Genomic DNA, 64,470 nt, shown 5'->3' with positions numbered 1-64,470 from the left:
GCTTGCACCAGCAATGCACCGGCAATGCGTGAGCGTTCCAGCTGCTCTGCACCCTTGTTAACATTTGGCATTGACAGTCATGTGAATTTTGGTCATTCTTATGGGCAGGAAATAGGATCTTGCTGTGGTTTTTAAAATCAATCTTATTGAGATATAATTTACATAAATAAACTGCACTCATTTTAAAGGTACAGTTTGATGAGTTTTGATAAATGCATATAATGGTGTAACCATCTCCTCAATTTATACCACATTTCTATCACTAGGCAAAAACTCCCTCATGCCCTGGCCACCAAATCCCCATCCCTTCACCCACTGATATAATTTCTACACTACAGATTAGCTTTGCCTGGTCTAGAATTTCGCATAACTGGAATCATACAACACATATACTGTTTTGTGTCTGACTTCCTTTATTCAGCACAATGTTTCTAAGATTTATCATTGCTCTGTGTGTCGGCAGTTTAATTTTTTTACCAAGTAGAATTCCACTGTATGAGTAAACCAAACTTTGTTTTTCCATTCGCTGTTGATGGGCGTTTGCAGTGTTTCCAGTCTGGGGTTATTATGAATAGGCCTGCGCTAACCATTTGCATACAACCCGTTTTGTGGACACACTTTGAACATGTTTTCATCTCTCCCGGGTCAATTCTCTGGGAACAGAATTACTGGATGACATGGCAAGGGTGTGTCTCCCTGTTTAAGAAAACTGCCAACTGATTTTCCAAAATGATTTTCCCATTTTATGTTCTCACAAGCAATGCTTTGAGTTCCAACTGTGCCTTGTCTTTGCCAACATGTAATGTTGTCAGTCTTTTTACTTTCAGTCATTCCAGAGGGAGTGTAGTGGCATCTCACCGTGGTTTTAATGTGCATTTCACTGTGCCTGTTTCATGTGTTTTTCTTTCCATATATCTTCTTTTGTGAAGTATTCTTTTATACCTTTTGCCCATTTAAAAATGGAGGTGTTGGGAAGGGGAAGGGGAAGCTGGGACGAAGTGAGAGAGTGGCATGGACTAATATATACTACCAAATTTAAAATAGATAGCTAGTGGGAAGCAGCCGCATAGCACAGAGAGATCAGCTCGGTGCTTTGTGACCACCTAGGGGGTGGGATAGGGAGGGTGGGAGACACAAGAGGGAGGGGATATGCGGATATATGTATACGTATAGCTGATTCACTTTGTTATAAAGCAGAAATAAACACACCATTGTAAAGCAATTATACTCCAATAAAGATGTTAAAAAAAAGATTAAAAATGGAGGTATTTTTTCTTCTTATTGAGTTGCAATAATTCTTTATATACTCCGGAAATGAGTCCTGTGCGGATATATGTATTACAAATATTTTCTCTCAGACTATGGCTTGTGTTTTCATTTTCCCACAGATGTCTTTTTTTTTTTAAACATCTTTATTGGAGTATAATTGCTTTACAATGGTGTGTTAGTTTCTGCTTTATAACAAAGTGAATCAGCTATACATATACATACGTCCCCATATCTCTTCCCTCTTGCGTCTCCCTCCCACCGTCCCTATCTCACCCCTCTAGGTGGTCACAAAGCACTGAGCTGATCTCCCTGTGCTATGCAGCTGCTTCCCACTAGCTAGTGTATATATGTCAATGCCACTCTCTCGCTTTGTCACAGCTTACCCTTCCCCCTCCCCATGTCCTCAAGTCCATTCTCTACATCTGTGTCTTTGTTCCTGTCCTGCCCCTAGGTTCTTCATGACATTTTTTTTTTTAGATTCCATATATATGTGTTAGCATACGGTATTTGTCTTTCTCTTTCTGACTTACTTCACTCTGTATGACAGACTCTAGGTCCATTCACCTCACTACAAATAACTCAGTTTCGTTTCTTTTTATGGCTGAGTAATATTCCATCCCCACAGATGTCTCCTGAAGAGCAGATGTTTTTAAAATTTTAATTAAGTTCAATTTATATATATATATTCATATGTATATTTTTAATGATCAGTGCTGTTTATGCCCTCACTAAGAAATCTTCACGTACCCCAAAGCCATGAAGATATTCTTCCACGTTTCCCTGTAGAAGCTTCATACTTTTAGCTTTTACGTCAAGGCCTATGAGCCATCTTGAATTAGTTTTTGCCTGTGGTGTAAGGTAGAAACCAAGGTTCGCTTTTTCTCTTTCACTTATTCAGTTCGGGCGGATCACCTGTTGAACTCCACGTTAACTTTTAATACGCTTCTTCAACAACATCTCTGAGATCCTCTTTACCCTTGCCTCATTCTACTACCCAGTCGCTTAGCAGCTCCCAGCGTATCCCCGACTCATTTCTGGAAATTCCTCGAAGAGTTGCTGAAATGTGCTGCAAGCTGTTCTGTGGGCTGCAGTCCTCACGTGTGTCTGCAGGGTCCCCCTGCCCTGCCAGGTGAAGACCATGGTCAAGACCCTCCTGGAAGAAGCCTGGGCACCAGCACTGATGATGAGGCCTCGGTGCGAGCACCAGGGTCTGAGCAGGGGAGGGCAGAACTAGGGAATGTCGCCTCCCCTCCAACGCAGCGCTGCTGGGTCCTCCAGATCTAGATTCCTGCCCAGAACATCAGCTCATCTTCTGGTCTTCAGCCCTCTCCCCGTAGGGTTTCAAATTCAGTTTGATGGACAAGAAGGAAACGGATGTCACGGCTCACCCTCCACTTTCTCTTCTTCCTTCTATGAAAAATCCATCTCTCCCCAGAGCAACCCAGTCTTTCCTCCCAGTGGCAATTCTCCACTGTTCCTAGGAGACCATCTTAGTCTCGCCTCCCAAAAAGTGCCCTTTCTCTTTATGGAAGGGTTCTCTAAATATCTCTATGTCGGCAGAAAGTCTTCATCTCATCTTTCCGTAACTAAAAGCCCCATTCAGGTGGTCTTTCTGGAAGAAACAGAATGCTCCTGCTGTGAACCTCAGGGGAAAGGGTGAAGCCTGCACTTGACACCTGCCAGTCACGGGTCCCGTTCAAGCCCAGCCCAGCGCTCCCTACGTGTCAGGCATGGGGCCTGCACTGTCCTATAATGGAAGCTGGGCAGGAGTGGAAACAGACATGCAATGGGCAGTTATAATATTATGAGGCAACTGTCATAAGGGACAGACAAGGTGTCAAATGAGCAAAGGGACCAAACCAGCCTGGAGGGTCAGGGACAATTAACAGGACTTCTCTAAACTGAAGAGTAAGTAGTAACCCAGACGCAGCAAAGGACTGGAAAGCTCTCCAGGGTGAGAAGTGTGGGAAGAAACGACGAATATCTTTGGTGTTTTCATCATTAAATATGACGGTGGCTGCCAGTTTGAGGAAAAACAAAACAAAAACCATCATGTTAAGGAGGTACCTTTCTCCATTTTACTAGAAGTTTTTTAAAGTCAGGGATTGAAGTAGAACTTTGGCTCTGTCGCTTCACTGTTCACTTTATAAGGTAAAGAGACCTGCTTTCTCCAACAATGTAATAATAACTAGTACTGGCCAATGAAATTCAGAAAGAAAACAAAATAATAGATAAATGTGTTGGAAAGAGGAAAAGCACCGTTCTGATACCAACTCTCCAACGCCAGCTGGGTGTCCTGCAATTTGATTCTGCTCTGACGCCCACCTACCAGAGTTAGCATCAGAGCCCACGGATCAGGGCAGAGTCCTCACAGTAATGACCCATTTCAGACTCCAGCCTCAAGGCTCAGGGACCAGCACTCCTACCAACCGGCTACAAAGATGGGGGTCCCACAACCCCCCCGCCTCAGGTCTGATAATTCCCTGGAAGAAATCACAGAACTCACTGAAAAACATTTCAGTTTTTTAACAAAGGATGCACGTAACACGAGGTCTGGAGGATCCCGGACGCAGCTTCCATGCCCTCTGCATGGCGACAGGGCTCCTCCCACCCCCACTGCCATATTCACCAACCAGGAAGCTCCACCAGCGTAGGTGTCCGGAGGTTTTACTGGGGTTCTACTACGCAGGCACGACTGATTAAATCACCGGCCATGTGCCTGAAGGCAATCTCCAACATCCCTCCCCTCCCCAGTGATGGCTGGCCTGAAGTTCCAACCTCTAATTGTGTGCTTGGTGTTTCTGGTGAGCAGTTCCCATCCTGAAGCTCTCCGGGGACCCACCAGGAGTCGCCTCATTGGCTCTCCAGTCACTCAGGAAATTCCAAGGATTTTTGAAGCTCAGTGCCAAGAACTGATGACAAAGTTCAGATGTATTCTTTTTGTACAAAGAGTATCAATTGAAAATCACTTAAAACTAATAAAAGAGTTTCCCCCAAAAAAGCCAAATATGAAATAAATTATAAAAGTCAAAGTACTTCTTTTATACCAGTAAGACCAGTAATAAAATAGAACAATCCGGCAGTCTTACTACAGTAGCAAGAAAATGTATTCAATTTACTAAAGTTAATAGAAACGTGGCATAGATTCCAGGGGACACAAGGGAAAGTCAGGAAAAGAAAGGCATATGAGGTTAGGCTAGGCAAGAGGACTCCCAAAGCAGGAAGGGGAACAGACGGCCGTGGGGCTGACTTTTAGGATGGTGACTAAAGATGGCAGGGATGTGCATCATGGTGGGATTAACTGAACTCAAAATGTCCAACATACCTTGGGTATCATTACGAGGGCCAAGATGACGCCTGAGGTTCGATAACACTAGGAGGCGTATTACACGGCAGCACGCGGGACCTGCACGAGGCTGAGACTTTCCCGGTGGCCACTGAATAGATGGCTGATCTGAGAGTTGAGCCACACACGGCATCTGTCATCCCCATTGCGATTCTGGGGCAGAGAACAGACATGGTTACACTGCTCAAAGAGAGCGCCAAGTCCGGCTGAAGACAAGAAAGCAGTGAGGGATTAGCGCAGGACACTTAAGCCGAGGGCTTACTGCTTTACATTGAACTCATTTCCTGCAACCTTATAACAGAGTTTACACTTATTTGTATTTATGCTGCTTTAAAAAGGAAGTTTAAATCTGGTTAGAGGCGGGCATGGTTTACTCATTTTATTTTTCTACCATCACCATCTAGTGGAGAAAACTTTGAACTTCAGGCAGGATGAGCTGGGGTTCAGGAAAACAGTAATAGAGGGCTTACTCTGTGCTCGGCACGGTACTAAACACCTTTACATTCATAAGATCACTTAATTCTCACAACAGATTGAGAGGGAGGCATTACTGTTCCCCTCTTAGATTTGGAAGCTGAGTCTGGGAGGGGAAGGAGCTCGCCCAAGGTCACAGCATGTCCAACTCAAGCCCAGATTCTAGGGCAAGTCCAGTGCACTTTCACCTCACAGTCTATCCAAATGGTGCGATTTTATTCATGTATGACCCCATGGGAGTAAAGTACATATACGTATATGGAGAGTTGTGTCTTTTCTTCATCTGTTTCCTTTTTCTTATTTTTTCTTTTATATATTATATATACGAGCAGAACACTTGTATAAAAATGTGATTATACTATATAGCTTTGTATCTTCTTTTACTCCATACTATGCAATGAATATTTTCCCATTACAGTAAAAACTTTTGAAAATATATATTAGGTTTACATTTATATGTAAATACACAGTGTAGTCTTGAGATATATTTTTCTTTTTGAAATACATTTTAAAAGACTGGAATAAGGTGCTGAAATATTAACAATGAGAATCTCTGAGATTTTCCATAATAAGCATATATCATTTCTAAAAAAAAATAAGTTTTAAGCTTTACATTTATTAAAAGACTCAGGAAGCTTCAGAGTTGTTGCCCAGTTTGTTGTCATTATTTTAAAATATTTTGCTTGTGTTAGAGGAGACCACATGTCCATCTATTTCTATACGTAGTGTACATTTCCATACTTAGTAACACTTTCCTTCACAACTCATTTTGAGGACAGCCCTAGAACCTGATGGGCAGCAGAATACGCTGCACCAAACCGTGCCAGTTTGGCATAAGGATTATATTGAGCTAAAGGCAATTAAGCTGATACAAGAAAAGCTCGCTGCTCTCTCCCTACTTCCTAAGAGCAGGACATAAGTTTGCAAAGGTGTGTCCCCCCCCCTCCCCCATCTACCAGAAAGGGCAGCAGTCAATCACAGGAGAAAACTCTAGACCCTCATCAGCCCAGAGGTGGCACTGGAGGAATCTGCATAACCAACTTTACTAACTAGTTCTTGTCTCCCATCAGTTTCCCATATATTTGCCTTCCCACAATTGGCCGCCCTAGAAACTCAAGGTCCTTTTCTTTTGTCTTGTGGCTTCTCTACAAATGTTTTGTTCTTTTGATAAATTGCTACGTAAGCCCGCCCATCACCAGTTACTCCGTGTGTAGGGGCGCTGCAAATGTTAACAGTCTGTTTTTCTTTTTAATCTGTCTTTTGTCGGTTACATTCACAGGGCCCGAGCTAATAACCCTAAGACAAGGAGAGAAGATTTCTTTCCCCGCCCGCAAACCTCTTCGCAAAGTACTTGCTTTTGTGAAGTTCGGGGGCTGGATGCTCTGGGCGATAAGTAAAAGGCTATATAAAAAGCTCATGATCCTACATTTCAAATTGTATGATGGCCAAACAATAAAAGACTCCACAACTCATTCTTACTTACCTTTTCTACTAATGCTACCTTTTTTTTTTTTTTTTTTTTTTTTTTTTTTTGCAGTACTCGGGCCTCTCACTGCTGTGGCCTCTCCCGTTGCGGAGCACAGGCTCCGGACGCGCAGGCTCAGCGGCCATGGCTCACGGGCCCAGCCGCTCCGCGGCATGTAGGGATCCTCCCGGACCGGGGCACGAACCCGCGCGCCCTGCATCGGCAGGCGGACTCTCAACCGCTGCGCCACTAGGGAAGCCCCTACTAATACTACTTTTGAGCCTAACATACGTAGTTGGAAAAACTATCAGAAAGTCAGATTTCAGTCCTCTCAACACTTGCCATCAGGTTGGGACACATGCTTCACACCCAGTATCAACTGAAAAAAAAACACTTCCTTTGCCCTTTCCTTTTATACTATCTTTTACCTAATTCTAGTTCTTTGTGAGGCATTCCTTTTTGTAAAATCATCTCATATGAAGAGGCTCATTTAGCCCTTAGGGGTCTGCGTTTGGGTAAGTTCCAAGGAGATGTTCTTGTGCAGATTAAATAAACATCCCAGTTTTGTCAACTTTTAGGAAAGTCCTTTCTTTTCTAAAATTGTCTCACTTCTGTTTTCATTCCCCTTCTATTTTCTTCTTCTAAATACCAAAAATGCAGGTCTGTGTCACATTTCTGAAGAAGTTTAGAGAAAAGCAGGAACGCGTGTCAGAGACGGTCATCCCGTCGCCCCAGGCCAGACCCCTAGCGGGACTCAACCCGACGTCGCTCGGCCCGGGGGCGGCGCGCGCGGCGGAGCCTGACGCCGCCTCGAGATGCCCGATCATTTCTAACATTTAACTAGAAAACGGCCGTGAGACACCACGTGTGCGAGCGCGCGTTCCGGGTAAAAGGCCAACAATCTGGGTCGGACGGTTCCCTTTCCTTGTCTCTGGCGGCAGCCGCCGCCGCCCAGGCGAACACTCCCACCCGGAGGGCCATCGTGTTCCCTTTGCTCCGTAACTCCCCTGCTCCCCGCCGTCGCGTCCAGCGTCTCTCCTATTTCTCCGCCCCCTGCCCTTCGCCCCCTGACCTCCGCCACGTGCGGAAAGCCACTCCCCTCGCGCAGCCGCGGCGCGTTTCCACGGCTCCGCCGGCGCCCCGTCCACGGAGGATAGGCCTGCGCACGCGCAACCCGCTGGCCTCTCGCGAGGCCGGCCGGAAGGGAACGCACTGCAGCCGGGAGAACGTCCACGGACTACACTTCCCGACAGGCCACGCGAGCCGTTGCCCCCGGCGGCCAGGCGAACCTCCGTGGACTACATTTCCCGACAGGCCGCTCGAACCGTTGCGAGCGGCCGCGGACTCCGCTTCCCGGCGCGCCGCGCGAGGCGCCGGGGCTGCCGGCCGAGGGCGGGCCGACGCGGGCAGCCCGGACGTGAGGCATGAGCGGCGCCCTCCGCCGGCCCGCTCGCGTCCTGCCGCCTCCCCGAGCGAGGGTCGCGCGGCGCTGGGCCTAGCGCGGCGGCCGCCATGGAGGTGAGCGGGCCCGAGGACGACCCTTTCCTGGCGCAGCTGCACCGGGTGCAGTGCCCCGTGTGCCAGCAGACCATGCCCGCCGCGCACATCAACTCGCACCTGGATCGCTGCCTGCTGCTGCACCCGGCGGGCCACGCGGAGCCCGCGCCGCCCCGCGCCAAGCGGCGCCGGCCGTCCGAGAGCTCCGCGCTCAAGCAGCCGGCCACGCCGACGGCGGCCGAGAGCAGCGAGGGCGAGGCCGAGGAGCCGGACGACGGCGGCGAGACCGAGAGCCGAGAGAGCTACGACGCGCCGCCCACGCCCAGCGGCGCGCGGCTCATCCCCGACTTCCCGGTGGCGCGGCCCGGCAGCCCCGGCGGGAAGGGCGCGGGGCAGCGGCCGGCGGCGGCGGCGGGCAGCGCGTCCCCGCGGAGCTGGGACGAGGCGGAGGCGCCGGAGGAGGAGGAGGCGGCGGGCGACGCAGATGGCGAGGACGACGCGGGCCGCTGGGACGCGGACGCCGCCGCCACCTTCGAGGCCCCGGGGGGCCGCCCGCACGCCCGGGTCCCCGCGGCCGAGGAAGTGCGGCAGCTGCTGCAGGGGAAGCCGCTGGCCGACACGATGCGGCCCGACGCGCTGCAGGACTTCGTGGGGCAGGGCCGCGCCGTGGGGCCCGAGACGCTGCTGCGCTCACTGCTCGAGGCCAACGAGGTGCCCTCGCTCATCCTGTGGGGGCCGCCGGGCTGCGGCAAGGTGAGCGCGTCCGCCCGCCCCGCAGCGCCCCCGGGCCGCAGGCGCGTTCTCCGGGCGTTAACAGAGTGAAGGTGTCTGAATGCGGGGGGTGCGCGGGAATCGGGGGACTCCCGTGGCGGGCCGCCCAGAGCCGTGGTCCATCCTGTTCCGGGGGCGGGTGGAGTCAGGTGTGCAGCCAGCAGCCGGGAATTGTAGAATTTCTGTTGTGCTGCTTCCGGCTCCTTGTAGCCGTTGGTTTTTTCAGCAGACGGGTGTTCGTTAAAACTTGAGACTGTGCTCGCTTAACAGGACTGACAGGAGAACTCCTTGCCCCTGCGAGCCGCCTTCATCCGCCGTTTCCATAACTGTCCTTAGGATGGCTTATCCTTTAAAGAAGCAACATCGGTGCATCTTGGTGGCCAGTGTTTTCTTAGGGGCGGGCACAAGCCCAGAGGAGGGCACTTAGGATGTTGGGGTCCAGAGAACACGTCACTGGAAAAGCGCTGGGGAGACTGGGAAGGAGCCCTAAGGAGACAGGAGCTAGACGGAAAAAAGAGAGCGAGGAGGTGCTGAAATACATATTTTCCTGTCTTCAGGGAAAGGGAGGAGAGGAGCACGAGGGAGCGAAAAGCAAAGCCCAGGACGAGGCACGAAGGGGCTCAGAGCTGTGAGCGGGCCCAGAGCCCTCAGCGCACAAGGGCTTTTACGGATTTCCTCCAGTTGTTCTTTCCAGCTTCGTCTCCCACAGCTTAACCGCATCTCCGTTTATTCCAGTTCCTAGAGTGCGTCCTGCTCGTGGTGTGCCTTCTTGTTTGCACTGGAGCTTCTGAAGCCGGGAACAATCGGAGTTGACCCAGGAAGCATGGCAGCACGCGGTGGCATTCTTAGTGATTCCCTAGAGCTCTTAAGACGGTCAGAACAGCTAATCAGGTGGCGGGCGTAGAGGCAGATGGCAAGAAAAACGCCCCTGCGGAGGGGCGCTCAGAGCGCATGCCTGGCAAGAGAGCCAGTGGGCCGAGCCGTTCAGAGTAGTGGTTGGTCGCCGGTCACAGTGAGGCAGATGTGGCCTGGGGCCGGGCTTGCAGAGGAGCAGCCGCAGCGCATGATGGTGCCCTGCGACTTTCAGAAAACAGAACGCCCCCTTCCCACTCGTTCAGGAGCACATTTGCCTCTCGTGACACGGTCTTCCGTTTTTCTTTACCTCCGTCCTTAACTGCTATACTTCACTGCTGACAGTAATAATAAAGTTAATAACAGCGTGTGTGTGTTTATCAAGCACCCACTAAATGCCAGGCGCCGGGCGTCGCTACCCGGGAAGCGCTGACAGGGTCGCGGTGCTGCTGTTCCGTCTCTGTCCTCAGTGGACAGTCCCACGGGGCGGGGGTCGCCCTGAGCGCTGGGGGTCATCATTGGGCTCTCAGTTCAAGGGCTGGCTCTCCTCTTCTGAGCTGCCCTGCGGAGCTTTCGGACGTGGCCCCGCCAGCCCCGTGGGTCTGCGCCTCAGCCGTCCGTGGTGCTGTGTCCTTGGCTGGGAGAGGTCACGGCTGTCGCCAGGCTCTGCCGCCTCAAGGTGGCCGCTCTTTCCGGGGGTTCCAGAGATCTTAGCGTCCCCAGGAAGGCATCAGATGGGGTTAGACACCAAGGAGAGGAGATCAGGATCGGCGAACTTTCAGCTGCTTTCCTGTTTTCTTTGTAACATTCTTTTCCACTTGGAAGCGCGCTGCGCTGCTTCCGAGCGTATCTGCTGCCGAGCGCGCCTCAGCGTTCAGGCCGCGGGTGAACGCTGCCGCCGCTGCTCTGGCAGCCTGGGTGCACGTCCCTCCATCTCACCAGCTTCCACGCTCTGCCCTCTGTCGCAGACCACGCTGGCCCACATCATAGCTAACAACAGCAAGAAACACAGCGTGAGGTTCGTGACGTTGTCGGCGACCAGCGCCAAGACAACCGACGTGCGCGACGTCATCAAACAAGCTCAGAACGAGAAGCGCTTTTTCAAGAGGAAAACCATCCTTTTTATTGACGAGATTCATCGGTTCAATAAGTCCCAGCAGGTATGTTCACTTCTTTTTACTTTCTTGTGGTCCTTGTGAATGCTGACTTGAGTGTAAAGCCCATGAGGTCACTGCATAAATGCTCGGGGCTGGGGGTGATGATAACTCTCCGTCCGCAGAAGCCTAGATCCTCAGCCCCTTCTCCTTTGCCTGTGTCCCCTCACTTTTTCTTAGCGATTTTTTTTTTGGTGACCAAAAAAATGCTTCCTCTATCTGATAAATGAAATTGTTGGTATACCTCTGAGCTATACATATCGGAAACACCACTTTGGGTCAGGCTTCCAATTTTCGTAAGTGTTTAAACGTCAGGACTCACGGTGAGTCTAAGTTCCTAACCTAATCCTGAGCGCAGAATTAGGAAAAGGAAGGAACAGCCGACTTACCCAGGATCCTGCAGGGTGTCAACTGGGGTCAATTTCTTTTGTTTTCCTCCACGATCAGGACACGTTCCTTCCTCACGTGGAGTGTGGAACCATCACGCTGATTGGGGCGACCACGGAGAACCCCTCCTTCCAGGTCAACGCTGCTCTTCTGAGCCGCTGCCGGGTTATCGTTCTCGAGAAGCTTCCGGTGGAGGCTGTGGTGACTGTCTTGATGCGGGCGATCAACTCCCTGGGGATCCACGTCCTGGACTCCAGCCGCCCTGCCGACCCTCTGGGCCACGGCAGCAACAGCGGCTCTGAGTAAGTGACTCCGGCTCCGGCAGGGCCCTGGGGTGACTCCTCCCGGAGAATCCCCGGCTGGGGCTGAGGGGCGGGGTGGAGAAATGGCCTCCTAGGGGAGACGGGAGTGGAGGAGGGAAGCGCTGGGTTACAGACGGGCAGACGGGTGCGGCTCTGTCTCTGCAAAGGGCTCCTGGCTTTTCACATGCGCGTTAGAGCCCATCGCGGGCTCATCTGTAGTTCTTCCAGCTTTAACTGCTTAGCCCCTTGCTTTAGTTCTTGGGTGTTTGCTTTTGTGCTGACAGATTTGGGTCTTTTCCTAGCACACTTCTTTTTTAAGGTTTGGAAGACCGACCATGAGAAGCCTCATTGATTATTTTCTTCACAGGATAGACTTAGCTTACGAATCTTTTGAGGTTTATGCTCAGATCCCAATTTCCTGTTCTTGCAGTTTTTCTTCTTTTTAAGACACTAAGAATTAGTATAAACATTACCATAAATCTTCTGAAGTCTTTTTAGGATGAGGTTTGAGCACTCTAGAAGTCAAACTCAGTTCCGTGAAAGTAAGGAAATTTTAGCTGAAAATGATGCCTTAAAGGCTGCCCCTTTTCTCCTGGCGGGCTCCTCTGTGCTGTGAGAGCCGCGGCGCGCGGGCTGTGTGCCGTGGGTGAGCTGTGCGGCGCGGCGCGCGGGCTGTGTGCCATGGGTGGCCGGCCGGGCGGCGGGCTCCTCTGTGCTGTGAGGGCCGCGGCGCGGCGCGCGGGGTGTGTGCCATGGGTGGCCGGCCGGGCGGCGGGCTCCTCTGTGCTGTGAGGGCCGCGGCGCGGCGCGCGGGGTGTGTGCCATGGGTGGCCGGCCGGGCGCCGGGGGCAGAGGTTGCCTTCTTTGCATTAGGGCGCATTCCTCAGCCGCCCCGGGGTCCCGCGTCAGCGGCCATAGCGCTGGGGGGCGCGGCCCATCTGCCTGGGGCTGGCGCCTGCACCCTCACCCCCGCTGCTCTGGGGCTGCTCCTCTGTGGCGATTAAAGCACAAGACCGAATTTCAGGCTCGGGGCGTGGGTTTCAGCTGCCCCTCCCCGTGTGTCCGGCCTCCGCCGCTCGCTCCTGTCTTGGATGCCGGAGGAGCCATGTAGTGCCTCGTGAGAGCCCTGGACGCGGCCGAGGACCCCATCAGCACCCAGGCTGCGTGGCTTTAGGGTAGAGCCGAGGCGGGACCGCCACCCACGGTGGGAGCTCCAGGAGGGGCCTCTGCGTGCGGGGCGTGCGCCGGGGTCTGCAGGGCTGCTGCCCGCTCTGTGCGTCCAGTCCAGCTTTCCTCCAAGCAGCACGTCCACTGCAGACTCGCGGAACCGAGTGATAAAGGGAAATTGAGAGGGAAACAATCCTGACCTTTGTGTGTGTGTGTTTTGTGCGTGTACTGGCTGTCGTTATGTGTCTGCAACTTTCTGTGCCACGTTTGTGTTTATCTAGGATCGTTTATTTATTTATTCACATCTGTACTTCACGGGATGACCGTCAGGTTATCCCCTCCCCCATCACGGCCGTGCCGTAGTTTAAGTGAAACGAGGACCAGAGCAGCAGGCAGGGTGCAGACGATCAGGCTTAATTCGTGGGTCTACTCGTTAGAAGTTGTGACAAGAAGTTAAGTTGGGAGACGTCATAGGTCATTGGCTCAGGAGGCTGAGACGCAAAAAGGCCGAGTCATGTGCCCCAGATTACACAGCTTGAATGAAGGAGCTGGATTTTGAAAGTATGCTTCTAACCCAGTTGGAAGAAGGAACCTGAAGTTCAAGGAGTTACTTAGTACCTCCTTGGTACTGAGTGAAAGTGCTACTGGTGAGTATTAACATTCTAACCTTTCTCTGTGCTTCTTCGTGTCCAGGCAGACTGTATTAACTTGTAAAGGATTAGGAACCAAAGGCTTCCATGTGTAATTTAGCAGTTGTGTCTTTTGACCAGATCTGCACATCACGCTTACCAGGGATACAGTCTGAAAAGGCATGTGCCCGGGGTCAGGCCCTGGAGGCTGTGGAGTCAGTAAATCTGTGCTGAGATCCACACACCTGGATTTTAGGAAAGTTCTCTGTAACATGACACACGTCGCTCTTGTCACCCTGACCGTGGAGTGTTCCTTTTCCTTAGAGAGTCACAGAGCATTGTCTTGTCATTCAGGGAGCGGGTAACTGAGCCACGTATGTGCTTCTGCATGAAATAACAGGCGTCTTTTCACTTACTTCACTCCTCCTGCAGCTTAGACATCCAGCTGTAGAATCCTCCAGGTCGCAGGAAAACAAGGTGCACAAAGATGCAGGCCTTGGAAGGAAAGGGGGAAGGATGGCGCTGGCCTTGCCGCTCGCGCCCAGGTTCCGGCTCAGACCCCATGCTGCTCTCCAGCTAGAGGACGAGGCTGTCACTTCCTTCCTCTCTGGGTCTCATTACTTTGGAATGTGATCTTTCCCAGTGCACTTAAACCATTTTTTCCCTTATTATGGAACCGTTTTTTGAATCACATTATAACGATATAGTTTATGGTCTACTGCTTATTTCTCTGTGGGATGCTGTGCAATTTCAGGCAATCTACCCAAGGTAGACTGCGCCTCCTTTAATTCTTTTATGACTTTGGAAAGTTACTTCCAAATGAAAAACATTGTAGAAGTGTACGCTTCCGTTTTACAATAGCCTTAAACTCTCGAGCCGGAGCACGGTCCCCGCGATCTGTGCAGTAGTGGCTGTTTGTTGAGGGGTTTTGCCAAGGGCGGTGCACGCGTCCCTGCCTCTGTTCTCGCGTGACCCTCCTCCGTTCCCTCTCCTGAGATCTCAAGGTGTTCTGGCGCATTTATTCCTCTTCAGAAGCTGGCTGGAGTCGGCGGGGGTTGGGACGGACTGGTGGCGGCAGGGACCTCTGGCCGTCCTGTGCGGCTTTCTTGGCAGCGGTTCCCATCAGAGACTCGGCGCGTGACTGTCCCAAGTGGCACCTTGGTTAGTGGAGCCCAGGTGCTGACAGATTCGTTTGTGTTTACAAAGACTCATTTTGGGTGGGGCTGAAATTGGGGTGTGGCTCACATGGAAGAGGGGCTGTGGCGCACTGGCGGCCGGGGGGGTGCCCTCCCGTCCCCTGACTCCAGACCTGATGGACAGGGTGACAGTGGAACAGTGTGGACTTTGGTTAAGAGTCTAAACAGCGAAGGAAGGATTTCCTTTTCCACCCACGTAAAACTCGTCCCCATTTTTAAAGGCTAGCTCACAGTCTGCTAGTCGGCTTCTCTCATAGTTAGCGAGGCCCGTGCGGAGGGGTGGAAACGCGGGAGCAGCGGGAGGGCCGGGGTGTGAGGCCACCCGTCTGCCTGTTCTCTGCCCCAAAGCCCTTCATGCCTCTTGGTGCATCTGGTGGACAGTCGCACAGGCGGGAGGTACGTGCACCAGAGCCCTGACCTGAAGGTGGCAGAGCAACAGTGACTTTACCCCTTTGTTGCTGGTGTTTACATTTTTTATAATCCCATTTGGTAAACAAGTAATATTCAGAGTTCTGAGTAGCTTGCTTGTATTTCAAAATAATAATTTTTTTAGTAAGATTGTAAGCGCTATATGGTATGGCCCCAATTTTGTTTTAAAAACGAGACTGGATATTTATAGGATAGAAATTCACAAGGTGTTCAGAAGGCTCTCTCTGCCACCCGGTGTGTCCGGAGCTGCAAGTCACACCACCCAGGTCCAGCGAGGTTGACAGAGATGTGGGTGGACGGCCCATAGAGCAGATCCAGCAAATGACCTGGTAGCTGTCATTGTCTAGGTGGTACGGATAAGGGGTTTTTATGGCTTTGGTGTTTTTGTACTTTCCATGTGTCACCATGTTTAAAAATACATGTTTCACTCTGAGATTGTGGGAAGATTGAAGTTAGTCCGTTCGTTGTGCAGATGTGGAGTGCACATTCATAAAGAATGAAACATGATTTCCGTCCTCGCGGCCCGGCGGTGGCGGGGGTGGAGAGATGGCGTGTCACCACCAAATGGCCCGGCTCCAGGTGACGCTCGCTCAGGCTGCGGCTCGATCCCTTTCCTCCTGCAGATGGCCCTGCGGGCTCTTTGTTGCTAGGAAGCCTTCCAAGGAGATGGAATGCGTTGCTTTTATTAGTTCTGAAATGAGATGTTCAGGCCGTTTGGGTCTCCCTGCCCCCCCCAAACACACACAGACGCATATACACACACGTACACATACGTGTATACAGGTACACACATATATACACGCACACATGTATACACACATGCACACATGTATACACACACACAGATGATGTGCCGTCACCGAGCCCCGACTGCTCTCCCTCTCAGGCATACCTGGGCTGCCACGCCCCCTCTGGTGTGGGCCTGTGCAACACATTCTCTTTAGTGTGGGTTGTCTAGTTTTTTCCAAATCATCAAAAATCTGCTTCAGGGCTTCCCTGGTGGCGCAGTGGTTGAGAGTCCGCCTGCCGATGCAGGGGACACGGGTTCGTGCCCCGGTCCGGGAAGATCCCACATGCCACGGAGCGGCTGGGCCTGTGAGCCGTGGCCGCTGAGCCTGCGCATCTGGAGCCTGTGCTCCGCAACGGGAGACGCCACAGCAGTGAGAGGTCTGCAAAAAAAAAAAAATAATAATCTGCTTCAGGAGCGGGCCGTCAGCTTTACAAAGAGCCAGTGAGGTGGCCTTGGTGTGTGTGGTGAGTGTCAGGTGAGGAAGGGAAGAGGGGGCCCTGCAGGCGGTTCGCACAGCTCTGGGGCCCCGGCAGCTGTGAGGGGTCCTGGGAGAGTCACTCACAGCGCAGCTAACCCCTGGGGTGGGAGGCGTTCCCCGGAAGGCTTGGCTTTGGTGAGGGGGCAGGGGCTTGGGGTCGTCAGGGAGTGAGGTGCAGATGGGGGTCGTTCAGGCTGTTCACCAGAGCGAGGGAGGGTGGGTGTGTGGTCAGGAACTCTGCATGGACCTCGTAGACAAGCTGGGCCCCTCTTGTGGCCACCTCCCACTCCCCGCCTTGGCCCAGCCCAGTGGCTGCCTAGGAGCTGTTTTCCAAGCAGCTGATGAAGGTTGCGGACGACACGGGTGAGCCGTCACTTTGAACGGTTACTTTTTGCTTTGCGCACGCGCAGCTGACACCTAGCCGGGAAGAGTAAGACCCCTCTAGGTAACTAGATGTGTCACACATCTTGTGTGACTAGACTGGGAATAGGAAAAGTAGTTCAGTTAGAGTCGAAAAGGAGTCGTGGTTAGACCTCCTTTACGAAGGTCCGCGTGTGCTTAGTACCCCCATGGCAGCGATACGCCCCAGGCCTAAATCCCAGAGCCCTGCTTCTGGGTCCTGCTGTGCCCAGAGGGGCTGGGGACCTGGTGGGTCGTTTGTAAAATAAGGAACACGTGTAGGCCTATGTAGTTGTCACTCAGTATCTGCGGGGGAACGGTTCCAGGGGCCCTGCCCCAGCAGATACCAAAGGCCGAGGGTGGCGGATGCTCAGGTCCCTTCCGCAAGATGGCGTAGTGTTTGCATAGGGCCTGAGCACATCCATAAACTTCAGATCATCTCCAGAGGACTTGTGATACCCAGCGCAATGTAAGTGACACGTAGATTGTTGTAAATAGTTGTTGGTATGCAGCAGATTCAAGCTGTGCCTTTTGGAACCATCTGGAATCTTTCCCCCTGACGTTTTCCATCCAAGGCTGTTGAATCCGTGGCTGCGGAACCCACAGATGCAGAGAGCAGAGCGTCCAGTGAAATCACCTCGCGACTCCAGGGCGAGGCAGTTCTCAGTCTTGATGCCAACCTATGTGACACCGTGGACCTGCTTTAACACAGTGGTTTGGGATCCAGGGCAGAGGCTTGAACCTCGGGTGCCTCGTTAGTGGCCTTGCAGGGACAAAAGGTCACAGAGTGCTGTGGGGTGAGCGTGTCCCCCACGTGTGACGCGCTCTCGGTGGTGTTGCAGGCCCTCCGTGTTCATAGAGGACAAGGCAGTGGACACGCTGGCCCGCCTGAGCGACGGGGACGCGCGGGCCGGACTGAACGGGCTGCAGCTGGCGGTGCTGGCCAGACTGAGCGCCAGGAAGGCGTTCGGGAAGAAGAGCGGGCAGAGCTACCCTCCCAGCCGCGTGCTGGTCACCGAGAGCGACGTGAAGGAAGGCCTCCAGCGCTCTCACATCCTGTACGACCGAGCAGGTGAGTGACCGCCCGAGCTGTGCGGCCCCCGGGCAGCTCCGTGTCGGTCATAGAGGCGCCTCCCGCCCAGAGCCCCGTGTCACAGACCTGCTTCCCGGTTCCTCGGGTGCAGAGCAGGGCGGCCCTGAGAGCGGGGATGAGACTGCGGGAAGTTGGGTGCGCCTCTAATTTCAGAAGCTCAGTTCAGTTAGAGTTAGCTAAATGAGAGTTAGAATCCTTAATTCTTAGAGTCTTCACGCAAAATTAAGTTTACACAGAACTTGGTGCTTTCATTTCATAATAGCTTTTTAAAAAATTAAAGTTGACGTGTGTATTTATCTGTTTTCATAGAACCGTATTTACAGGTACCAAATATGATCCCGGCTCTTATTAAATTCCTGACCTGGCAATATTAAATGTCGTAAGCACAGCCTGTTTGTGTCTTTTTATAAAAGACACGGGTGCTGAAGAGAGTCTCCTGCAGGCGAGGCTGTAGGGTAGACCTGGGTCTGTGTGATTCTCGGCAGTCACACGGCAGGAACTGGAGTAGCCTTCTACACCTTTGAAAGGAAGCTGATGGCTCGAGCTGTCACTGCGTGCCGTGTCTGCAGTGCTTCCAGATGCTTCTTGGTGATGGAAGCTCCTTCAGCTGTCCGGGGCGGGGCATGGGGGAAGCTTGGCAATGACTGGTTCCGGGCATGGCCTCCCGATAAGAGCACCGAGCGGGCCATGCGGCCTCTGGGAAGCGCCTCGGCCGACTGGGGGCACTCAGGACATGCTGGAGGCCTGTCATGGCCGCTCCCGTCTCCGTCCCGATGCAGCCCAGGCATCTCAGCCCCCAGCACTTTGTGCCCCGAAGTAGTATGAATGCTCAGAAAATCTGGACAGTAAGCCATTCCGGGTGTAGAGCATTGCTTCGCTTTGGCCAGGTGCAAGGATTGGAGATGTGAATGAAATGTAAAATTTCCAGAGGTAGAAATACGCCCACGTGCTGGACTCCCGTTGTTTCTGGGGGCTCTGGTCCTCCTCCTTTGTGGTTGTACTAAGGTGATACTTCATTCTGACGGGACCCCGTGGAACTGCTCTCGTGTGTCATCAGACTGTCAGCTAAAAACCAGAGAGCTGCCATCTAGTGTAACGGTAGCTAACGTGGAAGTTTGTCTTTTAGTTTTCAAAACAACCTTAGGCAGTTAGGTAACTATTAATGTTACCCCACTTTACAGATGGCAAAGCCTGAGTTCACAAAGCAAGTGCTAAAACTCATCCTCAAATCCAAGTCTGACAGATTGTGAGGACAGGACCTTCCCCCGTGTCAGTGCTGCCTGCACGCCAGCCCGCCCCACGGTCACCAGCCTCACCCCTGCAGCACATACCTACGCACGTGCACACACACACGCACGCGCGCTGTCAGACACATCCCAGCCGGGGGTTCCTGTTTCTCGGGGTCACGTTCCATCACGGGGAGCCACGCATAACGGGGACCCCCGTTCTCCACAGCTCTGTGCTGCCCGCCTGGGCCAGGCCTTGAGAACCTGCGCATTCTAGAAGCCTTCCCCTTCGTGCCGCCCCCGCTGTCACATCCCCACCCACAGTGGGTCGGCAGACACAAATACACTTCAGAACCTAGAGAATCATCCTCTCACAGGCTTTGTTCCATAAATACGGATGATAGCGGCCTCGCCCTGGAACCTGCTCGCTGGTACTCTTGGCCTTTTTTGTAACTCTGCTGAGACAAAGACCGCCACCCCCAGGATTTTAATTATTTCTTTTCATGTCATCTAGCATATATGGGATTTGGTAGCTAGCTCCGATATTTCTGTGTCAGAGTGAAGAGATTTCCAAATGAGAACAGGTTCTCTGCCTTGCGTTGAGGTTGAGGTTCTACACAGATAGTGTGGAATTCTAGGCTATAAAGTGGTGTATGGGAAAAGCAGAAATAGAAGCTAGCGTAGAACGTCCAACTCACACACGTGCCTACAGCGCTTGCTCTGTGCCTGGCGGCCGTTACGAATACAGCCCCGTGAGCTAGCTGGTGTTGCACCCATCCTGCAGGTGAGGGACCAAGACACAGACGGGGTCAGACTTGCCCACGGTCACGTGGCCGGTGCGCTTGGCATTTAAACCCAGGCCGCCTGGCTCCAGAGCCCGTGGCCTCGACCGTGTTACCTTCATCGTGGACCTAGTAGAAGTGTGAGACCCGAGGACCTCTGCAGCGGGGGAGAGTCGGGGCCGCCTCCTCGCTCACAGTCGGCGAGGCGGGCGGAGGAGAGCTGTCCTGCGTGCTCCGTGTCCGCGGTGGGCCGGGCCCGCACTGCCGGGCCTCGCGCCCACATCCAGGCTCAGCGTCCCACAGCGGCCACCGGGCAGCTTGAGCGCGGCTGTCCCACCTCGCTCTCCTCAGGCCTTCCTGGGCCCCGCGCTAGTTCAGGCTTCCTTGAAGTCAGCCGAGCGAGAGCAGCGCGTGGCTCGGATGGCGTGCGGGCGCGGACCCCACGTCCCGCCACGGCTGAGCGGTGCTCTCTGGTGTCCAGGAGAGGAGCATTGCAACTGCATCTCCGCGCTGCACAAGTCCATGCGGGGCTCGGACCCGAGCGCCTCCCTCTACTGGCTGGGGCGCATGCTGGAGGGGGGCGAGGACCCGCTGTACGTGGCCCGGCGGCTCGTGAGATTTGCCAGCGAGGACGTGGGTGAGTGACGGGGCGCCCGGCCAGCGGTGCTGCTGCCTTTCGGCCTGGGAATCCCTTGGCTCCGTGTGGGGCAGGTGGGGAGGGGGAGAGTCAGTGTGAGCACAGCCGCTTCTTTCCGGGGGCGGGGGCTGTGCTCGGGGCGTTCGTCTCCCAGAGTCACCGTTTCCTGCTTCCTCTGGGGTGCGGGCCACGCAGGAGGGCGCCCCCCCCTCACCTGCGCTTTGCTGCGCGCCACAGATAGTGCGTTTCTACGAAGCGAAGGTCTGTGGCACCCCGCGCTTTTTCCCACAGCAGCTGCTCCCGTGGCGTCTGTCGCACTTCGGTAATTCTCGCGGTATTTCACACTTCTTCATCTCCGTTACATTTTTGTTACGGCGATGTGTGACAAGTCATCTTTGATGCCACTACTGCAGAAAGATTGGCTCACTGAAGCCTCAGATGATGGTTAGCATTTTTTTAGCAATAAAGTATTTTTAGACATAATGCCGTTGGTGACGGTAGCGTGTAAACGTAACCGTCATACGCACTGGGAAACCAAAAATTTCATGCGACTTGCTTTATTGCGGTATTCCCTTTATTGCAGTGGTCTGGAACCAAACCCACAGTCTCTCTGAGGTGCCTGTGTTGAAATAAAAGAAACATTTTAAATTTGCTTTGCAGTCAGGTGTTCTGGTTCCATCAGACAGCTCCTGAGAAGGAGATGGAAGATTCTGGACACTATTTAGAGAAAACGACCAGAAAGCTCTACCTTGCTTTGGTTTAGTAAATGTTCTGCTTTTAATGCGTCCGTCCTTGTGGCTGTCTTCACGGCCTCTGCTCCTTATGTGGGTTGTACGTAGTCTCCTGTTTTTCCTACTAGCTGTAGAGTTTTTACCCATGAGGAGACAATTCTTGACGCTGCACAGTACCCACTCAGTAAATGTCTCCAGTACGCTAGTGAGATCAGATTTTGCTGAGTGGATTCTCTTGGTCAAAGTCTGCAGGCAGTGATGGGTCAGGATGGGGGTGTGCGTTACGACTTACACGTGCCTTTGTCTCTGTGTGTGTGGCAGGTCTGGCCGACCCGTCTGCATTAACACAAGCAGTCGCCGCCTACCAAGGCTGTCACTTTATAGGCATGCCCGAGTGCGAGGTAAGGGAACCCGCTCCGTTCTTTGCAGATCAGTCCCTTGCTCTCACGCTGTGTCCCTTCGTGGTCCCTCACCGTGGGTGCCTGGGACACTGAAGAAGCTGCTTGGCTTTCTCACTCGCATCTTAGAAGCTTAAGACTCTAGAGAGGGGACCTCGGGTGTCAGCAGGGTCATGTGTTCAAACTGGGGGAGTCCTGAGTGCCGAGGAGGTGCCCGGGGTTTCCTGGGGACAGAAGTGTCAGAGGGGCCAAACAGGAAATCTCCGCAGGTTCACCCACAAACAGGGCCGCTCCTGCTTAGCTCTATATATTCGGGTTTCAAGAAAAATTTCATGTAATAAAATGTTCCTTCAGTTTAAAAAAAAAAAGAAAAGAAAACCAGTGGTCTGGTTCAGCCTCTCGCCTCAAGCAGGAATGTCTTCTTTCTGTCCTAGGTGATCCAGACTGTGGGCAAAGCGGGGGCGTAAAAGCCTGGGGCGGGGATGGGGCGGGGGGGGTCTTCTCAGAACTAACCGGGGGCGGCGCCTCTGTGACAGTGGTGCCCTCTCGCCCAGGTGCTCCTGGCCCAGTGCGTCGTCTATTTGGCCCGAGCCCCGAAGTCGATCGAGGTGTACAGCGCCTACAACAACGTCAAGGCCTGCCTGCGGAGCCACCAGGGGCCCCTGCCCCCCGTCCCCCTGCACCTGCGCAACGCGCCCACCAGGCTCATGAAGGATCTGGGCTACGGCCAGGGCTACAAGTACACCCCCATGTACAGCGAGCCCGCAGACCAGGACTACCTGCCCGAAGAACTGAGGGGCGTGGATTTCTTTAAGCAGCGGCGGTGCTGACTCGGAGGCTGGGCCAGGGAGGGGAGGCCCTGGATCGCCGGTGGGTGGCCTGGCGGGCGTTACAACAGGCCGACCTTTCGTGCCAGAGGTGTAAGCGTTCCTGGAGGGGGGGAAGCTTCCTTCAGCCGAACGTGTGGCGTCGAAATTGTGTTCGTTTGCACCCTGTGCGACATTATGCTCATGAAACGGTCTGGCAGCTTTGTGCAATTAATTAACGTTAGGAGGGATTATCTATTTTGTCATAGTATTTAAGTCATAATGTCATTTCAGAATTCAGTTCTGTAGGGTTTTTTTCTTTTAAAAAATGTATATTCTGGGTAGTTTCAATTGGCAAAGAAATGTAATTGTGATTTAATACTGCATAGTGTTTTGGGTATTTTTTTTATATGCAGAGGTCTTATGAGCCAATAAAACTATTTCAAAGTACTTCAGTTTTTGCCTGTTTTTCCACCTGGGATCCAAGGTACCAACATCTGTCACCATCACAGTTTGGTAGGTAAACGCTGTGAAAGAAAAATTTTCATAGGTGACGTTGGAAAGTTTGGAAGTCCGTGTATCTTTCGAAAATTAACTTTTAACCATTTTGAAGGATTGTAAATGGCTTCTGAAAGAATCAGCAGCCTCCCGTCCCGGGCCTCCCCACTTCTCCAGACTCTTGAAGCCCCGTGTTTCTAAATGATATATCCGGTTTTGCCTCAGTGTTTGCTAAAGCTAAATATGCCCCTGCACGCGCACACGCGCACACACGCACACACACACACACACACACCACACACACACATACAGAGCTTCGTTTCCTTTGTATCTACTGCTGATGTAACCAAAAGGGGGGTCCAGCAGCTCACTGTGCAGAAGCCAATAAAGAGGCCAGGTTGGTGGAAAGGAAAGTTTGCTTTATTTTCGATGCCGGCAGCCAGGGTTGGGGGAGGGTGAACTCGTGTCCAAAGGCTGACTCCCCCCTGACAGTCAGGGGGCAAGGGCTTCTATAGGTGGAGGGAGGGGGCTACACGCAGAAACAGCACAGGCAGCTCTGACAGGCGTCTTGATATTGGCCACGCGGTGCTCTGACCGGCGTCATCTTGATTAAGTGCAGTTAGTCTTCAGTTCCAAGGTCGGTTGGTTCCCATTTCCTTGAGGCCAGTTCTCAGAATTGTGGCAGCTTGTGTCACGGCTACAGTCTGGTCATCATGCAGTTCACTTCTTCCACCTGGTGGGGTTTCAGTATCTGCAAGATGGCTCACAGGATGTGGCTCAGAATATCATCTGTGGCCCCTGAGGAGGAACTACAGGGCCTTGACTGTGCTTAACGACTCAACTATTGTCTTGTCCTGTTTGGCCGCTTTTCTTTGTTTCTGCGTTTTCTCACTTCTCTGATTAAGCTTATTCTTTGCCTAAAGTTTTTCCACAGACAAAAGGCAGGCTGAGGACGTGCCTGAAGGACCGTAGGGCCCTGCTCCGTTTCACTGATTCTTCTCCAACTCCTTTGACACCCATTTTCCCAAGGACACTACCATCTACTCGTCTGTCGGTGGTCTCCCCCTCGCTGTGACCCCTCCTGGGCACCTTTGCTCCATCCGTGTGTCACATCTGACCTCGGGATCCTGTGCTCTCCCTTCTGCTCCGATGGTGCAGATCCTGCAGTCGCTTTAAGGAGCGTGGATGCCTGGAAGGCAACATGATTTTAGACCTTGAGAGTCTGGAAGTGCTCTTACTCTACCTTCAGACTCGCCTGGTGGTTTGGGAACAAGCTCTCGGTGGGCAGCGTTTGCCAGTTGCCTCCCTCTTGCCCACGCTGCTGTCGAGAAGTTTGACCTCTGCAGGCCGAGCGAGTCTCTCTCTGTTCCCGGGGTCGGAAAGTTTGCGATGATTTTCCTGGGCGTTAGGTGGAGCCTTTCAGTCTGGAAGCTCAGGTCTTTGAGTCCTGGGAAAGTTTCTTTTCTTTTCATTCAGTGAACACTGAGTGCCTGCCTCACACTGGGCTCTCGTTGGGAACATAAGTGAACAACAACAGCAACAGACGACAATCCTGTGCTCGTGAAACAGCGTGGAAAAGAGCATTTCAGTATGGCAGCGGGATAAGTGCTAAGGAAGAAGTGCTGCCCCAGGATGGACGAAGACAGGAGCGGGTGTGGTCCAGATGTTCGGGTGGCCAAGCAGACCTCCGCGAGAACGAGAGGGGGAGTGTGCCCCGGAGGAGGGCCTGCCAGGCTGACGGAGGGGCGAGTCCACAGGCCCTGAGCGGGAAGGTGCCTGGCCGGCTCGGTGTCCGGTGAGGCCAGTCCAGCACGTGAGCAGAGATAGTGGCGTCGCCGGGAGATGGCGGTGTGGAGGCTTCTTGGTCGTGGGAGACTTGGCTTCTACTCAGGGTTTCTAGCAAAGGAGTGATGTGGTGGGACTTAGGTGTCGTGAGGGTCACCTGTGCTGTGGCCCGGAGAGAGGACGGAAGGGAGGAGGGGCGGCCAAGGGCCAGGCGGCGTCTGTGAAGCCTGGGCGGTGCTGGTGCGCAAGCAGTGGTGGCGGAGATGGTGCGGCTGGTCTGGTGATGAGGGCGCTTGAAGGACGAGCCAATAAAATCTGGTGACAGGTCGTGTGTGGCGTGTATGTGTGGAAGAGGAGCTGGCGGTGGCTTTCGTTTACTGAGGTCATGATAGGCACCAGCTTGGTTCTTAGCGCTTTGCAGGGACTGCTCATTTGAATCCTCGTAATAACCCGGTAAACTACCCTTATTCACATTTTCGGGGTAAGGAGGCTAACTTGCCCTGGGTCCCCCAGCTCATGGGGGGGCCTCGGACGCAGAGGCCCGCTCTCACCTGTGAATTCTTCTCACCTCCACCCTCTCTGGCCCGTCTTTTCTGGAATAGCCGCTGGAGCTTTGCTCTTTGGACGTTGTATATGTTTCTTTCCTCATTTTCCATCGTTTGTCTTTTTGCCCTTCTCCCTGAGTTCCTCAACTTTATTTTTCCTCTTTGCCATCATCGTGCTATAAATTTCCGAGAGCTCACTTTTCTGGTAATGTCTTTTTTTGTTGTAGCCTGTGTGTGTTTGGTGATTACTTATCTCCGTGAGGATATCAAGTTTGTTTTTAATTTTCTCCCTGTATGTTCTCTTTGCTTCCACGGTTTTTTCTGTTCGTTTTGGCCTCTTTCGCAGCACTTTTTCCTCAGATGTCCAGCAGCCCCGGATTAGGTGTGCTTGCGTTCAGCTCGAGAGCAGATTGAAAGCTCGGAGCATGGGTCAGGGACGGGGCACGGGGTGTGGCTTTGATCCTCAAGGAGCCATTTGTTGGAAACGCTGGAAGCCAGGGTCTTCAGGGCTATTCCTCTTGGGCTGGTTAGAGCCCCAGAGAACCTCTTCTGTTCTCTCGCCAGGTGGGGAAAAGTCTGCTCCCTGCGTTCTAGGTGCCACGTGGGCAGGCGTCTCCCAGCGAGCAGTGTGTGTGTGTGTGTGTCCCCTTGGTCTCTGCGTGTGACGTGGGACCCAGGCCCCCAGCTCTACTGGGGTCCAGTTCGGAGATCCTCCTGGAGTGGGAGAGGATGACCACTGCCGTTGGAGCCCTGCAGACGCCTGCCGCGTAAGCGAGGTGGGTTCTTGTCCCCGCCGGGACCTGCCAAGTGCGTTGCCAGGTGCCCATCCTGTCCGCGGGCTCGGCACTGTGCTGCTGTGTGTCCAGCGTACGACCCCTTTACTGCACGGTGGGCTGGGAGGACTTGAAGTGAGACATGGGGTCAGTCCATCGCCGTGACTAATATTCAGGATAGTTAAGGTTTGCAGCTCACAACCGTCGGGACTCAAGGCCTGGCCTCTGACCAGAGTGGGCAGGCCGTACGTAGACGGGGTGGGGTCAGGGGGGACTCAGCCTCCGCTGCACGTCCTGGCAGGAGTGGGGGGAGGGTGGGAGAAGGAGGTGAGTGCCTGACCCCGCCCCCTACCGCCTGACTCGCTGGTGCCCCCGTTGCAGAACCTGCCAGATGCTCCCTGGTAAAACAGGACGGAAAGGGTGGAGCGTGGGCCTGGAGGGACGGCGGGGCGGGCACACCTAGAATGGACAGATCTCTGAGCCCAGACGCGTAGCGACTACATCTTAGACGAACCAAAGTTCCGCCTGATTGTGTACCTTGAGAAAACTAATAATAGGACCGGGAAAATTGTCAGATGTAAACCATTTATGAAAATCAGTAGCTTCTGGACTATAATTGTAATCAGGAAATGTACCAAGAAAAATCTGCCCTTCTCAGTAACAGCATGGAGGTAAACGTACTAGTTTCCGAGGAATAGGACCAAGGTGGAGACAAAAGCCTCGAACAGAAGCAGGCGTAAGCTGTATTCCTAAACATGATTTTATTACAAACATCATTAGTATAAACAGTATTTAAATGCGGTTTTATATTCCCACCATGCTTGGGAATATAAACACGGGCGAGGTGGTCAGTGTGTATTTAAAAGGTGGTCAGTGTGTATTTGTTGACTGACAAAATGAGTGAATAAACTGTCACTGAGACATTTATGTCGGTGTCTGACAGGGGGTGGGGGGGAGGCTGCCCTCGCTCGACGTGTGTGTCCACCAGGAGGCGGGCTCCACCGCGACGGCCCGTCTCAGCACAGCGGCCGCCTGGTGCCCGTGACCACACTCAGCTGACTGGTTCAGCGTTTGTAGCTGACCTCCTGGGCCAATCACCAGGTTTTTAAAAAGCTTACTGTTTATCTGTACCGTCACACTTGGCAACGTGACCGTGGCCAAGAAGGTACGAGAGGAGATGCAGCCAAAACCAGAAGAAAGCACACGGAGAAAACATAATAAAAGTCAACTTCAATTTTTTTTCTCAACAGTAACCACTGCTAGCTTTTTAGTATGCGTCTCTGGGGTATCTCTTCCCACGTGTGTGGGAGAATTGGAAGCAGCATCACCCGTCTCCTAGCCTGCCTGCCTTTTCTCGCCTCGCCGTGTGGCTTGTCACGTCCTGGCATTGGCCTCAGCGGGTGACCCTCAGTGGCTGCACAGAACCCCGAGGGGCCACTTGTTCTGTGTGGCGCAGAGCACGGGCTGTGGCGTCGGGCTCCTAAGAACCAGGAAGATGTGGTCTGGGCCTCGGGCTGCTTTCTCCAGGCCTGGACTGCCCCGCCCTCGCCCCTGCCCTCAAGCCCACCCAGGGAGGGGTCTGATCACATACCACCAACCCCTCCCCGCCCCACCCCGCGCCCACCTAAACTCCCCACACTCTCAGTATAAAGACGGAGTCCATGCTTTAGTCCCCAAGACCGCATCCGCCACCTGGTCTCCCCCATCGGGTCCCGCCACCCGTGCAGCAGCGTTCCCACCTCGCTCCCTCCCTCCCTGCCCTCAGCCCCTGCCCCCAGGTGGTGAAGAGCCAGGGCTCAGATCTGTCTGCTTGGGTGCGAGTCCTGTCTGTGCCACTTCTCCCCTGGGTGACCTCGGTCAGGGTCGTCATCTTTGTTTTCACTCTCCTCATCTGTAGGATGGGGATCAAAATACTACCTAATCGCAGCGGGAATGACCTGCTGAGAACCATCTGCTCAAGAAGGGTAAGTTATGAGCGTTTCTCGTTCTCCTGATCTCACCTCAAACGTCACTTCCTTCGGGAGGCCTGTGACCCCTCAGGCCAGGTCAGGCCCCACCCCAGTTGCACACCCACCCGGATGTGCTCGCACAGCCCGTGCCCTCGTGCTCAGAGCTCAGGGAGCGCTGCTCCCCTTGCTGGATGTTGACTGCTCTCCCTCTGGACCGCGCAGGGTACGAGGCCAGCGCCCGGCCTGCAGCTCCTTTCATCTCCTTCCCTGAGGAGCCGGGCTGAGCCCAGGAGGCCAGCCCGGGGATGGGGAGGGTTGCAGTCTTCCAGGGACACCTGACGTGTGTGCTGCCTGCTGTACATCAGGCCCTGTTGGAAGTGTTTTACATTTATCATCTCAGTTTCCCAAATGACCACCTGAGCCTCGTCTGTGTTGTATCTAGAAGAGGACTTGGGACTCAGAGAGGCTGAGTGACCGTCCCGGGGCCACAGAGTGGGTTGAAACCCAGGCAGCCTGAGTGCTCAGCCACCTTGCCCCTGGTTCTCGGCCTCCTGTGCGCGTCAGAGCCCAGAATGCTGGTTCAGTCTGTCTGCGGTGGGGCTGAGAATGTGTTTCTAGTAGGTTCCCCGTGAGGCCGGTGCTGCCGGTGCGTGCAGACCACACCTGGAGAGCCCCCGCGCCACCGCCATCAGTGCCCAGGAGGAAGTTTCCAGTAGCCAGCGGGCTCCCCTAGATGTGGGTACAACTGCACTGTTGCCTTTGCCCCCACCTGCCTCCTACCTGGACACTCATTTATCTTTCCTTTCTGGTTCCAACCACTTCGGTGACTCGGGAGGATAAGTCCCCGTGTCACCTGGGCCTGCCCACCTCCCTTCTGTCGGACCCGTCAAACCGCGGCTGCTGGCTTTCCCCAGCGGGGCTGGTTTAAATCATCCACCTTGAAATGGACTCGCGTGTGTTGTGCTGGCGAGGCCCCCCCAGGCAGGGGAGGGTCGGCTGACGCCAGAGGAAACAGCACCTTTCTGCTGCTCACGGAGGCGCCACGGTGGCCAGCTGGGCCCTCGGGAAGACGGAGATTTTCAAGTAACTCGATTTCTGTGCTGCTTGCCGACTTTGATTAACTTTTCACTCCCACTGTAGAGCGCGGGTTTTGTTCACCTGGCTTCTCACGGAGGAATAGGAGCCTGCGGCCCTCAGGCCCCCGCCCGCCCTGCCACTTCCTCGCTGCCACACTTCCTCCGTGTCACACCGTGGAAACCAGTATTGTGAAAACAAGAAGTCTCTTCTCGGGCCGAGGGCTCAGAAGACCGCACACTTGCCCATGGGCATCGAAAGCCTGAGTCCAAGTGTGTGGAGGAAGATGCCTGGTTGCTCCCCAAGGGTTACGCCTGGGGCGCCCGGGTCCGGGCAGCCTCTGCTTCAGCAACGGCAGAGTCCCGGCTGGTAATTCGTTACTGAGGGAAGTTACATAACCGGCCACCTTCTAACTGTTCAGCCGTTTCCTGGAGTAGAAAGTATTTGAGTTGGAATCCTACCTTTCTTCCATTATCTGTTTTTTGAAGTCTTGCCTCAAGCCAGCAAAAATGTGAAGGCTTCACTGAACCATCCAGTTAGAACAGACTCTGCTCCCCCTGTGCCGACATCACGCCTGGCAGCTGGCGCTGCAGAGGTTCTGGCCTTTCGGCTTCGGATGCTAAGCCTCCTGAGGGCAGCTGTAGGAGTGACGGTGGTAACCTCACGACGCCTGGCTCCTCGGAGGTTTTCAGCAAGCGCTTGTGTACTGGACACATTTAGGAGACGTGGTTCGGTCTCAGCCGGGCAGGTGCGAACTCTCCCTGGTTCGGGGAGTGGATCACCGTGTCGGGGGCGTTCTCCCGGCCACCTCGCTGAGCTGGGGAACGGCTGGTAGTGACCGTGTAGGATATGGTACGAATTTTCTACTTCTGCACTAAAAGCAGGACCACCCAGGTCCCTTTTGCAGTATCTTTATTGAAGCAATAAACTGATTGCAAAGCCAGTGCTTCCTTACCTCTCCATGTTCTAATGAAGTGAAATAAAAAGGATATAATGAACATGCTCAAGGTCGTAATCGTGAGACAGAGCTGCACGGCTTCTGGAATCTCAGGGTATCATTTAGTCTCTCCCAGCCTCAGGCTCCTCATTCCTCGAAGGGGGATGGGTTACAACAACCTCTAAAAACACGCGCAGTTTGAGGATGCGTGGTTTGTGTTCACATCACAAAACCACCTAAAGGAAACTCCGCATTTTGCTGGTGAGCCGTTCACAATTCCAGCCTCCGTCCACGATGGGAAAACTAGATTTGAGACAAAGCCATTGTCCAGCCGGTGGCAGGTCACTTCACTCCCTTGGGCCTCAATTTTCCCAGCTTTAAAGTGAGGACAGGGGCTTCCCTGGTGGCGCAGTGGTTGAGAGTCCGCCTGCCGATGCAGGGGACACGGGTTCGTGCCCCGGTCCGGGAGGATCCCACGTGCCGCGGAGCGGCTGGGCCCGTGAGCCATGGCCGCTGAGCCTGCGCGTCCGGAGCCTGTGCTCCGCAACGGGAGAGGCCACGGCAGTGAGAGGCCCGCGTACCGAAAATAAATAAGTAAATAAAGTGAGGATAAGAGAGGCCGCTGGGCTCTCTTTTACTTTGGAAGTTTCTTATGAAAATCAGGTGAGGTGACATAGGTGCTGTCTAAAAGTGAGGGACCCTTCTTGCCATTTATATAGGAAAGGGTCAGGGATCATCGACAAGTTTTCAGAGGCCTGACGATTGGAAGACAGATGATTTTCATTCACTCGCTGGACATTCACGCAGGAATGGACGGAACCCCAGCTGGTAAACCGTCCTCCGGTTCTTAGCCTCTTTCTCTCTGCAGAGCCGGCTGCTTCTTTCTCGAGGGAGGACAGCCCTGAGGGCACAGGCTGGACGGAGTTCTGCTGTTGTTTCATCTGCCCTCTTAGCAGCCACAGCCAGTCTCTCCTCGCCCGTCTGCCCACACCCCACCGCTCCTGGGATAAGACGCTGCGAGCGTGTTGAAACCGCGGAAGGCCAGAGGCCGGTTGCTACCAGGAACCTCCTCCAGCCCCTCTGCCAGGTAACCGTCACAGCCGTACGAAGGCAGAACTGGGGAGACACCGTCCGGCACAGAGGCTCAGAGCTCCCTGCAGCCCTTCTCCCAAGCCAGGCCTGCCCAGAGGCGGCGTCTCACCCTGGGCGGATGGCGCGTCATCTGGGATTCTGCAGACCCAGCTCTGCCTTCTACGTCAGGGCCACTCGGGTGAGCCTCCCGGCCGGCACAGCCTCCCCGGGGCCCGTGAGAAGTGCAGGAAGCAGAGAATCCAGCCCAGTGAAGCAGCATCTCTAAGGGCTGGGCCCAGGAATCTGGGTTGTAACAAGGTCTCTCGGGATTTCTGCACGCACTGCATATGGAGAAATGACGTTCTAAGTTATTCGGGGACACTCTGGTGTCGTGACACTGGGTGGACACCTAGAATCCTGTGTGCTCGACCCGCCCACCCCTCCCTGTGGGAACGTCCTGCTGCCTCAACTCTAAGCGTGTGATGGCAGGGTTGCTGGGAGCGAGACTCCATCCAGTGGCCTGGTGGGCGCCTCTCCTCCAGGCCCAGCTCCTCCTCGGGCCAGAGAGAACAGGCCTGGGCGCCCCTCTGGTCGTGACGCCCAGGTGTGCCAGTGTGGAAAGCAGGGTGAGGAAATGGCTGACCCCGAGGACAGCAGCCTGGGCGCGTTCCGGGCCGCAGTGCAGGTGTTTCCTGGTCCAGCTGCGTCCCCGGACACACCCTGGCCATCTCTTCAAGCTGCCAGGAGACACCCCTCTTCTTTCCTCTTAACCAGGTGAAGCTGGGTTTCAACAACCTGCAGCAAGAGTTGTGACGATGGCCAGTAGGGCTAAGGAGGGCCGGAAGCCGAGCGGCTGGGATGTGGGCAGGATGGAGGCTCGGGCCTGACGCAGGCCTTCAGGGTGCGGGGGGCAGAGGGCAGGGGGCACGGTGGCTCTCGAGACCTCACACCCGTCCTTCACTGGTAACTTGGGTTTCCAGTTTCCTATTGAAAAGGCTCCAAATTTATTTTGAAATGGGGGCCGAAAAGAGGGTCTTTGTCTCCAAGAACTATAATATCTGCTGGGAACCTCTTTCTCTGTCATTTTTTGAGATGTGTCAACAGCAGCCGGGGCTGGCTGACGCACCCCTGTGGCATCGGTCCCTGTTCCCCCAGGGCCTGTCCACCCAGCCCTGCCCCGAGCCCCGACACCCCACCGCTCACCCAGAGGTGCAGAGGGCCAGTGAGGGGAGCTTGGGGGTGGACTCAGGTGCCCTAAGTGTACACTCTACACCTTGGTCTGTTCACCGGTGAAGCTGAGCTGAGGGGTCCCACTTAGAAGGCAGAGAGGAGTGAGAATAGTAACTCTGAAACGCCTGGCACATAGAAGGTGTTTCGTTAGAGCTCTCGAAAGACCCCCGTGTAATACCCCTTTCTACTGAAAGTACAGATTTTTCTTTCTGATTCTGGCTGTTTTCAGAAGTGGCCAGTGTTGTTTGTTTGCTGGGACCAGTCCAGGTGTGATTTTTCCTTCCACCTGGGAAGCCAGGTGTGCCAAACGTTCCTTCTTACGACTTAGTGCTGGAGATCCTTTTCCTTGTGTGGTTAAAACACATAAATACGTAGAGCCGGGTGACAGTCTGTTTCAGCCCTAAGATCAGATCACTTGTAGATAATCAGTGCTGTCTCACAGGCATCGTAGGACAGGAAAGGAATTTCTGAGTTTTTGTTTGTTTTAAATACGTTTATTTATTTATTTTTGACTGCGTTGGGTCTTCGTTGCTGCGTGTGCGCTTTCTCTAGTTGCAGTGAGCGGGGGCTACTCTTCGTTGCAGTGCGCGGGCTTCTCACTGCGGTGGCCTCTCTTGTTGCGGAGCACGGGCTCTAGGCACACGGGCTTCAGTAGTTGTGGCTCGCGGGCTCAGTAGTTGTGGTGCACGGGCTTAGTTGCTCCGTGGCATGTGGGATCTTCCCGGACCAGGGCTCGAACCCGTGTCCCCTGCATTGGCAGGAGGATTCTTAACCACTGCGCCACCAGGGAAGTCCTTCTGAGTTATTTAATCCACTTCCTGCAGTAATCGTGCATCACCAGCTGTCACTCTGCCTGCGTGACAGAGGCTCAGCTGTGGAGGGGAAAGAACAGAGCAAAGTCAGTTATTCTGATGGATCGTTTGTTCTGTCATAACTGTCTCCATCAATACGCCTAACAAACACCATTTCCTAATTCAGTCATCCTGATAATACCGCCGCTTGAAACAAACAAAAAAACGCATTAAAATAAATAACAGTAGGTTATGGTCATGGAGGGTTTAGCCTGAGACCGGCCTCCGCCCAGTAAGTGTGTGATTCACTGAATCAAATTCCTACAATACCAGCTAGTTCCGTCCGAGTTTCTACAGGTGTTCCGGGTTCGCTGGAGAAAGGTCCAGAGTGGAGAAGGAAGGAGTGGGGACCAGCCTGCCCTTCAGAGACCTCGTGGCATCACGTCTCGACTTACACCCCTTGTGATCACTGGACCTGGTTACCTAGTTGTATTCACTCATTTATTCATTAAGAGATTGAACGTGTAAGTTCTGGGAATATCAAAATCAGTGAGAGAACTTCCAAGCTAAGTTAACGGCAGAGGCCAAATGTACTCGTAATTAAAATACTTCATGTAACTGGGAAAGAGTTGGCGCTTTACGTCAGAGAGTAAATCTGCTAGTAATAGGCAGGCTTGGTTCAGTGCCGTCTCCTACCATCAGAATCCATCTTTCTCTCCTTCACACTCCAGCAGGGCTCATACAGCATCTTCGGTACTATAGTACCGTTCATGGTCTGTTTTGTATTTTAGTTGTATTATTAGGATCTGAAGAAGGAACAGAAATAAGAAAGAAATGGGTCTTTGCCTTCAAGGAGCTTACAGTCTACTAGCAGCTTTAAGCCGGGGTCACAAGTGATGATTCAGAGAAGTATCTGGTAAGTGTTAAAGGAAGCCGCAGAGGTTAAGCGTGCGGGTGAGAACGTCAGTGTATCAGGAGAAGGCTCGTGAGGGAGAGGCGTATCGACAGGGGGCTTGAAGGTTGAGTGGTATTTCCACAGGTACGGGTGTAGAAACCAGCATTCTGGAACGAGGAAGGGCACAGCTCTGCTTCCACGTGGAGAAGGGTTTCTCAACCGCGTGCGGCACTGTTGACATTTGCGGTCAGATCATTCTCTGCGAGGGGCCGTCCTGTGCACTGGAGGCCATTCCCACCTCCCCGCTAGATGCCCCGGCACCTCCCCCGAGAAGATGTCTCCAGATGTTGCCACATGCCCCTGGGGCTGGGGGCAAGACCGCCTCGGTCAAGACCCCTGATGGAGAACATACACAGACACAGAGAGGCAGGTGTATGAGGAGGTGTGTTTACATCACTGAGGACAGATGCAGGAGAGAAGCAGCTGACGACCCTGGCTGCATTTGATTGAGATCTCAAAAAGCGACGGAGGAGGACGATGTTGCCCCCAGACTTTCATAGTCCTTGCAGACAGAGACCCACTGGGGCCCATTATTTTGTCATTTTCCCCAGAGCCCAGTGTTCTCGTGGTCTCTCTCCCATCAAGCTTGTTCTCAGACCCTCAGCCCTACAAAATGTGATGACTGATCTTCACTAGGACATCAGTGGTGCCTGAAGACAGTTATTCCTGTAGCAAGCATTTTTATTTTAAAGCACGCCTGATTCTTTAAGGCAACAGGATGTAACTTAGCCGTGGAATCTCAGGCACTAGTGAGAGGGTCTGTGGGGGCAGAGGACGTGGAGCCCCCCAGGAGCAGCTGCAGATGGTCACATGTCTCCCTGGCTCAGACCGGCCCTCTTTCAGGTACAGTACATGCTCAGCGCCCTCCAAGTTTGAATGACAACTGCTTAAGAATCTGCCAACGTTTTCACCACTAGAAAAAGGAAACATGCCTTGTTGCTTTGTGTTGAAAACTCAAAGCACCACATTCCTCCTATTCCCCAGGAAAATCCAGCTCTGACCAAATTCCTTACAGCGCGTGACCCTGAGCCCCAACGCGAACTTCACCTTCGTCTTCCCCAGAACAGCTGTGCGCTCCACCACCAGCCTCACAGGTCACATTTTAAAAGTCAGCAGGGATTTTTCCCGCAATGCTTCAAACTCAAAGTTGAGACGCAGTCATAGCAGTGAAGCTCACTCAGCCTCTTAGGATGAAGCCTGGTGAGTCTGTCACTCTGTTTCTGTGCCTGGTAATCCAGGAATGTAAAGAGACTTTATTCTGAGTAGGAGGGAGCAGAATAGGGATAGATTTGCTGAAGATATAGAAACCATGATAAGAGGACATATGAAATCAACAAGAAAACGGTTGCCAGGCAACATGCTTGGTTGTCAGAGCGACAGAGCCATCTTCAATAATAACCCACAAGCAATCTTGGATAACAGCCCGTAAAGCTCTGAGCTAGAAAGCGTCGATGTCAGGAGTGGGTGACAGCAGATACTCCTCCAGAGAACGAAGGCATACGGCTCCCTCGTTCCATTCCATGAATATGGACCATGCTGTAAACACAGGCCCCAGGGGTCTGCACATCTGAGGAGGGTAGTGTCCCTGCTACCTGGAACATTTTGTGGCTTTTGTTTTTCTTATGGTCGTAGCCCTGTCTGCACATTATATTTTTACTCAGCACAGTGAACTGCAGTCACAGGAAGCACCCAGTTGTCCCCAGTATCTTGCCTTGCAAGCCTGGCACAGTCTTGCTGACTTGATCACCAGCATGTGGCCAGTGGGGCCCATTCCTGAGCAGGATGGTGACCAGGCATGAAGACGGCAGGACGTTAGGGTTTGGGGGAAATTTATGGAACAGGGGCCTCCTTCGTCACTTTTCCAGGTGAGAGATGTGACTCCTATGATGGATGTACCATTGCCCACCTCCTCTTGCTCTCTGGGTCAGCCCTTCGAAGCAGAACCCGGTCTCTGTGCTGAGTCCTCTGCAGCTGACCTCGTGCTCCTATTTTCCTCCGTAAAAGGACTCCTTGACAGCAAGGACTCTGCCGTGCTCCTTCCTGGTCCCCGGCCGCCGGCCCAGTACATTCAAACGTCGCTACACAGGAGCACTAATACCTCCGCCTGACCAGTGACCTTCAAGACAAGCAGTGAGTCGTGGTCAGCACATCCCAGCCCTGCGTTATCCCGAGTGCAGTACAGGGGCTAAGGGCCCTGCAGGCCAGACTCCAGCCTGAACCCTGGCTCTCTGCGACCCTTGACTTGCCTGATGTCTCTGTCTCTCGGTCTTGTCGTCTGTAAAATGAGGATACCGGTTATACCCAACTCATCAGATCGTCTAGGGGACTAAGCAAGCTCATGGCAAGTTTGGAGAAGTTCCCGTCCCATGAGCACCGTGACTCTGTAAAGTGAGACACTACCTTCCTCTTACAGTTTGGCCCTTGCGGGAATCACGTCAAAGCAGGATCTCCCCAGGTCACCGGTTGGAACTCGGCAGGACTGTGCCAGTGGGCAGGGTGGGTGCGTGGGGACGTGGTGGAGGAGGACAGGCCCCCTCCCTCTTCTTTGAGGTTTTCCCACGTGAAACGCTTGATCGCTGGGTCGGTGGTTCTTAGCAATATAAATTAAGCCATCGTTCGGCTTTCCCTCACTGGGATTTTCCATGTCCATGCTGATTTTGATTGACTTTTATTTCTTCTAAAAAGCAGCACGCAAAGAGGCCTTACCAAGAGTTTTATTCGTTGTCATAACAAAACTGTGGTGGAACCGCTCAGAAAGACAGCGGTTTCCTGTGTAACTGGTCACAGCCTTGCTCAAGATTAGAGGCTTTTTCTTACCACCCAACAGAGAAGAGCCAGCTAGGGATAGAAAAGCCAAATACTTCATGTGATGAATAGATTTTTAAATTTTTATTGAAGTCTAGTTGGTTTACAATGTGTTAATGTCTGCTGTACAGTGAAGTGGCTCCGTTATACATACATATATTCTTTTCCATATTCCTCTCCAGTATGGTTTATCGCAGGATATTGAATAGCTCCCTGTGCTAGGACCTTGTTTATTGGGGGCATATTTTATCATCACATGTGCACACAAAGCCTGCAGAGCCTCATTCCTCCAGGGTGGTGCTTTCTCCACAAGGCAAGTTGTCATTCAAAACAGATTCATCACAGGCTCCACACACAATGTCCATATATCCACAAAATGTAAAAGTAAGGAAACTCAGAGTATACAGACAGAACTCCTCTAGGTCTTTAGGAAGTAGAGGAGAGGGTACCTTGGCAGGGCTGTGACACCCAGAGGGCTGGGAGAATTCTCCTTCTTGTTCTGGGTGCTGAATACATGGGTGAGCTCATCTCGTGAAACATTTTTGAGCTGTCCTACTTACGCTGGTTAATTCCTAGCAAATGGCATTTATCAAAATACAGACATTTTTCAAAAGCTTAATAAGCTTTCTAAAGTCAAATAAAGGTGATCCCTAGTTAGGAAAATAGATGGTTGCAATGATTAAACAAAACAAACATTATCCAGAAGCAATGAAGAGAATGGATGGTACTGCGTGGACAGTCACCCCGTTCCAGGATTACCTGACCCCCACCCCCGGGGCGTCACTGATCACCTCCCCCTCTGACGACACTGTGCCTCTGCCTCTGTCCTCAGCTCTCAGGCTTTGTGGCGCCGATTTCCTTGTGGTAATTGTCTTCCTAAGTGGATGGCCACCTCCAAGAGAATCACTCTGCCTTGTTTATCCTCTATCTTCAGCAACCAGGGCAAGGAGAGGCACACGCTGGGCTCTCATGTTCCACCTTACGAATGGTTGGGTGCGCTTTCCCTGTGGGTCCTGTGGAATCATAGGACCACGTGGATGAACCCCAAAAACATGCTAAGTGAAAAGAGTCAGACACAAGAAAGCACATATTTTATGATTCTATTTATATAAAATTCTAGAACAAACAAAAGTAATCTATAGTGACATTAAAAGATCGGTACTGCAGCTACCACTGGGGTCAGTTTACCAGCGTTATGAACTGGACATAAGCTACCCTAGAGCGGGGATCTTGTTTGGCTGGTTCATTGTGGCATCCTTAGGGCCTGGTTCGGAGCTTAGCGCACAGTATACGCTAAGAGAACGCAAATTAAACCAGTGAATGACTTTGAAATCAGAGCAAAGAGAATTCATTTGAACAATCGGAAGAGGTGCCTCATGCTGTTGTTCAGGGGAAGACTGTGAATCTTGTTCCAGATTAACAGTATTTCTGGAGTTAACGTATGTTAATTAAAAAAACCCACAATGATGAAAAGATCATCGATTTTTGAAAATTAGTTCAGCAGGCAACAACAGCAAGTAGTGTAGGACATAAAATATAGTAAGAAATTAATAAGTTTAAAAGGCACGTAAGTCCTTACCTTTTAATATATTTAGGTCATATGAAAGCAATCGAAAATTTTAAGTATCTACTGTTTTGCCTTTATAGAAAACATCTGGGTTTACTTAAAAATGGGAAAATTTTTATCCAGTTTCCTAAATAGTTCAGCTAATGTATCAGATTTTCACAGAAGGCTAAAATTTGCGATGCATTTATTCTTTGAAAACTGACTTTTTAAAATATTGTGCAATAATAAAACATTTACATTTCTAATTGACGGGAAACTCTTAGGTATCTGCTGAAGCAAAAGTTCTTACTACCGGAATTTATTATAACAGATTTACAAAATAAAGGAAGGGTTGTCGTCAGAAGTTCCGGAAAAAACTCTTTCAGTAACTTCCTCTTGCTATGCAGGCCGGTTTTTTAAATGCTCTCTCCTGTGTGCTAGAAAATCACCTGTGTTCCATGACACTTGTGGGATTTCACACTACAAATTATCCTTTTTGGCAGAGTAACTTGACAGATTCATTCACTCCACACGCTCTGTCCACACCCTGTAGGCTGGGCTCCCGTCACACCAGCTACTGACTATTTATTCAGGTAGAAAGGATCTGGTGTCGCAATTCTGTACATGTGATTAGAACCCTGCAAGAAATGCTTTCACACTTTGTAACCTGTACATGTCTACGAGCCATCGACCTCTCCAAGGTCGAAGTACAACAGATCCTTCCTTAGTCCCGAGTGGTTTTTTAAATGACAGATTCATCCTCCAGTATATTTCTTATCCCCAACCGATGTACAGTTTTGTGCCGAGATCTCGGCTCTTGGCAGTGACCCTGGAGGGGGACAGGGTGCTGGATTTGTGCCACGATTTTGAGAGTAAAAAGGGCATTGCTAATAGTTCCAATAGAGTCAGACACATGCTGTTTTGAGCTGGGACGAGAGGCACACATCATAAAGCAGGGCTCATGCTGAGTGAAGCTGTTTCTGGGCTCTCTGATCTGTTCTATTTCTGACCATCTTTGCACCAAAACCCGCCCTATGTTATTTATGCAGCTGTAGGTAAGTCTTGATTCGATTAAGTATGTCTGCCTTTCTGGTTCTTCTTCAAGATTGCCTTTGTTATTCTTGGCCCTTTACATTGCTGTATAAATATTAGAAGGAACTGTCATGTTTCACCAAAAGCGAAAGAAAACAAAAGCTGGGGTTTTTATTGGGCTTGCACTGATTTTGTAGGTCAGTCAACACTTTGAAATAATGAATCATGACCATGGTATAGCTCTCCATTTATTTAAATCTTTATTTTCTCTCAATGCTGTTGATAGCTTTCTGTACTATAGAGGTCCTGAACATCTTTTGTTGGTTTTATTACCAGTCACTTGAACATTTTTTGACAGTTTTGTAAATGCTGTTAAAAAAAATTTTTTTTAACTGTTGATGTTACATAGAAATACAAATCAACTTTAAATTGCACTTGTAACCAGCGACATCTTACTTAACTCACTTTTAAATTCTAATAATTTAGACTTTTTATGAAAATAATAATCTAAAATAGGGAATTCCCTAGCCGTCCAGTGGTCAGGACCCTGCACTTTCACTGCCAAGGGCGCAGGTTCGATCCCTGTTTGGGGAACTAGAATCCCATAAGCCACGAGGCACGGGCCAAAAAATAAATAAGTAAATAAATAAGTTTAAAAAAAGATCTAAAATACTATTTTCTCCCTTCAAATCATTATATATTTTATTTATTTTTCTTGAGTTACTGTATCAGCGAGAATCTTCATTAAATTATTGTATAAATGGTGGCAACATACATTCTTCTCAAATTGCAGACCGATTTCTCATTTATTTCTTTCTATTTTTGCTAGTTTCACTTTGAGGGCGTGGTGTTGGGTGCATGCAAATTTAGAATTGTTATGTTCCCCTAGTGAGCTGAATCTTTTTACCATTATGAAACGTCTGTCTTTATCTCTGGAATAAGAGAAACTACTTTGCCTAGTATTTTTAGCTGCCTCTACTTTTATGGTTAGCATTTGCGTGATATTCTTTTCCATTCTTTTCCTTTCAAATCCTATTTTTATGTTATAGATATATGTCCTGCAGACACCATCTAGTATGTTTTCAACCCTGCCTAACCATCTGTGTCTTTTAACTAGAACATTTAGTCAACTTCCATTTTTAATTATTTGGAGTTTAATATACCATCTTGCTCTTTGTCATGCCTGTTCTGTGTATCTCTTTCTCTGTTTTCTTTCCTCCTTCTGGATTGATTGTGTATTTGTTGTTATTCCTTGTTTCCTCTCTGGTTTATTTGGGAAATTATAAACCCGTTTGCTGTTCTTCTAGTGGTGACCTTAGACAGCACAACATGCACCCTTGACTTATCAAAATCTAATGTAATTGTACTTATACTTTTATTCTCTTCCCAGACTCTGCAAGGACATTTGGACTTTTACATCCATTTTCTTCCCCAACTGCTATGCTATATTTTAATTCTGTATATATTTGAAGGTCTATAGACACTATTACTGTTGTTCAATATTGTCAATATTTGTTTAAATTTACCATATTTACACTTTTTCCTTCCTCTTTATTCTTTCCTATAACTCTGACATTCCTTCTCCATAAAGAATATACTCTAGAATTGTTTTTGAGTCTGCTGGTGGTGAAGTCTCAGTTTTTGTTTGTCTGAAAAAATCTTGAGGGATATTTTTACTGGGTGTGGAATAATTCTAGGTTGGCAGGGTTTTCTGGTGCTATTTTCCCCAACATATTAAAAGAATCATTCTGTGATCTTCTGGCTTTCATCATTTCTGTTGATACATGCGTTATCTTTCTAACCACTGCTCCTGTGATGGTACTTTGTCCTTTTCCTTTGGTTGTTTTATGTTTTCTGATCATCTCTTAGTCTTTGGATTTCTGCTGTTTTACTGGATGCATCTAGAGATGTGTTTCTCTATAGTATCCTGCTTGGGGCTCGAGCGGGACTTGGAGAATCTGTGAATTGATGTCGTATCAGTTTGGAACCCTCATGTTGATTGTTAGCTCTTTGACCATTATTCTGCCCCACGCTGTCTCTTTTTTTCTCTTTTCCTGTGGGGTGTCTTCTTACTGACTCATTGGAGTTTTTTATCTTCCCTTTTGTATTTTTCCATCCTTTCGTCTTTCTGGATTTTATTTATTTTTTCTTTCCGGAAGAAATTATGATTTCTCCTGACCATGACAATTCAGTTTCTCTCTTTTGCTATATCTAATTTGCTAATAAATCTTATCTATTTAGTTCTTCATCCATTACTGTCTATTTGAGCCCTGGAATTTCTATTTCATTTTTATTCAAAGATGGCAGTGTCTCTTTTAGGTTTCCAGTTTTCTGCTGAAATGTTTAACCTTGTCTTTTGTCATCTTGATCATAGAAAACCGTGTTGTTTTATAATTTGTGTGTGATGATTCTAATATTTGGAGCCCCCAGTACTTCTGTTTCTATTATCTGGGGGTTTTTTTTTGGGGGGGGGACTGTTTTTTTGCTTTTTATCTTTTTTTGCTGGTTTTAATATACATTGTCATGGCTCTTCACCCATTCAGTTATCTTTGATTGTATGCTGGGTGTTGTATAAGAAAAGCTGATTATAAAAAATAATTTGAGGTTTATGGGTAATCTTTCCCCAGAGATGATTTTTGTTTGCTTCTGCCATATGCCTCTGGGTTTTAGCAAACCAGGATGAATGTAATCCAATTCTAGGGGCTGGAATTTTCCAGGCTGTCCGACAACTTATAGCAGGGCTGAATTCCGAGACGGTTCACTCATACCTGTAGGGTGTCAAACGAAAGCACAGGAAGTTTAACTGGGCCCCTGCTCCTGACAGATCCAAACTCAGCCTGCCTAGCCTAGAACATTGCCAGAATCCCTGCTTCACACCTCATTTATCTCTTTTGGATTGGGAAATGCACATGGGGCAAAAGTGATTTCCAACTGCACCCGTTTCTCCTGGATCTTGGCCCAGTAATTTGTCATGATCATGTCAACCTTCCTCCTATGGGCTGATGCTAATTTTGTTTGGTTGCTTTTTCAGTTGGTCTTAAGAGGTTTGAGTTACCTACTTCACCATTATGAGAAGCAGACGTTTTCCACGTAAAGTATGAACTGGGGGACTTCCCTGGTGGCCCAGTGGTTTGGCCTCCGCACGCTCACGGCTGAGGGCCCAGGTTCAATCCCTGCGTGGAGAGCCAAGATTCCATGTGACGCATGCAGGGAGGCCAAAAAAAAGAAAGAAAGAAAGAATTGCATCTAGTCTCTGCTCTTGAATTTACTAGTTTTTCTGATTTCAACAACTGACTGGTAGTCCATGGGCCTCTTCCCTCAAATACAAGAAGGAGGATTGAGCAGATGGGCTTGGAGCCCATGTAACTCGATTAACACGATTTAGTCTAAATCACTGAGTAGATTTTAGGATGAGGAGGGCTTCCCTGGTGGTGCAGTGGTTGAGAGTCCGCCTGCCGATGCAGGGGACACAGGTTCGTGCCCCGGTCCGGGAAGATCCCACGTGCCGCGGAGCGGCTGGGCCCGTGAGCCATGGCCGCTGAGCCTGCGTGTCTGGAGCCTGTGCTCCGCAATGGGAGAGGCCACAACGGTGAGAGGCCCGCGTGCTGCAAACAAAACAAACAACAACAAAAAAAGCGTAGCAGAAGGCAGTGACTGTGGCTTTTCTTGTTGTCCCTGTAGCTAAAACGACCTGGGACATGGCAGGTGCTAGTAAGTATCTTAAGGAAAAAAGAAGGAAGAAATGCTTGCCAACATGAGATTTGCTGAAATTTTGTTTTGTGCTGTGGAGTCACTCCCTATCAGGACAGACATGATCGTTGGTCAGGCCAAGAACCCCCTTTTGCAGTCTTGGCTTGTCTGAGATCAGGGAGAAACAAGAAGACAACTGAGGTCAGTCTGGTTTGCAGAATCTTAGGAAACTTTATTAACCAGCCCACCAGCTTTATGGGAGCACAGAGGTGCAGCATTTCACGCCCCCTTCCAAGGAGTGCATTAACAAAGGGTTATATTAATCAGAGTGCATCCTCACCCCATCTCCCACCACAGTGTTGCATAAAGCTGTACCATTACCATAAAAACCTGTACCATACTATGGACGTCAAGAGCCTTTATCAGAAAACACGGCAGAAGCCGGTTAACGATGAGATCTCTGCACCACCTCTTTGCTTAATAGTATCTCCTATGACATTTTTCTTTTTGTCATTTCTTGGCATCTTTCATGGTGAGACACCTACTGCTTGATTCCTTGTGATCCCACACCAACTCATATCAGGAAGGAAAAGGGAGAACAGAAAAACAGGAGGGGTTAGGTTATCACCAGGTGGCTCTTTGATAGTTTGAAACCTGGAGGGCTGTAATGGGATACAAATCCTGCAGAACACAGGCTCAGAGACATTGCCAAGGCAAGTCTGTCTTCATAACGCGGACCCTTAATTGCTGCGCTCCTCGGTATTTCAATTGAATATCTGTTTTTAAGCCTCCCTTCAACAATCAGGGTATCTCTATATTACGGCTTCCAAAGGTCAATCTATAAAACAGATGACAGAGTGACCGTGTTCCCCCCAGCTCTCAAGAAAGTATAGCAACTTCATAGATTTCTACGTTGTCAAGAATCTACACATCTGATTTTTTCTTTCCTTTTTTAACTTGATGCATTCAAAAGAAATCACTGGATATTTTTAGCATAAAAAAAGAAGAGGGCTTCCCTGGTGGCGCAGTGGTTGGGGGTCCGCCTGCCGATGCAGGGGACGTGGGTTCGTGCCCCGGTCCGGGAGGATCCCACATGCCGCGGAGCGGCTGGGCCCGTGAGCCATGGCCGCTGAGCCTGCGCGTCCGGAGCCTGTGCTCCGCAACAGGAGAGGCCACAACAGCGAGAGGCCCGCGTACCACAAAAAAAAAAAAACAAAGAAGAACAGATACCCACGCCAAGTTAATGGGTGTAAGCAGCCAACAGGACTGAGCTACACAGGAGATTAAAGATTCATGTTTGGATAGCAGTTATACTGGTAAAGGTCTATGAACATGGCCACCATTGAAAGGGCAGGTAACATGCTGCAAGCCTGACCTTGTATCTCTAGTCTCTACGGGGAGGAAAGTCTGCCGAGGAACAGGATGCTAGTGGACGGATTGTGCCGAATGAAGAAAATGAACGGATGGTCGGCGGTGAAGTACTCCTCTGTCAACAGCATGCAGTAGCTGACGGCGACCGCGGTGGCAGCCGCCGCCTCTGTGCCCTCCTCGTTCACCTCCACGAAGGACTTGTGGACCACCTTCGATACAGAGAGGCCTCCGGCTCCTGATATGCCGGACAGGTCAGCCTTGCCACTGAAGAGGTCCTGCATACCCAGGGAGGCCAGCAGAGTGCTGAGCTCGCAGCTCTCCTCCAGCTTAAACCTGGGCAGCTGGACATTGACCTCAAGGAGATCCAGATTCTCAGGTCTGGTCCACTCACGCAGCTTCTCCAAGGTCAGCTGTTGCTCAATCTGGATTCGGAATGGGCAAAAACAAGAGCTGAAATCATTTTATAGAAGGAAGTTACTGAAGCATTGTTTGAATGAACGGGCTCCCTAGCTTCCTTCATGTTTTGTACCAACACAGATTCCATTTGGAGCATTTCATTTCTTTCTGGCTATTGGTGATAATGAACAGAGCTGCGTTCCCAGCCACCAGGGGCCCATCCACCCAGGACTCACCAGGCCCCTGCCACATGGGTCACGGGCCGTCCTGGCTAAAATTGCCCTAATTGGTCGCGTGATGCAAGAGGGTGTTTTAAAGCTTTCTTCCATTATTTCATTCTGTTTATTCTGAACCCCAGTGATCACTGTGTTTATCTGGGAACCTCACACAGCTGAAGTTATCTCTGATAGATGTAGCCCATTGGTAAACACAGAAATGGCCCTAGTTCCTCATCTAAAATGGGATAACAGTAGCACATACTTGGAGCGCTGTAAGTGCTGAATGAGTCACCCTACGCAAGTGCTGTGTAAGGTCAGCTACTGTCATTACTATTATCACTGCTACTGCACTGGAACAGACGCACATTCCACTTTTCTACTGGTGCTGGTCATTCCAGACTTTCTTTTTGATAATCAGGAACGAACAAGTATGCAAATACAATTGAAAGAAGGAACACAGTGGTTTTAACTTATGCTCTAGAGCTGCAAATGGCTAATATAAACGCCATCCAACAGCAAGTTTGGTCAGGGGTGGGGGAGGGGAAAAGCCCACAACAGGCCAGAGACACTGAAGCAAAACCTCACTCTTCACAGTTTTGCCTCTCCCTGGCCCTGGCAAGAGATGCGATTGCCTTTGAATTACGATAAGAGAGACCGCAGACAAAGTTCAGGTTAGGCAGCGGGCTTCTCTCTCAGACTAACGGGCCACGTGGATCCTTTCCCGTCATGTAGCAGTTGGACATTTAATGCACAACCTACGTGAACTGGGGTGAGCACGACCAGATTTTACAGCACGTGGCGAAACTATGATGGTCGAGGGTTTTTCATTTTAAAAAATTGTTTTAATGAAACAGTCCCCATTTATGGCACGGTCCTCCAAAGCTCATCTAAGGGAGTCTCCACGAGCTGCCACTGGCCAGCGTTCCACTCGGTCTGTACCTTAGATGTTCCCGCCACGTTGTGCACCGATAGTAGCTGAACATTTAAATGTGGGCCTTCCATAAAAAGGAACGAAACTGAGTTATGTGTAATGAGGTGGATGGACCTAGAGTCTGTCATACAGAGTGAAGTAAGTCAGAGAGAGAAAAACAGATACCGTATGCTAAGGCATATGTATGGAATCTAAAAAAAGCAGTACTGATGAACCTAGGGGCAGGCCAGGAATAAAGACGCAGACCTACTAGAGAAGGGACATGAGGACACGGGGAGGGGGAAGGGTAAGCTGGGATGAAGTGAGAGAGTGGCATTTGGTAGCGTGGCGTATATGCTACCAAACGTAAACTAGATAGCTAGTGGGAAGCAGCTGCATAGCACAGGGAGATCAGCTCGGTGCTTTGTGACCACGTAGAGGGGTGGGATACGGAGGGTGGAAGGGAGACGCAAGAGGGAGGAGATATGGGGATATATGTATACGTATAGCTGATTCACTTTGTTATACAGCAGCAACTAACACAACATGAAGCAATTATACTGCAATAATGATATTAAAAAACGTACAATAAAAAATAAATAAAATAAAATTATATGCACAGGAAAAAAAATGTTCTCATCACAAGAAAAAAAATTATAACAGTGTGGTGATGGATGTTAACTAGACTTATTATGGTAACCCTTTCACATAATATGCAGTTATAGAATCATTATGTTGTACTCCTGAAACTAACATAATGTTACATGTCATTATACCTCAATAATAAAAGTCTCTATAAACATAAATAAATAAATGTGGAGCTTCGCACTGGCACATGTGGATGGGCTACTTTACAAAGGAGTGATGGGAAACTGGGAAGGAACACCGGGTCACCTCACTAGACAAAGTACAAGCACCTATACCCAACACACACACACACACACACAGGGTCCGCGCATCACTCGGGGTGGGGAGGCGCACCTTCCTCAGCCCCGTGGACTCGTCCAGGATGTCATCCGGCAGCAGGATGACCATGCTGAGGTCCTTTCCCTCGTAGGGCAGTTCCAGCACCCGGCACTTAAGGTCCTCGATGTAGCCAAGCGGAAACCTCTTCTTCTGATACATCATTTTCACTAGTTTTGTGTCTTTCTGAACAATTAAAACACAGATCACTAACATTGTTCTCAGCGTGGCTTTAGAGCGCACAGTCATCTAGAAGGTCACCTGCCCTCACCTTATTCAGTCTGAAAGCTGCATCTTTTGTGGCCTCCATCATGAATTTCTCCTGCCAGTTTCCTTTGAAATAGATGGCATTCACCAGCACCAGCTTAGTCGTGCTATCAACCACACCTGAGGCCAACAGCTCTGGAATTTTCCCTAAAAAGACAAAGTTAGCTTTTTAAAAATCCACCTATCAGAATTCCACATTTGAACTGACCTTTGATTAGCAATGAAATGCCACTCAAATTCTTCCTTCTATTTAATTTCCTTTAACATGGTACTAAGTCAGCCAAGCCCCCGGGGTGCTTCTACTTTAAATAAACCAGCTCGAGGGGCAGATCAGGGGGACACAATCTGCCCCCAAAGGGCCGATGCTTCAAAACAAGTCAATTGTTTAAAGGCTAAAACCAGGAAAACTCTTCTTTTCTGGAACGTGGGATACGTAGTGGCCTCATTTTGTGACTGGCCATTCTTTTTCAGGAAAAGAACAATTTCTTAACCAAAATGTTTTGTCACTAATAAATAACTCCCTTTTTCAAATCTTCCAAGTTAGATGCCTGACTCTCACAGGAAAGCTTTTAACAAATATCCAAAAGGTAGGACAGTTCCTCCCCTGAAACACAGGCCCCACTCATGATGTGGCATGGCCGTGACAGTCCCTGATGGAAGGAACACAGGTGTCCTGTGGGTGCCTCAACCGTTCCGTGACTACGACAGTAACACAAACCAGAAAGAGAGCCTGAGGAGACGCAGCCCCACCTCCCGACCCTGGTGTCTTAGACAAGATGTTGGCGAAAAGTATTTATGACCACAGCAGCTTGTAAATATTGATTCACAAGATTTTCATCTCTTTTAGTCTCGTTCAATGTTAGTTTTCATTTTAAAATGTAGTTTGGGGAACTTATGGGTAGAAAACATTTAGCATCTTCAGTTAAATCATGTTTACATTTCCACTTTGAGGAATTCCTACATTTGAAAGCTCTCTGGGGACATCCCCCCGTGGTGCAGTGGTTAAGAATCCACCTGCCAATGCAGGGGACTAAGGGTTCGAGCCCTGGTCCGGAAAGATCCCACATGCCATGGAGCAACTAAGCCCGTGCGCCACAACTACTGAGCTCGCCCGCCTAGAGCCCGTGCTCTGCAACAAGAGAAGCCACCGCAATGAGAAGCCCATGCACCTCAACGAAGAGTAGCCCCCACTCACCTCAAGTAGAGAAAGCCTGCGCGCAGAAACGAAGACCCAACGCAGCCAAAAATAAATATATAAAATAAACAAATTTATTTAAAACGGAAGGAAGGAAGGAAAGAAAGAAAAAAGAAAGGAAGGAAGGAAGGAAAGAAGGAAGAAAGAAGAAAGGAAGGCCTGGCCCTGTCTGGCCCTGGGCAGTTGGGCAGTGCAAGGTGGACCCCAGGGTCAGGCTGAGGGGCTAGGGAAGGGGAGAGGGAGTCACCTGCAACGGGCAGGCGGGTGGACGAAAGGAAGCATCAGTGTGTACGATCAGGGCTGCCCTTACTCACCTTCCGTCTGCCCTTTGACCCACTCATTTATGGTCTTCCTTGCGTCTTCGGCAGCCTGCAGAAAATCCACACTGGCCAGTTCAGCACCGTACATTTTCTGAGTTGAAGCTAAGAACTCCTGTTTAAGGAAAAAAATAGGAAATGTGAGTAACTCCTACTCCATACAGAAATGCTTTTGTAAAATCCTTAAAAGCAACAGAAATTGTCCCAAAAGGCATATTTCATTGTAACAAAAAAAATTCTAACCCTTCTACATTTTTTAGTATAGTGAAAAACACACAGCATTCAACTGACGACCTTAAGCACTTTTAAGTGTACAGTTGAGTAGTTTCAGTGTTGTATAAAATTTACCAACTCCTGGGGACTTCCCTGGCGCTCCAGTGGTTAAGACTCTGTGCTTCCACTGCAGGGGGCAGGGGTTCAACCCCTGGTCAGGGAACTAAGATCCCACATGCCACGCGGCACAGCCCAAATAAAATAAAACAAAATTTATTTATTCTTTTCTACCCCTTGACTAACATTTTCATAAACAAGCAAATGCTGATTGTACTTGAAAGTGAATCATGGAATTCACTCTTGCTTTAGCAAAACAGCCAGGGTCAATCTTTTCACTGTGGAGACTAGAAAATGAAATCACATCCATTTCCGGGAAAACTGTCTGTCGTGTTTTCATTCTGGATGATTTTGCTGAATGTTTATAAAACTTAAAGCTGACTTCTGTGACTTGATTGTGCTGGAAAAGAGTCTGCATTGTCTAGTGAGTTTTGGAACATGAAGAGCAAAGTACTTACAGGGAGGAAATCATAGCTTTTCTCTCCATATAACCTGTTAGCAAGTTTCAGAATGTAGGGAGCTCCATGTTTGTTGATATCAGCATTCAAAGTCCGAAATCCCGAATGAATCTCCTCAACCTCTTTGAAATAGAGAGCCTAAAAGAAAGAACACATTATTTCTATAACCATTTCTTTTGAAATTATAAGCTGGTTCCTTGGCATTTGCTTCCATCAATTGAAATTAATATTACTAATTATTGATGATCCCCAGCCATCTTCATTTTCCATTTTTCATTGGAGAACAAGTAATAGAAAATCCAAAATGTATCGCTTGGTGAAACATAATAAGGACATTGGAAACTGTTTTCCCATCCCTTTTTTGGTATAATTAGAGTTCCACAAATAGGAGTGGTTAACAAGCTAAATATTTACACAAGTCGCTTTTTTCCCCAAAATCAGAAGTGGTAAGTTCATATGTATATTCTATACAAATATAATTTTACTGAAAGTTCTCAGAAATAAACAGTAAAGATAAGAATCATCAGCTATGTAAGAACACAGAGATGGTACAGATTGAGAGGTTTTTATTTTTTTTCCTTGCAGTACTGGCATCAGTAACTCACTTACTTAAAAACAATTTCCTTAAACTTAACATGGGGCAAAGTTTAATTCCCATATATCAGTTACATCTAGAGTCCCTTTCTGGTTTTATGAGGCCTGGGCTGGTTCCTTGCTTTTAAGTCACAAGGAAGAACTGCCACCGTGTACAAAGGCCACTTACTCACTGAGATGTGAAATGTGTGTGGGGGTGCTGTGACGGATCTCTTTACTGGAAATGGGGGTAAAAACTTAAGACTGTTCTTTACTGAGCTTATAAAGTACCTGGAAAGCCTCAAAACACAAGCTCAGATTACCTTGCAGGGTCGACTAACAATGACTAGTACCGGGGTTCTTTTTAAAGTGGATTCTAAAAAACTTTCAAACGCTTTTGTATCTGCAGTGATGAAAAAGGTTGGTTTTTCCTAAAGTACAGAAATAGAAGCTTTGCAGCTGGAACAGGCCCATAAACGTGAATCCGGGCTGGACCTTCCCTGGCTCTAAGTGCAGCGCAATCTGTGACCCGTGTGTTAGAAAGACCTTCACTTTCACCCCTCTTTTCAAAGAAAGCCAGAGTTCCCCACTCAGCATAAAGCGAGCCCCGCACACAGGTGCCCTCCACACCCACCAAGGACAGGCAGGACCCTCAGCATCCCCGCCCCCTCTCCCTGCAGGGCCCTACTGCTCACACGGGAACGGGGGTCACAGCCCACCAGGGCACACCTGGTGCCAGGCCCAGGGGTAGGAACACGGACTCACAGGCCCTCGTGTCCCCTTGACTTCTCGACTAGGTGTCATTGTGCTCAAAAGTACCAAGACACAGCCGACATTACGGGAGTCGCTGAGCATCACAGGCAAAGCGGAAACTGGACAGTCCTGGGCGGGGGAGGGCGTGGCTTACAGGAAAGCCCTGCTGACTCCTTGCGGAGCGGAAGCAGCGCAGGGCACGGGGTTGTCGGCTTTCTTCCTGCTCCGTCCTCAGTCCCACAAAAGCAGAGCCTGGCACATCGCAGGTGCTCAGTAAAGACTGGGTCATGAATGACAGCCTGCATCCCAGTGGATTTTTCCTGGGGCTTTTTCTGAAAGTCTGACTTCATGAAGTATAATGTATAATATAACACAATGCTGAACACCGAAACACAGTTTTCTACAAACGCGCTGCAAGAGCTCAAAGGCACAACTTTCTGGTACGGTCTGTGCTGTAGGCACCAGCTGGGAAAGCTAGTTTCTGCTCACCTTGGACATCTGCGCTGCGGTATTGCCTCTGGTCCCCAGAAAGACCATGGCCAGCGCTGATGAAATGCTGAAGGGGGAGATGAAGATGTTGCCGGCAGGATCGCTCTTGTTCAGGGCGCGGAACAGGTCCAAGGCGAAGCGGGTGTTTGCCGCACTCAACTGCTCCATGGTGAGGCTGCAACACAGAGCGGAGCCCTGAGCTGCCCCCTGCCACACCAGCCAATCGACAACGCCACTTCCCCATCTCCTCCTCAACTCACGCCAGCCACCTTGAAATACCCTGCAACGAACTTGTACTTTCTCTCTCCCTCTCTGTCTCTCTCTCTCGCGGAAGGCAAGAACACTCCATGTGCACAACTGAGGGAGCTTGGGGCGACTGGCCAAGGATTCAGCAGTGACATGGGATCAGGACTCCGTGTCCTAAAGGGCCCTGGCCGTGCAGACAGGTGCATCTGGGCCCTTCCCTACCACACGTGGGAGCGCACACTTCCCACCCTCCGTTCAAGTCTCTGATTCATTTGAGCCATGAATCCACTGCCCACTTTTACCTGAAAAAGAATGTTTCTATTAGAAAATCATAGCTACCTGCTACTCATTAAAGCAAATTCCCGCAAAAGAGACAGAAGTATCCTCGTTTTTGAGGTTCACTTGCTGGTGTTTAGAGAGGTCCGCAGTCTCACAGCTGGTGAAGGATCTGAGAGTGGGAAGCCAACACAGGCCCCGGGGTCAGGTAGGGCAGCCCGACAAGGAGAAGGTGACAAGTATCCTCTGTCACTCCCGCGGGCACGGAGGGGCTGCAGGTGAAGCACCTGGCCTTGCGCTCAGCTCAGCCAAGCACTCTCCCCACCTGACCTCGACTCTCAGCCCACATACAATCGAGGAAGAGGAACAGTCGTGCTGGCTGCCCAGCGTGTAAGTGCTAAGTTGACTTATTACTGTTGCTGCTGATAAATAGTCTCTAGGATCGCACTGGCCTCCCTTCCCTGCCTCCAGCCGCAGAAAGGAGAAGCCGCTCCGCCGGGGCTGCCTGGAAACCGTCACAGAGAGAGAAACATTCTGGACTCCGGCTTCGGCTTCCGCTTCCGCCTTCAGGCCCCAGGGAGCGACCTCTGTCTGCCGCAGGCCGCCCGGTTTGGTCTCGCGGGACGCAGAGTCGGGGACCCCGGGTGGGGCGCAGGGCAGGTGGCGGTAACCACCGGACTCAGGGACCCCGCGAGGCGCACGGCGGGGCGGGGAGACCACCGGACGCGGGACCCCGCGGGGCGCACGGCGGGGCGGGGTGACCACCGGAGGCGGGAACCACGCGGGGCGCACGGCGGGGCGGGGTGACTACCGGACGCGGAGATCCCGCGGGGCGCACGGCGGCGCGGGGTGACCACCGGACGCAGGACCCCGAGGGGTGCTCGCGGATCGGAGCCTCTCCCGCCCGGCCCAGATCGCTGCCCGGCCTTACCCGCTGCTGGGCTGTCTGGGCGAGGTGCGTGGTCTGGGCAGAGCGCAGAGCGCGGCCCTTATAGGCAGAAGGGAGTGTCCCCGGAAGGCGGGGCGGCCCCGCCCCAGGATGATGCACCGCCTAGGATTTGGGGCTGCGGCTGGGCGGGGCACAGGGCGGGCCAGCGCGGCTCCAGGCAGCGCGCTCCTGGGGGCCCAGTACCTCTCTGAGTTCCAGGCAAACTCAGCTCTCCGGAAAGGACCTGATGGGCTATTTCCTACTAAGGTGTGAATGACTGAGATGACAAGGTGCCGGCTCTTAGAGGGCAAACCAGCCTCTTTGGAATCTTATCCAAACACTCCAAACTCCGGGTTACTGGGGGTGAAGGGTGTGTGTGAGGAGGGGCCTCTAGGGTGAGATAGAATCAGTTCCAAACAGCATCCTTGATGTCTCTGTCCCTCAGGAAGCCATGAGTCCAGCCCCAAGACTCCCCTGGCAAGTGATGAGCCCAGCAGGCTGGGTCAACTCACATACCCGAGGCACACCATGAGAACGCCCATCCGTGCGAATAAGTATCTCTCACCCATTATACTAAAAGGTAAACTGACCACTTTTTCCCCTATACGTAATGTTAAAGTAGAATGACTATCGATGAAGAAGAAAAGCAGTAGCTGTTTCTGTGAGGTCTTTTCTTCCCCCCTTTAAATGTTTGCATATGGAATGTCATCAAAATTGATAGTACTTGAGGGTATGTAATAATTCTGCATTCTTGAAACTTCTCCCGTGCTTTTTTGCAAATCTCAGCATGAAAAGGGGACAAAGGAAAAATCCTATTTTTCAATTAGTATGGATAATACAATGTAAATGGGTTTGTAGATCTTTTTGACTCTGAGAATTTGTTTATAAGGGCCAGAGAAGACCCAGTAATGAGAGATAAAAATACTCTCTATAGTTTTTTAATAACTAAGATTGTAGAGTGCTTCACAGCTGATTGGAATAAAGAAACCAACATTTATTGAAAGCCAGTCATAGTTAAGTTGAGTGGTTTGATAAAACTTCTAACGTCTCCACCATGTTTCAGAGAGCTAGAGACCCCTCATCAGCTTCTAGCAAGAGGTCTGTGTGAGGAAGCCGAGAGAAAGAGGCTGCGCTGTAAAGCTGTTAAATTAAAATCCCAGACATGTAAACCAAGGAAACACGGGTTCTGAATTTTCTTTCTTGCTCCTGACATTTTGTATTTGTACTCACCTGGAGTTAGTAACCTGAGTCAAATATGAAATGAAACCGCTTCCTAAGTCAATACATGTACTGTATAAGGTTCGGACAGAAGGGACTTTATACACCAATCATCCATCAATCCGCGTGCTGTGCAAGGTCGAGGCAGAGTAGCCACTCTGTGCGCTCTTGCGGCTTAAGAGTGTAAAGGCCCCTGACCGAGGTCACACAGAGATTCTCGGACATGCAGGATGGCACGGCCCGTGTGGGCAATGTTGGGCGTATCTGCTCAGCTCGAAGGTGTTGGTACCCTGGCTAGATCAGCGATTTCGTCCCCTGGGACAAACCCAACAGAATGAATGCTCGTGAGGGCGGGCGCCCAGAGACATGCGCGAGCATGTTCATCACAGCGGGATTTGAGTCAGGTCCAAGCAGAAGAATGGAGAAATCATACAGCAGAACAGCGTACAACAGCAGAAATGAACAAACCGCGGCAACGCACAGCAACTTGGCTGCATCTCCAAGCGCACCGTGAAAGGAAAACGCGCACGCAGCGGTGTGAGTTACACAGAGTTCAGAAGCGCAGAACCAGCCCGTGGGCTTAGAGGTCAGGAGAGAAGGGGACCCTTGGGAGGAAGGCGGATTGCGCTGACTACATTGTCCTTGATGCTTGGCATTTGGGACCTTGATCTTGGAGAGACTGCGGGCCCAGGGCCGGTGGGTTCCCAGAGATGGGGAACGACTCTGCTGCAAGCGCACCTTGACACACAAACCAAGCAGCTCAGTGCCCTCACTCTCAATTCTCCCCTTCATCAAAGTCCCACCGGCCCTAACCCACCCCAGCAACAGGCAGCTAGAGCCCACCTGCGCAGCCCGAGCCCGCCAAAATGACCCAAACTATGCAGTCCAGCCCCAAGCTTACCTAGTGCACCTGCCGGGTCCTGCCTGTTCCTTCCTGCAAGAGCCCAAATAAAGGCCCCGGTAAAGGCCCCACCACCTCTGCCCTCTCCTCCTCTGCTTGCTGGCCCACCTGGGTGCTTCCCAGGTCCCACGCAATGTGGCGTGTCATCGTGTGCCTCCTGTCGCTGGAGATCTGTGCCTATAAACCTCCTTCATGACACTCACGTCCACGTCAGCTGACTTGGGAGGCCGGATTAGAGCAAATCCCCAGTTCATTTTTAACACAAGGGTTGTGAGTGGGACTGGCTTGGGCAGAGGAGGGCTTCTGGGATGCTGCCTACCTGCCATGTCTTGACGGGTGGTTACGCAGGGGTATGGATTTGGGGATAATGCACTGACTTGTACACATAACTTGTGTGCTTTGCTGCATGTATGTTATACTTTAACAGAAATCAGTACAAAGTAGCAAGAAAACACACTGAGCATCGGTAATCATTTCCTGTCTTTCCCCTCCCACCCCTACCCTCCGACCAGGATTAGTCAGCTTGAAGCTGGTCGGGGCCCTCTGCCACCCAGCATCTCCACTCCCCTAACTGTGCTGGGTGTGCCCGAGGGACTCAGAGGACCTTGTGAGCCCCTGCCCATCCTGTTCTCCTACACCCAGCCACACTCAAACCCCCCAGTCCAGGTAAGAAGCGTCCTGTCTACTCTCTCATGTGGGGACACGTCAGTCCTTGGTTCAAGGCGCCCAATGGCAAAGGTGGTGTCGAATAAATTTTTCAAAGATCCACAGGTAGGTTCGTAGAATCCATGGCAAGGAGAAAACGCCAGACCGGCACCAACAGATGTTTGAGAACTAATCGTCCTTCTGTTACTGACCTCAAGGGTAATTGTATTGTGGTTAGGGAACATGATCTCTATATTACTTCAATGGTGAGAAGTGTTTTGACACTTGCTTAATGACCCAGTATATGGTCAATTTGTGTAAATACCCCTTGTGTTCAGATACATCCTAAATCCATTACGGGCGGTGTTCTCTATATGACCATTGGCATGAGTGCACTAATCACTTTATCCAACTCTGTACTTAGATTCACTAGTCATGTTTAGCAAGATAATGACTATATACCAGTATTTCTAGCAACAAACAGAAAATGAAATTAAAAGAAAAGTACCACTTAAAATAGCATCAAAAAAAATCAAGTACCTGGAAATATAGCTAATAAAATATATGCAAAACCTCTATACAAAAAAAAATTTAACATTATTAACAGAAATGTTTAAAAATCTAATGGAATGAGGGCTTCCCTGGTGGCGCAGTGGTTGAGAACCTGCCTGCCAATGCAGGGGACGCGGGTTCGAGCCCTGGTCTGGGAAGATCCCACATGCCGCGGAGCAACTGGGCCCGTGAGCCACAGCTACTGAGCCTGCGCGTCTGGAGCCCGTGCTCCGCAACAAGAGAGGCCGCGACAGTGAGAGGCCCGCGCACCGCGATGAGGAGTGGCCCCCCGCTCACCACAACTAGAGAAAGCCCTCGGACAGAAACGAAGACCCAACGCAGCCAAAAATAAATAAATAAATAAATTTATTTAAAAAAAAAAATCTAATGGAATGAATATATCACGTTCATTGAGTGGAACTCAATATTGTAATGATAGTCCTTTTTCTCTGACTGATTTTTTAAATCAATCCCAATCCCAATAACTATTCCAAAGAAAGGGTGTGCGTTTGTGTGTGTGTATGCACTTGCGTGTGTGTGAAGCTAGGCAGGCTGAAACAGATCTTTGCAGGTACTGACATTTGACGTATGACAGGTGACAAGGCATCAGTGGGGAGATGATAGAATACTTTAAAAAGGTAGCAGCAATTGAATATATGAAAAAAAAAGAAAGAAAGATGAGGATAGAGAGAAAAGGAAGGAGGGAGGGAGGGAGGGAAGGAGGGATGGAGGGAGGAAAGAAAGACAGAAAAAAAGAAAGAAAGAAGGAAAAAGAAAGGAAAGAAGGAAGGAAGAAAGAGGGAAAGGAAGAAAGGAAGGAAAATATTCCTTACCTCACACTATACCAAAAAATCAAGGCCAAGTGTATTTAAGATCTATGAAAGCAATATGAAAAATAAAATGAAATAAATTTTAGAAGAAAATGTAGGAGAATTTTCCATGAGTTTGGGGTAGGGAAGAACTTTTTAAAGAAGAAAAAGAAAGCATTTACTATAAAGGGAGTGACTAATAAATCTACTACTTTAAAAATAATAATTTCTCTTTATTACCAAGACAACATTAAGACAGTTAAAAAGACAAGCCACACAACCGAAAGAGAATTGAAAGGCATACAATGGACAGACGGTTATCGTGTTTGTGTATAACTTTTACAAAGCACATTAAAAGCACATTAAAAAAACCCAAGCAAACAATTTGAATAAACACTTTAAAAGAAGAAATCGAAATGGCTTATACATGCATAAAAAGGTGTTAAATACAAACTTACAAGCTTAAAACATAATGAGATCTCTCCCACTCACATTGCCAAAAACTTTGAAAATTCTGCAATTCAAAGTGTTGCCAAGAACGTAGACCCACTGGGCTTCTCTCACCCCTGGGGGGATTACAAACTGGGAAAACTACTTTGCAAAATAGTTTGGTGATCATTATTCAAGTTCAGTTGTTTAAGAATGTTGACCCAGCAACCTTCTCCTAGAGAAGCGTATTCCCATTTTACATCCTGACATCTATAGGAATGCTGGAGGTACCTTTCTCGGTGAGCCCCAAAAATCAGCGACAGCAGAATGGGGACATAAATCGTGATATATCCATCCAATGGAATACTATATAGTAACGAACATGGACACGTTGTTGCTGCATTCACAGCATGGATGAAGCTACAAAACATAAGTTGAGCAAGAGAAGCCGGATTCAGAAGACGACGTTTCAACATTAGTTCATTTATGGAAATCTCAAAATCAGGCTGAAGCAAACTGTACTGCTTAGGAATAGAGCAGAAGGGTAAAACCACAGAGGAAAGCAAGGAAATTTTCGCAAAGTTAGAAGAGTTGTTACCTGTGGGGAGACAAGAGGAAGGGGCTGTGACCAGGGGGAGTCACATGGAGCAGAGGCAGCTTCCTGTGCACGGCAGACTTGCTTTCTTGACCTGGGTCCCACGGTGCATGCTTTATAATTAAGTGTTCAATTAACCTTATGACCTGTGCATTGTATTTCACAATAAAGCAAAAGAAGTAATGTCAAGTCATCTGCCAGATTAACATAGCTCAAAATGCCTGGTAAGTTGTTGTAATTATAGTTGCAAAGTCAAGTTGAGAAGTCCTTGAAGAGGCTCCTAGTGCAGGAACTGTGGGCAGACGTACATCCCAAGGACGGGAGGGAGCGAGGAGCCTCCCATTGCCCAGGTCCAGCTCGATGGTCAACCAGTGGTCACGTCCTCTCCACGACCTCCTGTGACATACAGGAGGCTGGTCCCCGGCCGGAATGCTGTGTGGCAGATGCAGCCATGAATACAGCGTGCAGGAATCGGGGTGAAGGCTGGTCCTTAAGGGGCTTGGCCAGCCCTGGCAGGGTGGCCTGAAGACGTGAGGACAGACCCTGTCCCCTGAGTGTCCCCCAGGGTTGGGAGTGCTGTGCAGTAGTAGCTGGAATTTTACAGTCCTCTTGATTTTGTTCAGAAGTTTCTAGTCGGATAAAACAGGTTAGAGGGGAGACAAGCTTGCCACGCACTTGTTGCATTCAGTGATGGTACAGACTAATGAATTTAGCATTCTTATAAGAGTATGAAGACCTAGACTCGTCTTGAAGAACTGCCAGCCTTGAGTCCGGGTCGTCTGAAACACCAGGTCGCCATGTGAAAAGCTGAGCACCCCCGGCTGTGCTCCCCAGAGCAAAATAGACTTCTAGAAAAGGAACTGGAAAAAGCAAAACTCAGATGCTCAAAACAAGGTGAATTAACGAAAGAAGGAGCTATAAGGACAGAGTCGTTGAAGGTGAATTGATTCTAAATAGGACACACGTGAGAGTGAGCACACACACCCCGTCCCTCGTCAGCGGACCAGTCTAGGGCCACAAGGAGAGTGTCACCCTGGGAACACACAGCGTGCACCTCTTTCTTCCAACATGATGTCCTAGAGGCACCACCTCTTCACCCCCTCCCCTCAGGGGAATGTGTGCATGCCACCAACACTGCTTCCCTCCTAGTCCTCCTGGCTGGCTCGCCCTACAAGCATAAGGGGACGGTCGGTCTCTAAGGGGTTTCCTCATGACCGAATTATTCATCCTGCTCACACAGCCTGAAAGTGGACGTGAGCTCCTCTCAGACTTGTCCCCCCTTCAAATTGCTGATTATTGCACACCCAGAACATCCACAAAAATCTTGATTTTTTTTCCTCTCTTCAAAAGTAATTTTGAATTCGCTTGTTTTCCGATTCAGTTTAAGAAATTAAATAAGTGAATTATTATACTTTTGATCAACTTGAAGCTTGGTGGGGTTGAGGTCTCACAGTGGTGTTTTGTAAATATGTTCAATGGGATTATTAGGAGCACATTATCTCCATGTTGGAGTGCACTGTAGATAACAAGCTCTTTTATTTTAGAGATTCAGTCTCTAAACATAAACAAAATTTATGATAGTCCATGAGCATGGAAACATTTTAAACTTAAAAAGTAAATTTTGTATACCAGGTGGTGTATTTACTATAGTTAAAAGAGAAATGTGGGTGCTTCCCTGGTGGTGCAGTGGTTAATAATCCGCCTGCCAACGCAGGAGACACAGGTTCGAGCCCTGGTCTGGGGAGATCCCACATGCCGCAGAGCAACTAACCCCATGGGCCACAACTTCTGAGCCCACGCGCCTACAGCACGTGCTCCGCAACAAGGGAAGCCACCGCAATCAGAAACCAGGGCACCTACCTTGATCCCCACAGGATTGGAAGGGACACCATTCAGCCCGTAACAGGATCCCAATGTCTCAAGACAGTTCCTACACAGGTAGGCATAGCCTTGTCTTGCTAACTTAAAAAGCTGTTCCCCAATATACTTTGTATCAAACTGCTTGAACTGCTTTCCTTTGAAGTATATAGCATTACTGAGGACCCGTTTTGTCAATAAATCAACTGACTTGGCAGGCAATACCTCTACATTTTGTCTTTTTTTAAAAAAAGAAAGAGAATAGGTCTAAGTAATATTAAACCACACATGCTGGGATAATACACAGAGGAACACACCATGAGCTGAGGGCCACCTTCTCAAACTGTGTCATGGTCGCTATGCCTGGAAGCCAAATTAACATACGTTGGCCGCTGCCATGAAACCCTGATACCTACATTTTCACAGGGTGTTTGAAAGTATTAACAAGTTGGAGTTTGGGCCGTTGTCTCTGCAAGAGGCAAATTGTAATCCTTTTAAAAAGAAGTTAGGGATGAACAGAAGAACCACATTAAATAGTTCATGAAATAGAGAAATGTCTATAAAATAAACGGGCAGGTTGGGGACGGTGAGAGAGTCCCTGCACCTGGCTTTAGGAAGAAAGCTTTTCGGGACAGAATGATGAGAACTGTGCCACGGCAGGTGTAGAGGAATACAGCAGGATTGGGAGGAAAAGGCACTCGTGTGGGACTGGGGTGGCAGTGAGGACCCTCGTGGAAGACAGGGTGTCTGGGCTTAGACTCACCGGGACCTATCCTGTCCCAGGCATTGCCCTCAGGGATAGAGATGCATAGACGTAGTTAATCTTCTCTACAGGACCCGTGGGAGGAGGGTCCTACCTTGATCCCCACAGGACACAGAGTAAGGAAGCTTCTCACAGCCCCTACGGAAGGAGTGTTAGAAGCAGGAGTCATTGCCACTCGTAATGCCAGATCATACTGGGGCAAGTTTCTTTTATTTATTTATTTATTTTCATTTTTACATCCCCAGCATCTGGGCCAAAGTCAACATTCAAAGTGTTCGTTAAATTAAGCTTTAAAAAAGGAGGGATTGGGCTTCCCTGGTGGCGCAGTTGTTGAGAGTCCATCTGCCGATACAGGGGACACAGGTTTGTGCCCCGGTCCGGGAGAATCCCACATGCTGCGGAGCGGCTGGGCCCGTGAGCCATGGCTGCTGAGCCTGCGCGTCCGGAGTCTGTGCTCCGCAACAGGAGAGGCCACAGCAGTGAGAGGCCTGCGTACCACAAAAAAAAAAAACAAAGAAGAACAGATACCCACGCCAAGTTAATGGGTGTAAGCAGCCAACAGGACTGAGCTACACAGGAGATTAAAGATTCATGTTTGGATAGCAGTTATACTGGTAAAGGTCTATGAACATGGTCACCATTGAAAGGGCAGGTAACATGCTGCAAGCCTGACCTTGTATCTCTCGTCTCTACGGGGAGGAAAGTCTGCCGAGGAACAGGATGCTCGTGGAGGGGTTGTGCCGAATGAAGAAAATGAACGGGTGGTCGGCGGTGAAATACTCCTCTGTCAACGGCATGGCGTAGCAGACGGCGACCGCGGTGGCAGCCGCCGCCTCTGTGCCCTCCTCGTTCACCTCCACGAAGGACTTGTGGACCACCTTCGATACAGAGAGGCCTCCGGCTCCTGATATGCCGGACAGGTCAGCCTTGCCACTGAAGAGGTCCTGCATACCCAGGGAGGCCAGCAGAGTGCTGAGCTCGCAGCTCTCCTCCAGCTTAAACCTGGGCAGCTGGACATTGACCTCAAGGAGATCCAGATTCTCGGGTCTGGTCCACTCACGCAGCTTCTCCAAGGTCAGCTGTTGCTCAATCTGGATTCGGAATGGGCAAAAACAAGAGCTGAAATCATTTTATAGAAGGAAGTTACTGAAGCATTGTTTGAATGAACGGGCTCCCTAGCTTCCTTCATGTTTTGTACCAACACAGATTCCATTTGGAGCATTTCATTTCTTTCTGGCTATTGGTGATAATGAACAGAGCTGCGTTCCCAGCCACCAGGGGCCCATCCACCCAGGACTCACCAGGCCCCTGCCACATGGGTCACGGGCCGTCCTGGCTAAAATTGCCCTAATTGGTCGCGTGATGCAAGAGGGTGTTTTAAAGCTTTCTTCCATTATTTCATTCTGTTTATTCTGAACCCCAGTGATCACTGTGTTCATCTGGGAACCTCACACAGCTGAAGTTATCTCTGATAGATGTAGCCCATTGGTAAACACAGAAATGGCCCTAGTTCCTCATCTAAAATGGGATAACAGTAGCACATACTTGGAGCACTGTAAGTGCTGAATGAGTCACCCTGTACAAGTGCTGCGTAAGGTCAGCTACTGTCATTACTATTATCACTGCTACTGCACTGGAACAGACGCACTTTCCACTTTTCTACTGGTGCTGGCCATTCCAGACTTTCTTTTTGATAATCAGGAACGGACAAATATGGAAATACAATTGAAAGAAGGAACACAGTGGTTTTAACTTATGCTCTAGAGCTGCAAATGGCTAATATTAAACGCCATCCAACAGCAAGTTTGGTCAGGGATGGGGGAGGGGAAAACCACACAACAGGCCAGAGACACTGAAGCAAAACCTCACTCTTCACAGTTTTGCCTCTTCCTCGCCCTGGCAAGAGATGCGATTGCCTTTGAATTACGATAAGAGAGACCGCAGACAAAGTTCAGGTTAGGCAGCGGGCTTCTCTCTCAGACTAACGGGCCACATGGATCTTTTCCTGTCATGTAGCAGTTGGACATTTAATGCACAACCTACGTGAACTGAGGTGAGCATGACCAGATTTTACAGCACATGGCGAAACTATAATGGTCGAGGGTTTTTCATTTTAAAAAATTGTTTTAATGAAACAGTCCCCATTTATGGCACGGTCCTCCAAAGCTCATCTAAGGGAGTCTCCACGAGCTGCCACTGGCCAGCGTTCCACTCGGTCTGTACCTTAGATGTTCCCGCTACATTGTGCACCGATAGTAGCTGAACATTTAAATGTGGGCCTTCCATAAAAAGGAACGAAACTGAGTTATGTGTAATGAGGCGGATGGACCTAGAGTCTATCATACAGAGTGAAGTAAGTCAGAAAGAGAAAAACAAATACCGTACGCTAAGGCATATGTATGGAATCTAAAAAAGCAGTACTGATGAACCTAGGGGCAGGCCAGGAATAAAGACACAGACCTACTAGAGAAGGGACTTGAGGACTGATGGGGGGAAGGGTAAGCTTGGATGAAGTGAGAGACTGATATTTGGTAGCGTGGCATATATGCTACCAAACGTAAACTAGATAGCTTGTGGGAAGCAGCTGCATAGCACAGGGAGATCAGCTCGGTGCTTTGTGACCACGTAGAGGGGTGGGATAGGGAGGGTGGAAGGAAGACGCAAGAGGGAGGAGATATGGGGATATATGTATACGTATAGCTGATTCACTTTGTTATACAGCAGCAACTAACACAACAATGTGAAGCAATTATACTGCAATAAAGAGATTTAACAATGTACAATAAAAAAATAAATAAAATAAAATTATATGCACAGGAAAAAAACGTTCTCATCACAAGAAAAAAAATTATAACTGTGTGGTGATGGATGTTAACTAGACTTATTATGGTAACCCTTTCACAATATATGCAGTTATAGAATCATTATGTTGTACTCCTGAAACTAACATAATGTTACATGTCGTTATACCTCAATAATAAAAGTCTCTATAAACATAAATAAATAAATGTGGAGCTTCGCACTGGCACACATGGATGGGCTACTTTACAAAGGAGTGACGGGAAACTGGGAAGGAACACCGGGTCACCTCACCAAACAAAGAACAAGCACCTACGCCAGACACTCACACACACACACACACACACACACACACACACACACACACACAGGGTCCGCGCATCACTGGGGGGGGGGGGGCGCACCTTCCTCAGCCCCGTGGACTCGTCCAGGATGTCATCCGGCAGCAGGATGACCATGCTGAGGTCCTTTCCCTCGTAGGGCAGTTCCAGCACCTGGCACTTAAGGTCCTTGATGTGGCCAAGCCGAAACTTCTTCTTCTGATACATCATTTTCACTAGTTTTGTGTCTTTCTGAACAATTAAAACACAGATCACTAACATTGTTCTCAGCGTGGCTTTAGAGCGCACAGTCATCTAGAAGGTCACCTGCCCTCACCTTATTCAGTCTGAAAGCTGCATCTTTTGTGGCCTCCATCATGAATTTCTCCTGCCAGTTTCCTTTGAAATAGATGGCATTCACCAGCACCAGCTTAGTCGTGCTATCAACCACACCTGAGGCCAACAGCTCTGGAATTTTCCCTAAAAAGACAAAGTTAGCTTTTTAAAAATCCACCTATCAGAATTCCACATTTGAACTGACCTTTGATTAGCAATGAAATGCCACTCAAATTCTTCCTTCTATTTAATTTCCTTTAACATGGTACTAAGTCAGCCAACCCCCCTGGGGTGCTTCTACTTTAAATAAACCAGCTCGAGGGGCAGATCAGGGGGACACAATCTGCCCCCAAAGGGCGGATGCTCCTAAACAAGTCATTTGTTTAAAGGCTAAAACCAGGAAAACTCTTCCTTTCTGGAACGTGGGATACGTAGTGGCCTCATTTTGTGACTGGCCATTCTTTTTCAGGAAAAGAACAATTTCTTAACCAAAATGTTTTGTCACTAATAAATAGCTCTCTTCTTCAAATCTTCCAAGTTAGATGCCTAACTCTCACAGGAAAGCTTTTAACAAATATCCAAAAGGTAGGACAGTTC

The 64,470-nt window shown here is 50.1% G+C and overlaps 3 protein-coding genes across 3 annotated transcripts in view; 1 reads left to right on the top strand and 2 right to left on the bottom strand.

Moving 5' to 3' along the window:
* Positions 1-7,898: 7,898 nt before the first annotated feature.
* On the top strand, positions 7,899-22,734 carry WRNIP1 (WRN helicase interacting protein 1). Its single transcript, XM_082849205.1, has 7 exons — positions 7,899-8,804; positions 10,643-10,834; positions 11,276-11,517; positions 17,448-17,677; positions 20,188-20,343; positions 21,396-21,475; positions 22,027-22,734. The coding sequence occupies exons 1-7, from the start codon at positions 8,067-8,069 to the stop codon at positions 22,300-22,302; spliced, it is 1,914 nt and encodes a 637-aa protein (XP_082705331.1). The 5' UTR covers positions 7,899-8,066; the 3' UTR covers positions 22,303-22,734.
* A 20,445-nt stretch (positions 22,735-43,179) lies between these two features.
* LOC309967589 (leukocyte elastase inhibitor-like) lies at positions 43,180-52,668 on the bottom strand. Its single transcript, XM_082848370.1, has 7 exons — positions 52,653-52,668; positions 51,200-51,374; positions 49,385-49,522; positions 48,594-48,711; positions 47,089-47,231; positions 46,836-47,003; positions 43,180-44,752 (listed from the first exon to the last, which is right to left on the bottom strand). The coding sequence occupies exons 2-7, from the start codon at positions 51,365-51,367 to the stop codon at positions 44,351-44,353; spliced, it is 1,137 nt and encodes a 378-aa protein (XP_082704496.1). The 5' UTR covers positions 51,368-51,374; positions 52,653-52,668; the 3' UTR covers positions 43,180-44,350.
* Positions 52,669-60,662: 7,994 nt separating this feature from the next.
* LOC309967590 (leukocyte elastase inhibitor-like) overlaps positions 60,663-64,470 on the bottom strand; it is a 7,569-nt gene continuing 3,761 nt past the window's right edge. Inside the window, exons 4-6 of the mRNA XM_082848371.1 lie at positions 63,875-64,017; positions 63,622-63,789; positions 60,663-61,509 (exon numbers count right to left, since the gene is read on the bottom strand). Of these exons, the coding sequence (XP_082704497.1) occupies positions 61,108-61,509; positions 63,622-63,789; positions 63,875-64,017 (713 nt within the window). The 3' untranslated portion in view covers positions 60,663-61,107. The remainder of the gene's footprint in view (positions 61,510-63,621; positions 63,790-63,874; positions 64,018-64,470) is intronic.

The sequence above is a fragment of the Leucopleurus acutus genome, assembly GCF_964270905.1.
Source record: "Leucopleurus acutus genome assembly, chromosome: 10".
NCBI classification, from domain to species: domain Eukaryota; kingdom Metazoa; phylum Chordata; class Mammalia; order Artiodactyla; family Delphinidae; genus Leucopleurus; species Leucopleurus acutus.
Note: the sequence above shows the minus strand (reverse complement) of the source record. Positions and strands in the feature narration are given on the sequence as shown.

Excerpts from the sequence above, each read along its gene's own strand:
- WRNIP1 (XM_082849205.1), top strand. The coding sequence starts at position 8,067 with ATGGAGGTGAGCGGGCCCGAGGACGACCCTTTCCTGGCGCAGCTGCAC. Across the intron at positions 11,518-17,447 it reads GGCAGCAACAGCGGCTCTGA|GCCCTCCGTGTTCATAGAGG; the intron begins GTAAGTGACTCC and ends GTGGTGTTGCAG. Across the intron at positions 17,678-20,187 it reads CATCCTGTACGACCGAGCAG|GAGAGGAGCATTGCAACTGC; the intron begins GTGAGTGACCGC and ends TCTGGTGTCCAG.
- LOC309967589 (XM_082848370.1), bottom strand. The coding sequence starts at position 51,367 with ATGGAGCAGTTGAGTGCGGCAAACACCCGCTTCGCCTTGGACCTGTTC. Across the intron at positions 47,232-48,593 it reads GGTCAAAGGGCAGACGGAAG|GGAAAATTCCAGAGCTGTTG; the intron begins GTGAGTAAGGGC and ends TTGTCTTTTTAG. Across the intron at positions 47,004-47,088 it reads CAGCTTTCAGACTGAATAAG|AAAGACACAAAACTAGTGAA; the intron begins GTGAGGGCAGGT and ends TTAATTGTTCAG.